The sequence below is a fragment of the Pyrus communis genome, chromosome 7 (genome assembly GCF_963583255.1).
Source record: "Pyrus communis chromosome 7, drPyrComm1.1, whole genome shotgun sequence".
NCBI lineage: Eukaryota > Viridiplantae > Streptophyta > Magnoliopsida > Rosales > Rosaceae > Pyrus > Pyrus communis.
In genome coordinates, this window is record NC_084809.1 from 27,152,228 (window position 1) to 27,224,316 (window position 72,089).

At 38.1% G+C, this 72,089-nt stretch overlaps 1 protein-coding gene, 1 long non-coding RNA gene and 1 pseudogene across 3 annotated transcripts; all 3 read right to left on the bottom strand.

Annotated features, from left to right (window-relative positions):
- Positions 1–25,282: 25,282 nt before the first annotated feature.
- On the bottom strand, positions 25,283–32,070 carry LOC137740110 (disease resistance protein At4g27190-like; annotated as a pseudogene).
- Positions 32,071–38,981: 6,911 nt separating this feature from the next.
- LOC137738702 (uncharacterized) lies at positions 38,982–40,738 on the bottom strand. 2 transcript variants are annotated; one of them, XR_011069047.1, is made up of 3 exons: positions 40,407–40,738; positions 40,222–40,318; positions 38,982–39,372 (listed from the first exon to the last, which is right to left on the bottom strand). It is a non-coding gene; the product is annotated as an uncharacterized lncRNA (long non-coding RNA). The 2 variants fall into 2 exon arrangements; XR_011069046.1 differs by lacking the exon at positions 38,982–39,372 and having other exon boundaries at positions 39,780–40,318.
- Positions 40,739–52,366: 11,628 nt separating this feature from the next.
- Positions 52,367–52,756, bottom strand: LOC137740762 (secreted RxLR effector protein 161-like). Its single transcript, XM_068480572.1, has one exon. It carries the CDS (start codon positions 52,754–52,756, stop codon positions 52,367–52,369), a length of 390 nt encoding a protein of 129 aa, XP_068336673.1.
- Positions 52,757–72,089: the final 19,333 nt, after the last annotated feature.

Sequence of the window (72,089 nt, forward strand, 5' to 3'; positions counted from 1 at the left end):
CAGAATAAAAATAATGAAGTATTTAGCATAGTGCCTGGCTAAGTCGCAAACTAAAATATTTTAGACCCAATATTTTTGTTCAGAGGAAAACAGAAAATTAAGAAACAAATGTAACACCCGGTTGTCCCACCATCCAGCAAAACCATTTCTATATACAACTAAGCAATTAAAATATGTCTTCCCTCACAACAAATGAGAGAGGAAAAGGCCACCAATTTAATCAAACAATTGGATGATCCAACTAGAACAAATGGAGCATCCCAATACTAAATTAACACAGTACATAGCAGAACAACGTAAATTGCTTAATTGTACATTCTACAATTTTTTTACAATAAACTCTGGAAAATTACTAACCGCCTCAGTCATCCGAGCTATATTCACTCGATTCAGGAAAAACTGCAATAGAAGCGCAGCAACACAACTCTTCATCCTTTAGGAGGAGAATTCCATTTTAAATCAACTATGCTAAATTGTGGTTGCGGCAAGATGCTCACATTGTAGGCACCACCAAGAGTCCACATGTACAAATGAGAATTCCCATGAAAAACATGACGAGTGCACGTAGTCCAGTGAAACAAACATGGGAACGGACTAACTGTTAGCCCGGTCCAGTGAAGTCTATTGAAGGTAAACAAACACACACTAAAGGATTAAGTACAAAAATTGAACAAAAAAACAAAATGATTAAGTACAAATAACTATTCAACTTTTAGAATAATTCCAAATTGATCTAAATCTTTTAAAATATTCTAAATAGCTATATATCGTTTTAAAGTGGTCATTCATTAGAACACCAACATTCAGTAATGACGTCACAACCTTTAATAGATAGTGTCATTAATATTAAGTGATGGTGCGAATGAATACTGAAATTAATTTTTACTACTGAAGCTAATTTTTACTAACACGTCATTTATAGGAGTGATGATGAATCCCCAAATGGACTCCTCTTTGTCTAGCTAAAAGGAATTGTTTTAGAGATCGATATTTTGCTCTTGCTGAAGATCGCTATACTATTGTATTTTCTTAGTTTTCCAAGTAACTAGTGACCTTCCAAAAATTGTACAACATCCACTGGTACAACTTCTAGTGTCTCGACACCTTGCCAACAGAAGTCACACAACCAAGGCTTCTCCCTTGAGGCGGAAGCTTGCAAGCTTTCATCCGATAAGGCGGTTGCTGACGATTATAATGGTGCCTATTTTGTTCTTGGAATTACGACTAGTAGTCACAGCACGACTCCAAGTAGCGTAGTTGTCTCCATTTGAAAATTTGGACACACCAATGTGATTTCTAGGGAATGTATTATGTGGTCCAACAGACCACTGAGACTTCCATTCTGCTCTCCAGGATGATATTTCTTCCATTGAAAGGAAAAACAAAACTGTTGGCAATGTATGCAAATAATATAAAGGAATTCGATTAGGATCATACTTAGCGAAATTAAAGAATTCTGAATCATCGTCTTGTTCTAACAAACTGTTGCACGAACCACGAATTAGAGCATCACCAAAGAAAGAATTCAGTTGTCTCTAGCCCTGCTAGATTGCCTACATACTTTGTGATACACGATGAAGAGCGTGAAGACAACAGCACTGTTGTGCACGCTGGGAAGAAGCAGCAGCAACAGTTCCCTTCTAGAAATTCCTCCATTTGAAATTACTATATTACCCTCCAACTTTACTCGTTTATAATTTCTTCGTTACAACTCTGTTTCATGAACGGTTTTCCGCGTTCGTGGGATTAAGCTCTATCAGAAAATACTAAGAGTAACCACGAAAGATGTATGGATTTTTAATGACTATTTACGAAAATTCAAACTTTGTAACTACTTAATTAAAGCTCTAAATTAACGAAAATAAATTTTCATAATTACGAAATACAAAAATTTTAATATTGAAATTCGGGGACGGGATTTCATACTCAGTGTGGCATGTGTTTTTTCTTCAGTATCGTTAGGACAAGACATGGACAATTACAAAACAATAAACTTGTTTTAAATATTACTACCATTAAGATATTGTGAGGTAAAGCATGAGCAGCAATTACTTTCGTGTGCGTATCTTATATTTAGTAATGGACAATTCTGCTTGTCCCCGGTCCGTCTTCAATATTGACTTTGTTTCTCTTTTCGACTTGCTTTCGACTTCTCTTTTCTTTTAACTTGAACTGGATATTTAACCTCCTCCCTTTGAGAACTCCTACCTCCCTATTCACTTTCTTTTCTTTTTTGACCACGGCTACCTTCCTCCAACATCAATGCCTTGTCAATCAGATCTGAAACTTATAAAAAATAAAATAAAATAAAATAAAATAAAATAAAAAACCAGAGCTCTTTTGGACACTATAGAAGTGTCATATCTTTGCCTTCACTATCCAAAATAATACTAGATTCGGTTGTCACGCCCCAAAACCTACATACATCCAGAATTGACACGTGGCGTCACCAAAAATCCGTATCTATCATATCCCACCTCCGGGATATGGGCAAGCACAACTCAATAATCGAATCACATAGTTATTTTCGTATGCTTTATGGCTGCATCTAACCTTCCTGTTAGACTGCCTACGTACCCTAGACAGGGATCAAGCCATTCGTAGTTCGTCATGCACAATAATTGACATATAACACAGTCCGATTAAGTCGAAAGGTATAACATTTCTCAATCAATCAATAGAACTTGACAAGCATGAAAATACTAGACTCAGGGTTACATAACAACCCATCTGAAAAATCATGATTTCCCCTCCATCAATATATAGGCCATTATGTCACAACATGATACCGCAATTCACAACATATATCATTTCAAAGAACCAACGATGTACAATACCATTCTCTAGCCACATTTATCAACAAGTCTAGTCATAACAATAACCATGGTATCCAACATAACAATCCCACATGACGATTAACATTTCCACTTCAACCCTCACATAATTCACATTTTCCACATAAAATCGCATTTCATAGTGTGTAACATAGTTAAGAATTAACAAAGTACACATTATTCTCTAGAAATATTAATCAACTAAAATACTCATGATAACCCCACTCATATCCAACGTCATTCCATAATCACATCAATCAATAATGTCAACCATCACATCATCAATAACACATACAACAAGTCGAAACACAAGGCTAGAGCAACACAATTCAGTTGAAGACTACATCTTTGGAAAAAGGGAAATTTTGGACCACCTAACGGAACCAAGGCATCAAAGGGGATTCCGGACCATCACTTAACGGAATCCAAACAGAACTCAGTTCCAGACCACCCAACCGAATTGAACGGAAGTCCAAAAAACATAACAACGGCTCGAAGGAACAAGACATGATTCAAGTTACTCAATTCCCAAAAACTCAACGAAACGAAACAATATCGAGCAACAAATCGACATCACAATGGGTTATCGGCCAATTACTAGACCTCACATCTCCCAAGCAATTCAATACGCATTTCAATCACATGTCACAACTATTTCCAATACACAAGTCAAATCACATTTCACTTCATCTTACCAATTCACTATACTTCCAACATTATATCTCAATACATAGCTTGTAACATATAAAGGAATCACAAAGCACAATGTTAATATTGAATTATGTTAATCAATCAGTGAGATAACATATCATTTCATGAATTTAATTAAAGAACTCTACATAATTCCCAACTTGGGTTATGAATAATAATATGGTAATTCTAATTTATTTTCACAATATTTATTGTGGGTAATTCCCATCTACTCGAATTTAGGATTCTAATATCACCTTACGGAATGAACAAGAGCAAGGATTCCGAACCACTCAACGGAATCCAACAACATTGGGTTCCGGACCACTCAACGGAACCAAAATACCAAGCGGTTCCTCATAATCTACCCAGACCTGTCATATGTAAAGTCAATGCCAATATTATGAAATTGGTGCACTGGCAAATCAGGCACTCAGACCTGTCATATGTAAAGTCAATGCCAATATTATGGAATTGGTGCACTGGCAAATCAGGCACTCAGATAAGCTGAGAGGCTCGGGTGAAGGACAATAAAATAAGCATGTGATACAATAATAAAACCAGCCATCAATCATAATTTATAAACCTTGAATATAAATCTTTCATAGGAAATCAATACCAAACTTTTGAAAACTTCGAGGGAGTCACCCAGACATCCAAAAGTTCATCTCAAACAACCATAACATCTCACACCCATATTCACATACACACAATGAAAGTAGAATTAGGGCGACACTGTTCATCCAAAGCCTACACCTTTGCAACCATCTCAAACTAAACTCAATGAACTAAGGTGGATACAATCATGGACCATCACTCAACGGGATCACGGAGTAAGAGGGATTCCGGACCATCACTCAACGGAACCCAAACCAAGATACGATTCCTGACCATCACTCAACGGAATCGCGGAGTGGAGTAGGAAGGATTTCGGACCATCACTCAACGGAATCCAAACCAGGATACGATTCCGGACCATCACTCAACGGAATCGCGGAGTACATTGCATAACCACCAATCAATGAAACAACACATGAATCAAGTTACTCAAGTTATAAAGGCTCAACTAAACAAGAGATGAAATAATGAAACAAGCATTGACACATGTTTCAAAACAACAAACCCTATGACAATGGGTTAACGGTCCACCACTAGCCCTCACCTTCAACAAATCAAGCCAATCATACAAAACAAACCATATTTCCAATATGCACGTCAAATCCCACTTCATATAACAATATCATTGGCTAAATATGAAAATTAACAATTTATAGGAAAAATGATTATAAAACCATTTCATATTCACATAAATTAAAGTCACTCACATTTCATCATATCATACCATCTATGTGAATCAACCACCTTTCGAATATGCACGTCAATTCACATACCACGATCATCATCAGTACACAAGCCAAATCATGTTTGATAAACATAGGTCTATGGCTAAATATATATATATATATATATATATATATATATATATATAATCACATTTCAATAGAATCACATTATAAGACCAAGTAAAATTCACAGATGATACCAATATAAGAAATCAAGATAATAACCATACCACATATGTCCAAGTCACTCTCTAACCAATGTAGGCCCATTAGGCTTCACTTAAGTCTCCCATAGTACTAATTTTATTATTTAGAACATTCCGAGACATGTTGACCATAATTCAACTCTCGGTCAACAATGGGGTCCACAATAATCCGCAAATCAGATTTATGATCCATAACTTCCAAAAGTCCACATTATGCTTTGAGGATAACATACTAAGGTTTCATTATAATCCAATGGTCGGATTGGTCGTCAATCACACAAACAAGTGGCGGTCCAAAATTGATCACCACACCAAACAATTGAATCTTTGGAAACCAAGCTAGACATAGGTTCACATGGTCGCTAGAAAGTATTTGAAACCTAGATAACACTCGTGAACGATCCCACACACCCCCACACGCGGTGGAAGTCAAGATGGAGGGTTTAGAAACCCCGAATTTCAACATTAACTAGATGAGCTCAAATTTACGTGGTAGCTAAAGCTCAACAAGGGAAACACTTTTCACAACTAGGCCGCCGATAAATTCTAACCGGAAATCGTCCAATTTCACCGGAGAAAACCGGATTTCTAAGGTTCTAAACACCCAACTCTAAAATGAATACGAAAGCACAAACGAAGCATACCCACTTGAAGATTATGAAGAGTAGATGAAGTTTCATACCTCACTCGAAGGAAATCGTTGCCGGAATCGCCGGAAAAATGATAAAACCGCCGAAAAAGTCGTGAACTTTGAGACCTCGAACTGCAAATATGGAAAAGAAATGGGAAACTCTAACATCACAGAGATGTAAGGCTCGTCAAGAGCTTTCCATGGACACCAAGATCATCCAAAACGGAGCTCGGAAATAAGATCTATTTACGCCTACACGCTCATGGAATCGAACTCTACCTAACCAATTCAAGAGTTGACCGAAAAGGTCGAGAAATTGGAAATGACTAAAGTACCCCTCACTTCGTTTTCTTAAATTTAGAGAAATAAAGAACTAGTTCTAATCAAATCTTCGAAATACATCAAGAATAAAATAAAATAATAATTTTAGGGACGAGATATCACATCGGCGGTTGAAGCCACCTTTTCAATATGTAAGATTGAGGCAACAACTCTATTTGTTTCATTCTCAAATAGGCCAATATGTACCGACAAGGAATTCCGTGAAATTCCATCTCTTTGCAGCTAAATTTAGCAATATCTAAGACCGTATCAATCACCATCTTCTTTGTCTTTGTCACCTATGCAGCTTTCTTAAGTACTTCATACACTTCCTCATTCCCATCCACTGACTTCTCCCTCAAGAAACAAGTTATACTCTTCAATTCCTCCACTTAAAGCCTTTCAAACATAAACCTGGTGTGCAATTTGGGCATTTGAGCATCCATCGGGGTGCGAAACAACATAAGAAGGACACAGTTTTCATCATTATGATCTTTCTGATGTTGACGTCCAAGGGATCGATTAAAACGAATGATGAATTCAATTAAAGACTACTTTCTATGAACATACTGCTTGAAAAGGGAATAAGAACACTATGCATGTTAACTGCTCAACATTCTGACAGAAAAAGTGTGCTTACAAAATGCAGAAACCTAAGCCAAGATTCATCGGCTCACCAAACATAGCTTTAAGGAATTCTTCAAACAATCACTCAAAGCTCTCGATTTTTTATTTTTCAGGAATGCACAACCCAATATCGTGGTTTGATCATGGTTATTCACCCTTAACAAAGAAGCAAATATCATCTTGTCCACATTGATATTGAATGTAGTGTCAAACACAAGCACATCCCCAAAATGGTTATAACCACATCTTGACTTAGCATCCGTCCAAAAGAAATTTCTAAGTATTCCGCCTTAATTCATTCTCCATCTTGAAATAAAATGACTTGTTTCTTTTTCTCATCATCAAAATTCTCTTTGAGCATTTCCGCATCATACGCTTGATTAGATGAGCACGCAATTGTTGTTCGGCATTATACATATCCTTGGGGTGCAACCAATATTTCCAATTCCTCCACTTTGCACCTCTAATAAACCCACTTGTATACTTATGGAAATATTCGTCTGCGCACATTGTTCAATCATCACCTTCTTTTCCTCTGAAACCCAATGATGAGATTCAAATAAGTGTGATGTACTTGTTCAATCATCACCTTCTTTTCCTCTGAAACCCAATGATGAGATTCAAATAAGTGTGATGTACTTGCCATAAGGTGGTTGTGTCCTTCGTTGAAAACTATTCAGCAAACTTATCTCGACCAATTCCCTTATATAGCACAAGTTTCGCCTGGCAGTCACTTCTAGCATCTCCCCTCCTCCGTTTCTGATTAGTTTGAGATTATCATCTATCCTCTTTTTGCCTTGTTTGCTACAAACAAATTTTTTGTTTTATAATAAGGTTTAATAGAAACAAACTCTTTATTTTCTAGATTAGGTCAGGGAAACTATGAAGCAACAATGTTAGGGCAACGTATTGGATAAGTACTCTATGACTACACTAGATATTTCTAGTCGTTTAATTTAGCATCTTATGAAAATTTAAAAGAAAAGTGTTTTATGCACATTTTTTTCCTCATTTTGTATACCTTTGTTTATTTATATTGTGATTCACTTTGATTTATTCAATTCAAATGTCAATAATGAATAAAGACATGCATACAAAGAGAAAAAGATGTCTGAAAATTATTTCACAACTTCTTTTCTCTTTTGCCTTAGGTTTTTTTGTTTCTATTAAACCCCCCCCCCCCCCCCCCCCCCCCCCCCCCCCCCCCATCCACCCTTCCTTCTGTTTGAAATAATTTTTTCATTACGGAGGAAATGGAGATCATGGGTCAAATGAATTGATTAAAGTATGGATGACAAGGATTTGATATGAGGTGGCAAGATAGTGGCTACCAAAACTGAAACATCAGTGGTGTATTTTTAGAATTTGGGGACATTGGCGATCACAGAGAAACTTGATGTTCTCGTGTTAATATAGCATGGTATATCATGTTCCATATTTTATAGTAAGGTTTTAACTAAAATTATGAAAAAGTTGATTTGGGAGCTCTCTAAGAAACTTGTATTCTAACGATGCTTTGTACTTTAGAGAGTCGTAAGGACTATGAGTCAATAATTAGCCAATATAAATTAATTATTTATTTAGAACAATTACCATTAATTGTAGAGAGTCACTAGGAGCTCCTTTCTCATTCCCTACATTTAGGAGGTAGATAGGGAGCATGATTGGAGTTGATTTTTTTTAAACCTCTCTAAATTCTAGTTAGGAACTCATTTAGGGAGCCTATTGGAGATGCTCTTAAAGAAGATGATTGAAAAATGATATTTTCATGTATCACAGTCATGGGAAGAAATAAAATGAGTATTTCATTAAGTTTAGTTGAGAGTTTAAATAAAATTGTGGAAGTTGAGGTTCATACCAAAACCAATTCACATAAACTGAGACCCAAAATCATTTAAACAGTTTAAGCCAGCATGTTATGAATGAAATATGCACACATACACGCATCCAGAGAATTAACAATTTAGTTAAAAGATGCATCAATGTATACAGATATCACATAAGCATTGTTTCCCAAACACCAAAACCGAAAATGTAGTGAACAAAGCTCCAAATACAAATCACACTTTTACGACGAAACAATAACAAGTCAACGGAAGCATAACATGACTTGGAATATGGATTTCTGGAATGGCTTTTCAATTGAGGCCACATCTTGCAGACTTATATCAAACAAGTTGAGATCGGCCACGGAAGCAAGGCTTATAGCATTGCCACCTTAATCATGCATCGTTGTCATCATCATCTTCTTCTTGTTCTTTCCCCAATGTCTCTGCTATTTGTAGTCTTTTTGTCTTGGATCACTTTGGAGTAACCCATCAGGAGAAATCCTTAACTTGATCGGCTGGCAATCCTCGACAATCAAAGTTAAGGACGGGACTTTGACAATGCAATTTCCTGTGCAGAAAGCCTTACAGAGTTGGAAGATTAGAACGTTCAAAATGTTGTAGGCAACTAAAACTAATCTCAGTTTCTGAATCATCTTCGTTGCTTGCCACTATTTCTACCATTCTTTCACACGACTTAACTTCCATATTCTTGAGTTGCTGCAAATTCTTAGCCACAGAATAAGTTATTAAGTATTGCAGTCCGTGATAATCCAATATAGTCAAAGTGTTAGATTCCGTAAGGATATTAAAGTTGAAGTTAGATTTTCTAATCTGCCGCAGCTTTTCAGCTTTAGAACTTCCAAGTTTGGAAAAACAGGGCCCCCGGGTTGGGATGAATCAGCTTTGGCATATCAATGAGCCACAAATCCTTTACATGTGGGACGATGTATTTCGCCCCTACTACTTCCTTGGTGGTCGTGGATTCTCTAAATTCTTTATATGCATCAGCTCCGGCAAATCCTAATTCTTTACAAGGAGCTGAAATCCATAAAGCGTTTCATGATTCTCTAAATTCTCAAAGAAAACATCTCACTTGGAATGTGATGTCAAACGTTTTCTCAACAAATTCCTTCTTGTTTTCTCAACAACTCTGCTGGGAGTGGACCATACGGTTCATACCAAGTTGAGGAATGACTTACCCTAAAAGATTATCAACGATAATGGCATGCTTTAAAATATTTTGAAAAACTGGACACCACATAATAACTTTAATATTAATAATTTAATAAAGCTATTTACTTTTACAAAGAAAACTAGTATGTAAAAAGCACATAAAATTTTGATAACAAAAAGATTGTGTATAAGTATGCTTACCCTCTCAATTAAAAAGAAAGGTGGTTTCATTGCCATTGAGTGCCCCTACTCAAGTTTGTTGTGATATGTTGAAAATTTAGAAGAAAATCTCCACGCTACCGCATTCAATGAAGATCAATTGGTTGAGTGATAGCCAATTAGAAACATGCAGCCTTGGATAGAAACTCCAAAGTTGGGGGCATATGATGAAACCTCATAGATGTTACTTTAGGGAACCCGAACTCATGTTGTTTCTTCCATCTTCCTTTGCAACAAATTTCCTCCATTAAACCACAATTCTCAACCTTCAACTTGCTTAGCTGCATAAGATCTTTGGCAACTGAGGCAGGGAAGACATTTTTCCTCTCACATGCTTCGACCTCAACTGAATTTAGTTGGACATTCAAAACCGTTCAACTAAGTGGTAAATGATGTGTCATATACCACTTATACTAATTGACATTGATCTATTTGTAATGTCTCTAGATCATTCAATCTTCCCATGATACTTGGCCCAAAGATATTAATTAGATTGTGGCATCTACAAACATCTATAATTATGATCCTGCCAAAAGAGCCTGGATCAAGTTGATTGCGGAATATTATCTTCACCTTAGGTAAGTCCCATATGTAAAATCTCTCCAAGCTAGAAAATCCTACCTGTCACATATTCATTTTAGAACTTGTGGACAAACCTTTTTTTTTCATAAAATTAGGACTTCTGCATAAGTTGGAAATAGAAAACTAGATTTTAATCCTTAACTAAGATGAAGTTTAGAAAAATATCTTATACAAGATTAAAAATTGATTGTAGTCTCCAGACTCTATTTAATGCCAGCATATTAAATGTCTCTCTTTTTTAGTTATAATTTTATGGTGTTTATAAATTAAATTTTATGAAAATATTATAAATTTTAATTCTCATTATGGTAAGTATTTCATATAAGTAAATATTTTCGTAAAGATTTGGTACACATGTTTTTGTATATTTTCTTATGTGCCACTAATTCATTACTGACACACCCCGATCGAGATCAAGGCATGATGGCCGTCACGTGGAAGTGACGTAACCATGTGCACAGTGCGGAAGCTAATAAAATAATAATAAATAGTACGAATAAATAAAAACTAGCTTTACACAAGGTAATAATGAACAAGTGCAAGCGTAAGTGTGAACGCTAGGTTCAGAGCATAAAAGCCTAATGCAGTCCAGAAGAAAACGACGCAACAAAAGCACACCCGAAGGTGGTCCTACACTGGTGGTGGTCTGTTAGATATGCCGGGGAAATCCTCAGGGGAGCCACCAAACATGCTAGCCAACTAGAACCTGGAGGGGCGCAAAACAAAAGCGTGAGTGGGCAAAAACAAAGTTTTTCGAAAACCATTTAATAAATAAGTTCTGACCCCTCGCCATAAAACCTGTATACTTCCCAGAAACTAGAATACATAAATATATAAGTCATGCTCAGGAATATGCTATGCCAAAACCTCAAAGTAAAATGCAAGTGCTCAGGTAATATCGCATCAATATCATATAATCTGTCAGCCGGAATCACCTAACGTGACCTGTACGGTTGAATCTAGAGCTCAAATCTCCATCTCACTAACTAGACCTGCACACGAGTCGGAACCACCTAGAGTGGTCTGTACGACAAGCCTAGGTGTAATATATATATACGCTCAAGTGCTACGATCACGTGAACGTTGGGCGAATACTCGCGGGTCACCTACGAGTTGGAACCACCTAGAGTGGTCTGCACGACAGGACTGTGCATCTAACTTGGATCCAAGCTGAGCGTGTGGTGTGGGAGGTGAACATCACGTGAAGCACTGTGCCCAACCCTAGGCGGGAGCACTAACACCGGGGGTGCAGGTTATGAGCTCTCAATGTATCTCAAATCACTACTGAATGTAAACATGAATTACACTTACCTGGCACTTACCTGTGTGTCCGCAGCACCAATACACACACATATATAAATGCAACTAACCATGCATAACAAACGGCAATATAATATATGGCATATAACGAATAAACGTTTTAAATCACTTTCTGGGAAAAATATAAGTATATAGGTATATACGGAAAACCAAAAGGCCACTCACTGGTATGTGGAAGGGTCGTAACCCCCCTGCCTCGAGTGACCACGCTCGTCCTCGGGATAGGTATCACCTATATGCGAAACAACTACAAAAACGTTAATTTTAAAGCACATAACCAATCTTAAGAAATAACTTCTCATACAATACTCAAATGGGGTGTATGAATACACCAACGTGATCTACTTAACCTCAGGAACATCCCCATATTTTTAGAAAAAATTTTCACTGCCGCACACGCCGGCCACGCGCAGGCACGTGCCTGGCACGCTGACGGCGTCAGTTAACGCCGTCAGGAATATTCCGTTAACTTTAACGGAATCCGTCAACGGCGTTAGGAATATTCCGTCCAAACTGACGAAATATTTTGTCGTCTTCTCCGGCGAGGCTCCGGTGCCGTCGCCGGTGCCGGAAAATCGGGAAAACTTCAAATCGTCCTATCTTCTTCGTTTTTCAACCAAATTTCACAAAATTGGTACCAAATTGAAGCTTACAACGAGAAGAACAAAATCATACCACTTTCAAGTGCTAAAATCCACGAAATCTCGTCGGGAAAATACCCCAACTCCGGCCAACCTCGAAACTCGCAATCCCGACGTCCAAAACCTTCAAACGAACCACCCTGAGCCTCCTAAGGACCTCACCAAGCTTCCTACAAGCTTGAAATTCCCAAAAACCTAAGAATTTACGTGTGCATGAACAATACCAAAAATCGGGTATCCCGAGTTCGACGTGAAAACGAAGGTATCCTTACCTGAAATGGGTATGGTTGGACTCCAATGGACCTCACAAGCATGGATATGTACTTTGTTTCTTCGATCTGTGAAGATTACATGGGTTTTGGGGGTGTATCCGTACAAAGGATATGAGAAATGGGAAGGGAAAAGGCACGGGGGAGGTGCAGGGATAGGGAGAAAGGGTGAGGGAAATTATGGGAGTGTGTGTGTGGTCCACAACCAGCCACACCAACTCAAAACAACCACACAACGTAAAAATCACCTAGGGGCAAAATCGTCTTTTCACGCGCACATTTTAAAATCTTCGGAACGGGCTATCACAACCTACCCACCTTATTAGAATTTCGTCCCGAAATTCAAAACAACCATACAACAACCCCTAGTGATCAAAGAACAACCGAGGATACAAATCCCTCATCCGATCTTCTGTTTCCCACGTAGCTTCCTCCACAGAATGATTTCTCCACAAAACTTTCACTAAGTTCACCGTCTTGTTCCACAGAACCTTTTCCTTCCAATCTAGGATCGTCACTGGTTCCTCATCATAAGTCAAATCCGGATTAATTTCCAAGGGTTGAGGAGGTATCACATGAGACAGATCAGCAACATAATGTCGAAGCATGGACACGTGAAAAACGTTATGTACTCTAGCCAACTCCGGAGGCAACTCCAATCTGTAAGCTACCTCACCAACTCGCTCAGTGACCATGTATAGTCCAATGTACCTGGGACTCAACTTACCTTTCTTTCCAAACCGTACCACGCCTCTCCATGGTGAAAGCTTCAGAAATACCCAATCGCCAACCTCATACACTCTATCAGTAGCATGCCGATCTGCTAAACTCTTCTGCCTGTCCTGGGCTGCCTTCATGTTAGACTTAATTACCTGAACCTTTTAAGTAGTTTCCTCAACAATCTCCGGGCCCACTAAGACTCTTTCTCCAACCTCCGACCAACACAACGGTGTGCGACAAGATCTACCATACAATGCCTCAAATGGTGCCATACCGATACTCGAATGAAAGCTGTTGTTGTAGGCAAATTCCATTAAATCCAACCGCTTGTGCCAAGCATCACCAAACTGTAACACCGAAGCTCGCAACATATCCTCCAAAGTCTGAATGGTTCTCTCTAACTGTTCGTCCGTCTGAGGATGATACGTCGTACTATAAAGTAGTCTCGTACCCAAAGCTTCCTGAAACGCCACCCTAAACTTAGATGTAAATCGTGGATCACGATCCGAGACAATACTCACAGGGACACCATGGTATTTCACGATTTTCGAGATGAACAACTCCGCTAATCGGCCCAAAGAATACTTCTCCCTCACTGGAATAAAATGTGCTGACTTAGTAAGCCGATCAACAATCACCCAAATGCCGCCAAAGCCATTATGTGTACGCGGAAGCTTGTACACAAAATCCATAGTAATATTTTCCCATTTCCACTCTAGAACGAGAAGCGGTTGCAAACGGCTTCTTCCTTTCGGCCTTAACTTGCTGACAAACAGCACACCTACTCACATACTCAGCTATTTCCCTCTTCATACCCGGCCAACAATAAAACGGTCGGATGGTATGATACATTTTAGTAGCTCCTGGATGCATGGCATATGCCGAGATATATGCTTCATCGAGAATTGCTTTCTTTAAATCCAAATTATTAGGCACGAACATCCTACCCTCCTGCATCAGCATGCCATCCGAATCACGAACTCTGAGGTCTCTCTTCCTTCCCCAATCTCGAGCTTGGATCAATTCTTGAGTTTCTCCATCAGCTACCTGAGCTTCAAGCACCCGGTCAACTAAAATTGGCCTAACTTGAAAATTAGCAAGTAAAGCCGCATCTCGATCTTCTATTTCCAACCTCACTCTTGTAGAACGTAAGTCTGCCAGAAGAGGAATACGACTAGCGTACAATGCATTGATACGGCCCTGAGACTTCCTGCTAAGTGCGTCAGCCACTACATTTGCACGACCAGGGTGATAATCAATCGTGCAGTCATAATCACTGAGTAATTCCATCCACCTCCGCTGACGAAGATTAAGATCTTTTTGCATAAAGAGATACTGAAGACTCTTGTGATCTGTAAAGATCTTACACTTCTCTCCATAAAGGTAGTGTCTCCATAACTTCAACGCAAAAATAATGGCTGCTAACTCCAAATCATGTGTAGGGTAATTCAACTCATGAGGTTTCAACTGTCGCGAAGCATAAGCAATCACCCTACCATGCTGCATCAACACACATCCCAAACCATTCAAAGAAGCATCACTATAAACCTCAAAATCACCACTATCGTCCGGGAGTGCCAAAACAGGTGCATGAGTGAGACAATACTTCAACTGCTGGAAACTCTGCTCGCACTTATCATCCCACTCAAATTTAACGTCTTTTCTCGTTAACCTTGTCAGTGGTAAAGCGATCACAGAAAAATCCTTAACAAACCGTCGATAATACCCTGCTAAACCAAGGAAACTCCTCACCTCAGTGACGGTTCGCGGTTGTTCCCATTTCTCCACAGCTGCGACCTTCTGAGGATCCACCAAAATACCCTGAGCTGAAATGATGTGCCCCAAAAACGCAACTTGGTCTAACCAAAACCGGCACTTGCTAAACTTAGCATACAATTGGTGTTCCCTCAACCTTTTTAACACCAAAGTAAGATGTCGAACATGCTCCGCTTTCGATTTAGAATACACCAGAATGTCGTCGATAAAAACAATAACAAAACTATCCAAATATGGCTGGAACACCCGGTTCATCAAATCCATAAAAGCAGCTGGTGCATTCGTCAACCCAAATGGCATAACCAGAAACTCGTAATGACCATAACGAGTCCTGAACGCCATCTTAGGAACATCATCCCTACTAATCTTCAGCTGATAATATCCAGACCTTAAGTCGATCTTGGAGAATACTCAAGCACCTCGAAGCTGATTAAACAAATCATCAATACGCGGCAATGGATAACGGCTTTTAATCGTCACCCGATTCAATTGCCTATAATCAATACATAGCCTCAAAGTTCCGTCTTTCTTCCTCACAAACAAAACTGGAGCTCCCCAAGGTGAAGTACTAGGCTGAATAAAACCCTTATCCACTAATTCCTACAACTGAACTTTCAATTCCCTTAACTCAGCGGGAGCCATACGATAAGGAGTCAAGGAAATATGATTAGTACTTGGAAGCAACTCAATAGTGAACTCCATGTCTCGGTTTGGTGGTAAACCAGGTAAATCCTCGGGGAAAACATCGGGAAAGTGTCTGACTACCCTCACATCCTCAACTCTACTAGGAGCAGCCTCATCCAACACCACATGAGCTAAGTACCCCTGGCAACCTTTAGACAACAACCTTTTCGCTCGCAAGGCCGAAATAACGCCATGTCTCACCCCATTCTGCTCGCCCACAAAAGTAACCACAGGTAGTCCAGGACGATGGAACGTAACTATTTTCCCGTAACAATCAATATTGGCATGATTGAAATGCAACCAATCTGTGCCCAGAATCACATCAAAGTCAACAATGCCTAACGAGATTAGATCAGCTGACATAACAACGTCCTCCACTATCACTGGACATCCTGGGTATACACGATCTACAATACATCTCTCCCCTCTAGGCATAGCGAACTCTAAATCATACCCTAGAGGTGTGGGGCAAGGTTGCGTCACTTGAGCAAATGTATGAGAAATCACAGAATGTGTAGCACCACAATCAATTAATACTCTAGCAAAATAACCAAGGATATTTAACTTACCCATGATCAAATTTGGATTGTTCTGAGCATCCTGCAGAGAAATGTTATGAATACGCCCCTGGGTCTGCTGTCGTCCACCTCGACCCCTGCTCGTGTCTAGCCACCACGACTCTGAGTGCCACGCCCCTGACTGGGCTGACCAGACTGCCTCGAAGACCCCGCACTACTCGTAGCAATCTCCCCCTGCTGAATCTGTCCTCCCTGAAACCACTGAGAACCGTCTGCTGGAACTGGAGGATACGGCGTATAGCCGCCAGAATACGGAGGATAACCACCCTGAGAATATGGGTCCTGGGGATATTGATATTGTCCCGGGGCATAAGGAACAACTTCGCCCTGATAGTAGTAGGCATCACTTCGACCTGTCTGCCCATAACTACCAGGACCCTGGATCTGCTGAATCGGTACAGGTGGTGGCAAGAAAGTCTGCTGCGGCTTCTGCTGCTGACTCTGGGGACAATTTGCAGCCCGATGTCCCATCTGCCCACAAGTAATGCAACCATTGCTACCTCGCCTACACTCACCAAAATGCCGATTATTACACCTGCGGCAAACTGAGGCCCTACCTCTACCAGCATCACCCTGTCTCTGGCCTCTAGCACCACCAGCAAACCTACCTCCACGTCCCTGACCAGTGGCGCTAAAACCCCCGCTAGAAGAGCTAGAACTAGTGCCACCCCTCTTAAAGTTTTGTGTCCTACGAGGTTTGAGCGACGTCTGACCTTTACCCTTGTCATCCTTCCTCTGATTACCATCTTTCTCTTCTTCCTCACTCTCGCTCGGCATATTTTTTGAATCCTCAATTCTCAGCAAAATCTCATAAAACTCCTGGTAGGTATCACAGTGGGTAGTGGTCGCCATCGAACGCCACTTCTTCTTAGTGCCTAAACGGAAACGACGAAGCATCTCCGCTAGATTGCCAGCAACATCTGGATGATAGCGAGACAAGTCAGTGAACTTCCGGTAGTACTCATTCGCTGTCGACTTCCCCTGTCTCAACTCAGTGAATTCCTGCTTCTTTCGGTCAATATACTCAGGAGGCACAAACCTTCTCCTGAACAACTCTTGGAAAACATCCCAATCAGTCTTCTCAGCTGGAGTCAAACGACGAAGTTCCTGCTCCCACCAGGACGCAGACTCCTTACCCAAAAACCACGATGTCGTCTCAACCCACTTCTCGACAGGAAGATTCCCCTGACTATGCAAAACACGAAAAGTCTTCTCAATATGCTCTAACCATCGCTCCGCACCCTCATCACCCTCGTTGCCTTCGAACTTATCCAACTTCAAATTATACATAGTCTCCAGATGAGTCCTCTGGGAGGGCGGATCGCCGAATGAATAGCTATAGCAATAGCTTCCCCCAACTGAGCTATATCGGGGAAACTAGGCTCAGCAGAGCGACGTGGTTCCCGACGAGGCGGCATAATTCTGCCAAAGACACCAAACCATTAGAATACTCACAAAAGCACATGACAGCCAAACCTAGGCTCTGATACCAAACTGACACACCCCGATCGAGATCAGGGCATGCTGGTCGTCAGGTGGAAGTGACGTAACCATGTGCACAGTGCGGAAGCTAATAAAATAATAATAAATAGTACGAATAAATAAAAACTAGCTTTACACAAGGTAATAATGAACAAGTGCAAGCGTAAGTGTGAACGCTAGGTTCAGAGCATAAAAGCCAAATGCAGTCCAGAAGAAAACGACGCAACAAAAGCACACCCGAATGTGGTCTTACACTGGTGGTGGTCTGTCAAATATGCCGGGGAAATCCTTAGGGTAGCCACCAAACATGCTAGCCAACTAGAACCTGGAGGGGCGCAAAACAAAAGCGTGAGTGGGCAAAAACAAAGCTTTTCGAAAACCATTTAATAAATAAGTTCTAACCCCTCGCCGTAAAACCTGTATACTTCCCAAAAAATAGAATACATAAATATATAAGTCATGCTCAGGAATATGCTATGCCAAAACCTCAAAGTAAAATGCAAGTGCTCAGGTAATATCGCATCAATATCATATAATCTGTCAGCCGGAGTCACCTAACGTGACCTGTACGGCTGAATCTAGAGCTCAAATCTCCATCTCACTAACTAGACCTGCACACGAGTCGGAACCACTTAGAGTGGTCTGTACGACAAGCCTAGGTGTAATATATATATATACGCTCAAGTGCTACGATCACGTGAAGGCTGGGCGAATACTCGCGGGTCACCTACGAGTCGGAACCACCTAGAATGGTCTGTACAACAGGACTGTGCACCTAACTTGGATCCAAGCTAAGCGTGTGGTGCGGGAGGTGAACATCACGTGAAGGACTGTGCCCAACCCTGGGCGGGAGCACTAACACCGGGGGTGCAGGTTATGAGCTCTCAATGTATCTCAAATCACTACTGAATGTAAACATGAATTACACTTACCTGGCACTTACCTGTGTGTCCGCAGCACCAATACACACACATATATAAATGCAACTAACCATGCATAACAAACGGCAATATAATGTATGGCATATAACGAATAAACGTTTTAAATCACTTTCTGGGAAAAATATAAGTATATAGGTATATACGGAAAACCAAAAGCCCACTCACTGGTATGTGGAAGGGTCGTAACCCCCCTGCCTCGAGTGACCACGCTCGTCCTCGGGATAGGTATCACCTATATGCGAAACAACTACAAAAACGTTAATTTTAAAGCACATAACCAATCTTAAGAAATAACTTCTCATACAATGCTCAAATGGGGTGTATGAATACACCAACGTGATCTACTCAACCTCAGGAACATCCCCATATTTTTAGAAAAAATTTCACCGCCGCACGCGCCGGCCAAGGCATGGCCACATGCAGGCACGTGCCTGGCACGCTGACGGCGTCAGTTAACGCCGTCAGGAATATTTCGTTAATTTTAATGGAATCCGTCAACGGCATTAGGAATATTCCGTCGTCTTTTCTGGCGAGGCGCCGGCGACGGCAAAAAAATCGGGAAAACTTCAAATCGTCCTATCTTCTTCGTTTTTCAACCAAATTTCACAAAATTGGTACCAAATTGAAGCTTACAACGAGAGGAACAAAATCATACCACTTTCAAGTGCTAAAATCCACGAAATCTCGCTGGGAAAATACCCCCAACTCCGGCCAACCTCGAAACTCGCGATCCCGACGTCCAAAACCTTCAAACGAACCACCCCGAGCCTCCTAAGGACCTCACCAAGCTTCCTACAAGCTTGAAATTCCCAAAAACATAAGAATTTACGTGTGCATGAACAGTACCAAAAATCGGGTATCCCGAGTTCGACGTGAAAACGAAGGTATCCTTAGCTGAAATGGGTATGGTTGGACTCCAATGGACCTCACAAGCATGGATATGTACTTTGTTTCTTCGATCTGTGAAGATTACATGGGTTTTGGGGGTGTGTCCGTACAAAGGATATGAGAAATGGGAAGGGAAAAGGCACGGGGGAGGTGCAGGGATAGGGAGAAAGGGGGAGGGAAATTATGGGAGTGTGTGTGTGGTCCACAACCAGCCACACCAACTCAAAACAACCACACAACGTAAAAATCACACTAGGGGCAAAATCGTCTTTTCACGTGCATGTTTTAAAATTTTCGAAACGGGCTGTCACAATTACAATATATTTAGGTACGAACATTTTGGTACACTAGGTTAGTATAATATGTTTAGGTATGAACATTTCAGTATACTAGTTTATTATAATATATTTAAGTACCAACATTTCGGTACACTAGTTCATTATCATATATTTAAGTATGGAATTTTTAGGTACACTCATATTTTTGCATATTTTCTTATGTGCTACTCATTCACTACAATATATTTAGGTACAGACATTTCGGTACACTAATTTAGTAAAATATATTATGATACGAACACTTAGATACACTAATTAGAGGAAGTAAAATAAATATAATGAATTAAAATATGTACAAAAAAATAATTTTAATTTTAATGTAATGAAATTAAATAAGATATCTATTAAATATTAAAACAAAAATATAATATAAATTTGAATTAAGTACACGTTAGAGGACTAAAATCAATATCCAATCTAACACCATATTTTTATTGAATTTTAACATTCTTCAAGGATTATAGTTCAAAAACCCTTAAAGGAAAACAAGTGGACCTTCACCTTTTCATCTAAGAGCTCAAAATTCTCCGAGTCAATCTCTCTTTTTTCTTTGTTGATTGTAATGTTTTCACTCTTAGCATCAAAGATGAATGTCTCCAGTTTAGTACAATCGTCCAGATCCAAATACTCCAAAGAAAGAAATTCAATGTAACTTCCTAAGCTGAATCTAGTGAGGTTCGGAAGATTTGTCCGAATACATCTTAAATGTTATAAACTTCTTTTTTCTTAAAAAACACTACGAAATGTCTCAAATCCCTTCGAATTCCTCAATTTTTAAAATTCTTTAAAATCAATTCTTAATTTTATACACCATGAATATTATAAATTTCTTTAAAACCTTAATTAATTATTCCCGTATTTTTAAGAATGAATGAGGATCCACTCCGGATCCTCTTTATGAGGATTCTGAAGATTATCAAATTGTATCCGTTCATCGTACATGCAGTCAAAAGTTTTTTTAAATATTTTTATTTAAAATTAAATATAAATAATACTTGATGAAAACTGATCGCCGTACAATATACGATAAATAGACATGATTTAAGAATTCTCAAGATTCCCACAAAAAGAATCCTGATCCTCGTTCTTTAAGAATTTAAATCGTTTTAAAATCCTAACCTAAATAGCAAATTCCGTCAAGAATCTGTCGCTCCTCTTTGATTTCGTTTTAAGCCAGAACAGAGAAGATGAACGGCCCATAACCTCAGACAGAAGAGGAACGTTTGGTTATATTCTGTTTTGTCGTTGGTTTCCCTCGTCTGCACCAGTCTCATCAGTACAACTAGGCGGCTTCTCCCTCTAGTCTACGCTGCCTGCATCCCGGCTCCGCCCTCCACCCGCCTTCCGTCCTTCCTCCGGCAACTGTAAGTCCTTATTCACTTGTTCTTTTTCTTATTTTCCTTTTTCTTGTAAATTAATTTATAAGATTGTTTCTGAATTCTGATATTGTGATTTTAGATTTGAGAATCAATGTTGATGGGTTTTTAGTTGATAGAATTTTTTTTAGGGATTTTAGGATTTCAATAGATGCCCAGTTTCTAATTTCACATAATTCCTAACTTTTTAGGGATTTAAGGGTTCAGTTAAGTTAATAGTAAAGATGGGAGTTTTGAATAAGTTCACTTAAATGTCTAATTTCAAATTTCTGAAGCGCCCCGGGTTCCTGAATGGACCGACATTGTGAAGACGGCCGCATTCAAGGAGCTTGCAGCATATGAGCCTGATTGGTACTACATTAGATCTGCATCCATGGCAAGGAAAATCTACTTGAGGGGTGGTCTTGGTGTTGGTGCCTTCCGCAGGATCTATGGAGGGAGCAAGAGGAACTGAAGAGAAACAGAGAAGTATGCAACTCTTTTTGCTTTGCTTTTGCTTTTTTTTCTAAGCTACTTCTGGACACAACTGCCTAGCAGAAGAAAAAGTCGGGTTATACAGCACTTGCAAAGTAGAAATTATGCTATGAAACGGATGTTTCTTGATCATCAAACAAAGACTAAAAAGATGATGAACGACTTTCTGAAAACAATTTTTATAATCCAAAAACTTGCTTGGTATAGAGCTTAGAAACATGCAAACATGTATAACTTGCTTTGAATTTCACTGAGACATTTTAACAAACATCATAGCTGCACACTTTGAGCCCTGCAGAAAATGAAATGAAGAACAATTCGCTCGTTGAAGACTACCAAGGCTCATTGAAAACGTGTCTAGTACCCATATCTAAAATGTCAAAAACTAGTAAATTTGTGTTTGGTAGTAAAGCTTTTGTAATATAAATTTTAAGATAGTAACAATGGGGGTGGCGATTGTGTTTGTCCCTAGAGTAGTGTTGGTAGTGGTGATGGTGGCGTTGGGGTGGGAGATAGTGGTGACTGGCATTGCCATATCTCCAAGGTGTCTAGATTATTCAATCTTCCCATAAAGAAAGAGAAATGCATGAATAATATACCTTTCATCGAAAAGAAAATATTGTACACCAGTCTCAAGATTCTCCTTCCGCCCCTTCTCTTCAGTTTCTATGTGTTTTGTAATACTTTCACTCTTACCATCAAATATGAATGCCCTCAGTTTAAGACAATCTTCTAGATGCAACAGCTTCAAAGACGGAAGTTCAATAAATATAACTTCCTGAGCAGAATCTAGCAGGAGATATTGCAGTCGTAGATATTTTAGCTTGCAAAACCTGTTATCCTTATTTACGTCACTATAGTCTTTGTTTGCTACAATCTGTTCCATTTTCTGACATTTGGATACCTCAAGATGTTTGAGTTGTACAAAACGTCTAGCCATGGAACAAGAATCTAAAACCATCAAGGTTGTGAAGTTGGGCATCAGAACCTGTATACAATGCACCGTGTATGTGTAATTACGAAGAATGACAATTTTTATGGTTATTAATTAATTGTATATATTCCAAATGTATAGACAAAAAAAGAAAAAAAAGATAAGTAGACATAAAGTAAAGGTGTGATATGAAACAACTAGTAACCCATTGCTAGTATGTTTTTTGTTCCTTGGTTAACAGAAAAAAAATGGAGAAAAACTGTCTGGAAAAAAAAAAAAAGATCCCAATATTTCTGTGTATCGAATCCAAAACATCAATGTTTTAGAAGACGTCCATTTTGTTGGAAGAAATCCATTTCCATGAATAGTTTCGTAAGCCCGCCAGTTTCATTCTCCATAATGGTTTCTCCGGCCTTCGTATATGTTGTTAGTTGTTTTCGAGTCCTTGCAGTTACAACAGAGGTGCTGCGGTTGGAGGAGAAACCAATAAACTTGGGTAGATTCCACAACGTCAAAGATGGTAATTTTCAAAACTAACGAGGTTATAAAGAGATAGTGACTCCAAATTTGGAAAGATATAGCTAACAATCACCAATCACCAACATGGATGGCGTATCTTTCCAACTTATCCGAGAACAAGTTGTTGGGAAGAAGGTTAGCATCTGGAACATGTATGTTTAATGCAGTTGGCTGAAACAAGTGCTTCAGCATCAGGAACATTATTTCTTCCATCGATCAGACCATCCACCCTCCCATTGCTCAATGCTGTTTATTCCCATTCTCATGTCTTCTAGCCTTTTCAAGCTTGATGAAACACTAGGGGAGAAATCAGTACTAGCTCAGAGCAACCACTCAAATCTAACTGTCGACGAGCCAGTTGCCCTATTTCATTGGGCAACTCTTTAACCTGGGAGTGTGCAAGGCTAAGAATTTTCAAGTTTCTTAGCTCTCCAACTGGAACAATATCCCCCAACACGCACTGATCTATGCACAATGTTTGAGGAATTGGTAGGTATTTAAGAGATGGAGATAACTATGGAAAATGAAGCACAGTTAAATCCAACTGTGATGAAAAAACAGCAAGGGATTTCTAGCGAGCCATCACTACTCCTTATATAAAACATTTTCAGTTCTGAGCATTCCCAGGGTACTTCGAGAAGCATGGGGATATTACAGTAACGGAGTGAGATCACGGGGCACTCTTTGAACAAATCCATAGCTGGCCATTCTTCCAACTCTGCATACACTAGCTATCCGGACAGCAACATCTGGTACAAGCTCAGACAAAAAATTAGAGTCACTTTGTGCCATCGTTCCACAATTGATTGTAACTCCACTTTAGAGTCAAGTGTGTTGTCTCTGTCAATCCTTTTCTGTCAAGACTGGGATGAACACCAATTGCATTTATAATGTTCCCGGTAAATTGGTCCCCATCAAACCAGACTTCAGACAATATATGCTCAACAATTCCTCAAGCACTCGGGCAAATACCCTATTAGATTGTTGTTGTTCACTTTGAAACTTGCAAAGCGAATCCGCTACACAACTCCCGCGACAGTTACAAAAACCAAGCTCAAAAGCGATTGAAGAGTTTAAGGAATTCTTACCAACGTCAAGATAATGATGCTTTCTGAGTTCGCTTATTTCGATGGAATTTTCCCTTCAAAGGAATTTTGAGATATGTCAATAAGTTGCAGTCCAGACATTCCACCAGAAATCTCTCTGTTTTTTGCGATGGCTGCTGAGGGTATTTTTCCCCACATTTTTTGTCTTTCTTTTTTTTATATATCTGCGGCTTTCATGCTGAATTATTGCCCTTTGAATTGTTTTGAGGATAACAACCTGCTCAAATTGTTCAACTTTTATAATTCAGTGACCTTTTGTGCATTTTTGGTTTGATTCTTATTTGAAACGAATCAAATTGAATATTATAACCAAAATAATTGATTTTTCTAGTTCAGATTTGGTATTTGAGTGATCTTTTATGTGCATTTCTGGTTTGGTACTTATTTTAACACGTACGACATTCATGTGGCAACACTTGGGCTCACACTACTACTCCTCTCTAAATTCTTGTTAGGAGCTCAGTGGAGATGCTATTAAGAAGATGATTGGAAATGATATTTTTCATGTATCACAAGAAGCAAAACACAAGTTAAAAAAAGGAGGCAAAACATGGGAAGAAATAAATGAGTATTTCATTAAGTTTAGTGGAGAGTGTGAAGAAAATAGGGAAGAAATAAAATGAGTATTTCATTAAACCAATTCCCGGATAAAGAGGTCCAAAATCATTTAAACCAATTTAAGTCTACATTTTATGAATGGAATATACGCACATACACAGATCAAGAAAATGAACTAGTTAAAAGATGCGGATTCGATTGATTCAATTTTAGTAGGGGAGCTCAAATAAGAAGCACACTCTAGGTATAAACCAGTTTCACTAGACATATGCACACAAGCACCACTTCAAATGCGTCAATATTTTATAGAAATCACACAAGCATTACTTCCCAAACACCAAACCCGAAAATGCAGCGAACAGAGCTCCAAATACAAATCACACTTTTACGACAAAGCACATAAGTCAATACAAGCAAAACATGACAAGGAATATTCATCAGTGCCTTCCCAAACTGCATTGAGGTCGCAGCTTGCAGACTTATATCAAACAAGATGAGATCGCCCGGGAACCAAGGCTGGGCACAGACCGTTGAGGGGAGAACAGAGGATAGTTAGAGCAAGTAACAAAAAAATTAGAAAGAAGTATACTGAAAGTAGTAGCAACCACAATAATGCCAAAGCCAAGATAGCGTGCATCCTCTAGGATCTCCAATGCATATTTCCTTCGACTCTAAGTAGCATAGTTTTTCTCCATCTAAAAATTTGAACACACCAATGAGATTTCCGTGGAATGTGTATTGTGGTCCAACATATCAAAATGCCTTCCAGTCTGCTCTCCAGCCTGATATTTCTTCCTTTAAAAGGAAAAACATAAGGAAGAAGGAAAAAAAAAACACACAATCGCACACAATCGGAAAACCTTAACAGCCCAGTCAAAAGATGAGGATTCCTTTTTGACAGAGAGTCTTGCAATTGTAGCATCTACATTTGAATCCGCAATCATCAGCTACTCCTGTGGAAATATACATTTTGTTAACGATTACAAAAAAACACAAACTGTTCAATATGAAACTGATTGAACAACTATGAAAAAGATGAATAAATCAGACTTCTTTGACGGTTCAAGGTTCAGAAAAAGCTGAAAAATTGGAGAGTGAAATTAACGGATGCTTAATTAGTGAATGAAGAACTTACGGTTTGATCACGATCATTCTCCTTTGAATCACTTAGCTTCAGTACATCATCAGCTTCTTTTGCTATTTCTAGTCTTTCTGGTCTTGGATCACTTTGGAGTAACCCATCAGGAGAAATTGTTAACTCGATCAGGTGGCAGTCCTTGACAATAAAAGTTTCTAAAGGTGGGACTTTGAAAATGCAATTTCTCGTGCAAAAGCCGTGCAGACTTGGTAGATCAGAAAGCTCAAGATGTTGCAAGCAACTGAAAGTAATTTCATTTTCTGGATCATCTCCGTTGCTCGCTACTATTTCTACCAGTCTTTCGCAAGACTCAACTAACAACTTCTTGAGTTGCTGCAAATTCTTAGCCACAGAATAAGGTATTAAGTATTGCAATCCGTGACAATCCCCTACGGTGAAAACGGTTAGATTCCGAAAGGATATCAAAGTTGAAGCTAGATTCTCTAATCTGCCACATTTGTGCACGCATAGAACTTCCAAGTTTGGAAAAACAGGGTCCCCTGGTTGGAAGTTTTCCTTTCCTAGATGTATCAACTCCGGCATATCGATGAGCCACAAAACCTTTACATATGGGAGGGTCTCAACTTCATGTATTTCCCCTCTACTACTTCCTTGGTGGTCGTGGACAATTAATTCTTTCCAAGGAGCAGAGAGCACACGAAGATCTTCAATGTTCTGTAAATTTTCAAAGAAAACATCTGACTTGGGATGTGACGTAGCAAACTCAATTGATTTGAGTTTCCTCAACCACTCCCCCAGGAGTGGACCATACGGTTCATACCAAATCTCCGTGTTCGCGTCCAACGTCAAGTATTCCAAGTCGAGAAATGACTTGCCCTGAAATATTATCAAAGGTAACGGCATGCTTTAAAATATTTTGAAAAACTGGACACCACATAATAATTTTAATATTAGAAAGTTAATAAATGTATTTAGTTGATGGTGTATGTTTAACTAGTATGTAAAAATCACATAAAATTTTGAATATCAAAAGAGTTGTGTACAAGTATGGTTACCTTCTCAATTAAAAAGAAAGGTTGTTCCGTTGGTCTTGGGTGGCCCAACTCAAGCTTGTCTCGATATGTTGAAAATTCGGCAGCAAAAATCTTCACAGCATCACATTTCTCGAATATTAATACATTGAGTGATGGCCAATTAGAAACATGCAGTCCTGAATAGAAACTCCGAAGTTGGGGCAGATTAGCAAATTCCATAAATGTTACTCTAGGGAACTCGAACTCCTCGTATGTCGTTTGTGATCCTTCTTCCTTCACAACAATTTCCTCCATTAAACCACAATTCTTGACCCTGAACTGGTTTAGCTGCTTAAGATCTTTGGCCACTGAGGCGGGAAAGACATTTGTCAAACTCTCACATGAGTCTATCTCAACTAAGTTTAGATTTGAGCACTCAAAACCATTCAATTGTGTGGTAGATGATGTGTCATATACCATTTGTAGTGCTTGACATTTAGATATTTTTAGATGTTTGAGTTGTCCGAGACATTTAGCCATGGAACTTGAAAACAAGAATCTTAAACTATCACATCCATGCACAGTCAAGGTTGTTAAGTTGGGCATCGAAACCTGCACAGTATAGAACAAAATTCATGTTTATTTTAGAAAATTACTGTTTACATTGTTGTAGCAGTATAAGTTCCAAATGTGTAGATATAAAGTAAAGGTCATATATTAAATAAGCTACAAGGCTACTATACAACTGTAAGTCTTTCTAATTTCATTAAAAAAAAAAAAATTTGGTCAAAAAGTAGATTTTGTTAGATTAGGTGTGAAATTAGCTACTAATAAGGTTTAAACACGCATTATTATGTAAGAGCTCAACTCATTTCTACCATTATGATAAACGACCATTTGCTTTCTACTTTTATTAATTGGCAAAGACCAAATTGGAGTAATAAAACTATATGGCCAAAATTGAGTCAATTTAATTCCAAATTTAAATTATTTTACTTAAATTGATACTATGAAATTGTGGTGACAAATGGTGGATTGTTCTAATTGTTAAAATCAAGTTCAAATTTTCTACATCTAATATAGGTGTGGTCTTTTTATAGCATTTCTCATTACTTGACACCCGTCAACAAACTTAACCCTAACATAACCCTCTCAACTCCCAAGAAAATTAAATAAAAATAAGAACAAAAGTAAGAAAAAAGAAGCCGCTCATACTCTCTCTCTCTCTCTCTCTCTTCCCCAGACACAACAGCAGCAATATCAATGGCATCTCCTTCAAACTTTAAATCCATAAATCCCTTTTGGGCTGTCAGATTTGTGAATATGAGTGTCTCCCCTGAAATTTATTTTAGGTGCAAAATTCGTTGAATTTACAGCCTTGTCGATCGAGAGGGATCTCGACGTCACCACAACGATCTGCTATTGCAAATCCTTGGGGTCCTTGCCGATGACCGTGAAGCCCACCGACACGCAGATTCCGAGAATCTACTTCACCGTTCCCGCGACCTCCTTCGGCCATGGATCTGGTCCTCGTAACCTTGGCGATCTCTATGACGTCATCAAGGAGATGCTGCTGCTGTGCTTGAAGAGGTATACAGTACGCTGGGCTACGCTCTGATTTTTTATTTTTTTATTTTATTAGGTTTGGTTGGGTGAATGGACATACATGGGAAAATAAATCTTAATATCAATAGGGGCATATTTTTTAATTTTCAACTATCGAATTAGATGAATTGAAAAATATCAATAAACATAAATTATTAAAAAATGTGTAAGAAATAAAATAATTGAATATCGTGGGTTATCAAAACCTGATTAAATATACCAATTAAATGGTTTTGTCTAAGGAAAACATATGAAAATCAAAACACGAAAGAAACTTGATTTAATATACCATTTAAATATTTTTCTGATTTAAAACATAAAAGAATTATATGGTCGAAATTCGAAGAAGAAAAGTATAGTGAGAAAGAATCATGCAACCATTTTGCTATAAAAATAACAGAGAAAGTACCTCCCCATTATTGAACAGTCTCGGTGGTCCACCAACTTCATCCTTCGTAACGATTTCGTCGGCTTCTGTAGTAATCGTTAATTGCTTGCCTTTGGAAGAGAAACCAATAAACTTTGGTAGATTCCGAAGTGTCAAAGATTTTAACTTTCGGAAAGGCTCGCCTACGAGTTGCCCATAACATACACTTTCCAAACTCACAAGATCTTCAAGAGCTAGAGATTCCAGGTTGGAGAAGGCATTATGAGAATAACTCCAATTGACGGAGTTAATGACATATTTAACTTCGTCGTTGTTTTGGACGTGGAGATGCTTCAGTTGTTTAACAGCTTCACTGTCAAATACATAGGAAATAATATTCACACTCTCCATCCCATCCAAGTACAATTGCTCACATCTCTTCACCAGCAACTTTATACCTCGATCGAATTGATTACTCCTGGTGAGCTTGAGTTTTAGCACGTTAGAGGAGGTTTCATCAAAGTCAGGATACCCCCAACAATCACCGACAAGTATGGTGTATCTTTCTAATTTATCGGAGAACAAGTTGGTTGGAAGAAGGTTAGCATCTGGAATGTGTACGTCCAACGCGGATAGATGAGATAAGTGCTTCAGCTCTGAAACGCTAGCATTACTTCTTCTACCATCGACCAAACCTTCACCCTCCCATTGCTGAAAGCTTTTAATTCCCACCCTTAAGTCTTCTAGTCTTGTTAAGCTTGATATAACACCAGGTGAGATCACAACAAGTTCAGAGCAACGGGTCAAATCCAATAATTGTAGGCTAGTCAATTGCCCTATTTCTTTGGGCAACTCTTTAATCTTGGACTTTATGAGGCTAAGAATTTTCAAGTTTGTTAGTTGGCCAACAAGAGTTATGTCTACCAACTCGCACTGATCTAAACACAATGTGTGGAGATGCTTTAGGGATTGAAGAGATGGAGGTAGTGACTGAACACGGAATCTGGTTAAATCCAACACTTTGAGTTCTTTCATCCCTTCAAAAAATTTGCTTGGGATTTCCTCGGAGTCGCCCATATTTTTATTGAACAAGATTAACAATTTTAATTCTGGGCATTCCCAAGGTACTTCAGGAAGTCTGGGGATCTTGCAACGTTGTAAGGACATACTTGTGCATTTTTTAAGGAAATCCTCTGTTGGCCATTCTTTAACCTCATCTCCATATGCTCTTGAAAAGGCCTTTTGATCATCAGATGCGATCCGGATAGCAACATCTCGTACAAGCTCATGCATTCTAACAATCCCATCGTCATAACTGTCCAGCAATAGGCAAGAACTTTTTAGTTTTTTAACCATTCTATTCAATGAAATCCGTGCCTCTTTCACTGTCTCAACACTTCCAAACAAACCCAAACCCATAGCACAGTGCAACAAATAAAAGACGTAAATGGTGCTACCCCCAGCTGCAAGAATTCCGCAAAGCAAGAACAATTGCTTAAGCTCTTGATCCTCCAATTGTTTGTAACTCCACTTTAGAGCCACGAAAGGTTTTACATTCAATTCTTTCTTGTCAAATCTTTTGAAACTTGTCAACGCATCTTTCCATTCCTCCAAAGTACTATCCCTTAAAGCACTTGCAACTGCAGCAACCAAAACTGGCAAACCTCCACATTTCTTTGCTAGTTGGGTTGCTTCTTTCAGTATACGGTTGTCTTTAACGACATTACCTGCCATCTTCTCGAACAAACTCCAACTTTCGTTTTCTTTTAAAAATCCAAGTTGAAAATCTTTTTGTGTACGCATATCATGGAATAAAACTTGTCTTTCTCTAGATGTCAACAATAACTTACAATTCGGCACACCGATGAGTCCCACGGCCTCAAAGTCAATTCTTTCCAAAACATCGTCTAAAATGACAAGAGGCTTCCCATCTTTTATCCTGGCCCGTAGGAGATTTGCCCTTGTTCCCATATCCACAGATTCATCAACGTCCATCCTCAACTTTTTGGTAATTTCCTTTTGAATTGTTTCGTTGTCTTTTTTTTCTTTTACATTTAGAATTATAACCACATCATCAAATAACTTCTCTTCCATAGCTTCTCTGTAAACCTCTTTGGCAAGTGTTGTCTTCCCAATGCCCCCTAATCCGTACACACCAATCTTGTTGATATCAGGTTTTTTCAATTCCGTCATGATATCCTTCACCATTGAAGTCCTTGATTCAAAGGCCATGTACTCGTCGGAGGCTATGGCAGATATGTCTTCCACGGCAACATTGTAAGAAATACTGGCAAACACTTTTTTATTTTCATGTTCTTCAATCTTTCTCACCAATTTAGTTGATTTTCTGCCGAGCTGATGATAGGATATCAGGTTAGGACATATCCATAGACACTTTGTCTTTGCACGGCCTTCATCATCCAATAATGCTTCTGCCTCTCGAGATATCTCATCTGCTTCTGTCTGCCAGTTCCGGACATCAGCTTCCACTTTTTGATTAACTTTTCTTTCAACTTCTTCAACCGCATGGTTCATCCTTTGTTTGACAGCATCAAAATTCTTCAATGTACTCCTTAGATCTTTAAGGTTGCTTTTGTAGAAAATGACATAACTCACTTGGCGTCCAAGTGGTCTAATTGTGTAGTCAATTATTGTAGGAATAATTGCAGTGATTATCTCCATCGCCATGGCACCTTCAGCTTACCAATTCATCTGCTTTTTCTATCTGTTGAATATATACGAATCCAAACAAAAATTTTAGGATGCAAGAAATGTATCCTTTTTTTTTTTTTTTTCTTTTTCAAAGCAGATGAAATTTTTAAAAATGAAACAATAGGTCATACCTTAACTCATGATCAAGACTAGGCTTGAAGAAAAACATAGCACTATGCAAATCTTTTGGTTTTCTTTTGCTTTTGGAGAAATCTGCATAGTAAAAGCAAAAAGAAGGTTATACCACACTTGCAAAGTAGAAGTCGAGATGAACAAGTTTTCATATACAATTATTATACTAAAAAGACTTGCTTGGTACAGAACTTAAGCAACTATTTGCAAATCTTAAAAACTGTGAAAACATATATAATCTGTTATGGAATTTCACTGAGACATTTTAATAAACATCGTATCTGCACACTTTAAGCCCACCATATCTGAACTTCAGGAAATGTAGAACGATTTGCTCGTTGAAGACCACCATGGCTCGTTGAACACTGTATCACAGAGTTACCGTGTTATGATCCCACATCGAATACAAGGTGTAAGGGTTCTTAAGTCCTTGGGGTCCTCCACCTATTATACTAGTCTTTTGGGTTGGGCTCTTCCCTTGGGCTTGAGTACCTAACATTGGTATCAGAGCCTAGGTTCCCGACGTGGCGGAGGGGGCGACATGAAAAGGGCTACCTCAATGGGACGACCAAAGGGTGCGCTGCCGTTAAGAGTGAAAGTCACCAGAGTAAGGGCTGCCACGGGACGACCAAAGGGTACGCCACCATTAAGAGTGAAAGCCACCAGAGTAAGGGCCGTCATGGGCATCGGCTTCCGAAGGGTGGTGTAATGTTAGGATCCCACATTGACTACACTTATGGGGGTGTAGGGGTTCTTAAGTCCTTGGGGTCCTCCCACCTATTGGACTAATCTTTTGGGTTGGGCTCTTTCCTTAGGCTTAAGTACCTAACATACTGAGCTGGATGGTACGATGGAGTGGACCCCCGATTCTTGTGAGCTGACCGAGTTAACTCTGCCAAGGCTTGACGAGTTCCAAAGGCTCATGACGAGCTAAAGAAATCTAAGGCCATCAACTGCGAAATCAAGGCAGCCATGAGCTCGAGCATGATAAACCACCTGTGTCTTCCACATCTACTCCTTTTGCTGAAGAACAATCCATGTTCAATGAGGACACGCCTCCTGTTGTTGAAACATAATCCAAGTCCAAGTCCTCTCGACAGTTCTATTCTTGTTCTGATTATAATCATGCTCGCTCATCCATTTAGTTGACATTACAAATATTGTTCTACTATCTTTTAGAGCAAAGGTCAGGTAAGGAACAGAGACAACCTCGCTCTGAAAGGTCGAGCAGAGCAAGGAGGCTGCCAAGTGTGTCAGAAATAAAGCACTCCAAAAATTGGATGCTCCAACTTCGTTTACTCGCTTGAATTTCTCCATTATTTAAAACAAGTCAGGGGTGACGTCTTCTCTAATTAAATCTTCATTTTATTCAAATGGGTCAGGGTAGAGGAGAAAGGCGAGTAGGGATGCCTGAAGGGGTGGTTAACTCGAAGGTGAGCTTTGGGATGCCCCGAATCCCCATCCTTCTTGCCGCCTCTCAGCCTCTCGTTCCGCTGAAGAACAATCTGGCGTTGTCATCGTCGTTGTGAACGGGGATCGACGAATCATAGGCGGCCTTGTTGGTGCCGCCGTAAAGGTCTGTGTCTAAGGTGACGTAGTTGAGGGAGACCAATTATAGCCCATGAAAACATTTCCCCCTAATTACAGCCCATGAAAACATTTCCCAGTTGAAAATTTGAGCTTTTTCTAGGTTATGCGTAAAAATTTCAACGGTCTCAGAGGCTTAAAGTGTTGAATATGTGGCCGAATTATTGTGGGCCTTTAGTTGTAAGCCGAATAGCCCATTGAAGGGCCTTTTTTTATTTGGATCATGTGCTAGCCACGTGAGTTGGCTGGGGTTTAATTGGCAGCACCGCAGCCTTTTTAAGTCGGCAATAAAAAAGAGGAAAATTAAGGGCCTGTTTGGTATCTTATTTGAAATTTTTTATCATTTCTCAAAACATTTCTTAAGAACATTTCTTTAAAACAATTTTTTTTAAGACTCAAAAACTTGATTGCTTTACAATTTAAATTTTTTAAATCTTACAACTTAAACTAGATGAAGAGATCTGAAAAGAGGGGGTTGCAGGAGAGGGAGAAAGAGGAGAGAGGAGGAAAGAAAGTAAGAGATGATTGAAGGAAAGAGAAAGAAAAGAGAAGATTGGATGACATAGAGAAGAAGAGGAGTGAGAGAATGGACCGAGAGAATGAAGAGAACGGATGGGAGAAGAGACGAAAAAAGTAAAAAAAAAAAAAAAAAAAAAAAGGAGAGAGATAGATTTGGAGTGAGGGGAGGAGGGAGAGAAAAGAAATGAGTGAATTTAAGTTTAAAAACTCTAAAAACTCACTTTTTATGTTTTTAGATAATAGACTATATTTTTGAGTTAGTCTTGAGTTCATTTTTTGAAAATAGTCCTACCAAACAAGTTTTTAAGATCTAAAACTTGAAAATTGTTTTTGAGTTTAAAAAGTTGGATTCAAGTAGAGTACCAAACAAGCCCTAAGAGGTGCCGACAACCCCATTATTGGAGAAGAGGAGAGATGATGCCCTCTTTGGTTAGCAATCATCCATCAAAGCAGTTATTGTTGTAATAGTTTTATTTCTATGGTATGTGAGAGCTATTGGGTGTATTGGGATTTTGAGTTGTGAGATTATTGTAAACACACTCTCATTTAATTGATAGTGGATTATTGGTGAGCTCCTACTGCTCCGAGGACGTACTCCAGTTACATTGACTGTTGAGGAACCTCGTTAACTCTTGATGTCTTTTCTATTTTTGTTCTTGCATTTCATTTGATATATTTCTTGTGGGTTAGCTTGAGTTGGTTTCTAATTGGTTTGGTGCTATATATCCAAGCACAACAATTGGTGTCAAAGAACCAGTTGCTCTTAGGTATTGTCTAGTTGCTAAAGATGTTAGACGAGTAAGATGAGAATTCTTTTGGAAACAACTCCGAGTTTGCAAGAACTACGATGAAAAATGCAAAGATTTAAGTGGAAAAGTTTGATGTCACAAAAAACTTCAGAATGTGGCAATATGAGGTCAATGTGATGTGTTGACTCAACAAGATATACTTGCCACTATAGGAGATAAGTTGAAAACTATGTCGAAGATGGATTGGGAGAAATTAAATTTGCAAGCTTACTCTACAATTTGGTTGTGCCTTGCAAAAACTTAGAAGTATTTTGTGATGTGGGAGACATTGGAAAATGTGTTGTGGCATAAACTAGAAGACAAGTATACGACGAATAGTGCAGAAAACTGACTACACTTGAAGAAAATGCTATACTGCTTCCAATATGAAGAAGGTATAAAACTAATTAGACATCTTGATGGTTTTCATAAGTTGATTGTCGATTTGATGAATTTAGATGTGGATATTAAGCATGAAGATAAGGCCTTAATATTGTTGAATTCTTTGCTGGACTCTTATGAGCATTCTGTTACCCACTATTATGCATGGCAAAGAAATGGTAAAATTTGAAGATGTGTCGAATGCCTTGATGAATTATGAAATGAGGCATAGAGATAAAAATCATAATAGTACCTCTAAGGCTTTGTTTGTTAGAGATAGATCATCGAAGAGGAAATCCTTCTTTAGTAGGAAAACATTACAGTCATGACCTAGAGAAAATGGTTGAGAACCAGACTAGGAGGAATATTAAGATTGTGAGATCGGATAATGGTGAAGAATACACCCTTTCCTTAAAGTTTGCAAAGAATAAGGGATTGTGAGGCATTTCAATGTCAGGAGAACTCCACAGCAAAATGGAGTTGCAGAAAGATTAAATCGAACCTTACTTGAGAAGGTTAGATGTATGTTGTCTCAGTCGGGTTTGAGCAAGTCGTTTTGGGCAAATGTAGTTACTTATGCATGTCAAATCACCAACTGGTTACCCTTAGTTGTTTAGGGTAAAACACCAATGCAGGTATGGACTAGGAAACCTTCTTCTTATTATGATTATATTCGTATTTCTTGGTTTTAGTTGTGGTGCCAAAGGTTATAGGCTATGGTGCCCAGAGGTGAAGAAACTTGTAATTAGTAGAGATGTGACTTTTGATGAAGAAAGTATGTTTAGAGACTGAGAAGAATGTGAAAAATGTTCGACAGGTGGAGCTTGAGAAAGTTGCCTCTAGTACATCACATCCTATTTCCGTTGATGTTGAAGCCACTATAAGGGAAGAAGTAGGAGACCAAGAGGATGTTGAAGATATTGAAGTTGAAGACTCTTTTCAAGATGAAGAGCAAGTTTCACCTGAACAGTTTATTGCCAAGAACAAAGGAATGAGAAATATTACCAAGTCAACTCGGTATAGTGATTATGTTGCTTTTTCTCTTCCTATTATCACTGATAAGATTCCATCCAATTTGAGGAAGCCATTGAGAGTGAAGAAAAAGATAAGTGGTGCAATGTCATGGGTGACGAGATGAATTCTCTCTTTAAGAACAAGACTTAGGAATTAGCTAAATTGTCTAATGATAAGAAAGCTATCGGTTGCAAATATTGGAGTTTGTAAGCAAATTGTCACATATCGTTAGTGTATATATTATCAAGATACTTGATATTATATTCTTCATATTAATAGTAATTTGGTGTGAATAATATATTATATGGATCTGTTGGTAAAAGACCAAACAAGTGTTTGGATAAGCCAAATTCAAAATTTCATACTTATCTCTTCAATTTGAATTTGACTTATGCGAGCAGTTTCTTAACTTCCTAATGCCTACTGGGAAAGGATACTTAGTATCCTATATAATACCAAAAAGGTCAAACATCAAAAGATAATAATAATATACATCTACTGCATATAATTTGGAAAAGAAAGCATTCAAAAGTTCACCAAAATTCAAACCTCCAGTGCTGAAACTTTGAATTACAGATAGTTGGATCCTAAGGGACGATTGCCTATTGAACTACAAGCAAGGAGTAGAGGCGCAATTCTATCTTTAAGACTCTGCAAAATCTTTTGGCCTTTATCTATCGATCAAGTCTATTTTCCTACTTTCTTGTTTCTTTGAGTTTACAATATTTCAATTACAAATTGGTTGTAATACAATATTGAATTATAGTTATTTTAGTTGTTTATTATAATTTGTTATCAATAAAGTTGTATTCTGATTATTTGCTCCAGACAATCTAAAGATAAAATTGAGATGGATCAAACATCAATGAATGCAACAGGTGTTAAGAATCATTTCCTTGAGAAACCAGAGAAATTCAAAGGTGTGGACTTCAAAAGATGGCAGCACAAGTTGCTATTCTTCTTGACCACTTTGAACCTAGCCCATATTGTGAAGAATGAGGCTCTTGTGGTGACTGAACTGGCAATAGATAAGGACATGTTGTCTGCAATAGATGCTTGGACTCACTCTAAATTTCTTTGCAGAAACTACATTTTGGATGGGATGGACGATTGTCTGTATGATGTATATTCATCATGCAAGACTACCAATGACCTTTGGGATTCACTGACCAAGAAATATATCACTGAAGATGTTAAATCAAAGAAGTTTATCATTGGTAAATGTCTGAAATTCAACATGGTGGATTCCCCTATCAAGGGCCAAGTTGAAGAACTCTAACGCTTAATCCATGGTTTACATGCTAAATGATGCTCTATTAATGAACAGTTCCAAGTTGGGGCATTCATTGAAAAACTACCTTCATCTTGGAATGACTTTAAAATCTATCTGAAGCATAAGCGCAGGGAGATGTCTTTGGAAAATTTAATTCTCAGGCTAAAGGTCGAAGAGGATCACAGGAAAGGAGACAAAGTTGATGCATCTTCCATGGAAGCCAAGGCCATCTTCATTGAGACAAGCAATCCAAGGCCAAAGAATTTCCAGAAAAACAAGGAGAAGAATTCTAAAAAGAAAAACTACTCTTCTATCCATGCACCAAAAGCAAAGGACTTAAAAAAAAAAAAAAAATCAAAGGAGAATGCTAGGTGTGCAGAAAACCGAGGCATAGGGCACAAGATTGTCGCTACCAAAAGGATATGAAATCTACCAATTCAAACACCAACAATGGCAGGACCAATGAAGCCAATGTGACTGAAGGAGATATGTTGGTTGGTGTTGTTTCAGAAACCAACATGGTGTCTGATACAAGTGATTGGTGGATTGACACTAGAGCAACAAGGCATATTTGTGGGGACAAAAACTTGTTCTCTACATATGCACCAAATTCAAATGGTGAAAAGCTTTATATGGGGAATGCCTCCATTGCAGAAGTTGTTGGAAAAGGAAGAGTTTACTAAAGTTCACTTCTGGGAAGGAACTTACCTTGCTGAATGTTCTCCTTGTTTAGGAAAAACTTAGTTTCATTGCTTTTGTTAAGCAATAACGGGTTCAAGTTAGTGTTCGAATCTGACAAATTCGTGCTTAGCAAGGGAGGAATGTTTGTAGGCAAGGGTTATTTGGTTGAGGGATTATTCAAACTCAATGTAATTGTTGATGTCTCTATTAATAATATAAATACGACTTCTATTTAGATACATTAATTCAATATAATACATTTCGGTACATTAATTAAATATAATACATTTAGGTATATACATTTCAATGCATATATTTCGGTACGCACATTTGGTTACATTAATTCAATATTATATATTTCAGTGCATACATTTCAGTACTAATATTTAGGTACATTAATTCAATTTAATATATTTCGGTACATACATTTTGATACTCACATTTAGGTACATTAATTAAGTCTTTCAAGTTTTGAGAAATTAATAAACTTTTTTTGATAAAAATATTAATTAAAATGTGTATATTAATAAATTTAAATATTTAATGGGAGACATTGAATAAAATACTCATTAATTAATTTGAATTAAGGACACATCTAGGGACTATAATCAATATGTAATCTAACATCAAGTTTTTATTAAATTTCAATCTTCTTCAAGGATTAAAGTTAAAAAACCCAAAAAAAAAAAAAAAAAACTTGTTTGTGTGAATTACTTTAATGCCTATATTTTTTTTATAATCTAATATTTTCTCTCAATTATGAATAAAGGGGTATAGTAGTAATTTTATTATTTTTTTGTTGACAAATAAAGTTATATTAATATGCAGTTTAGAGACATATATAATGAAAATTAATGATTTTGTGTTTGGTAGTAATGTTTTTGCAATGTATAAGATAGCGGCAGTGTTGGTGGACATGGTGGTTGCAGCAAGAGTTTGAAGTGCAAATAACAATTTTTTAATGTAAATAACATTTTCCAAATGAAATTAAATTTTTGAACAATTTAATTTTGAAGTGCAAATAATAATTTTCAAATGAAATTATACAAGGAAATAAAGTGCATACCGGAGCTCCTGATCAAGAAGTTTGCAACTCATTTCGTTTTGTTTATGCTTTCCAATAAGCTTTCTTTTGGAGACAACTGCATGTCAAAAGCGAAAGGAATGTTAAATTATTTCGAGATCATCAATGTATGACGATTTACAAGTCCATCGCAATTTGCCTAATAGTTTTTGGAGTACAGATGAACTTTTGATTGATTTTAAGAGAAATAATATTAAATTATATGCAGCGTCATGTGAAAAGGGTAGGATAAATTTGTATAAAAGCAGAATTCATTATTCTAGACAAACAGTTCAACGTAAAATCTATTTCTCTTCCTCCCTTTGAAGTGCTATTTCTCCTTTCACAGTACCACATAGTAATTAATAGTCTAACAATATTAGAGTTTGATTATGTAATTTCATAACGGATGAGTGGTGTACATCTGGAGCGGCAATTATCGTACTCTTCTTTCAGCTATACAGCAATTACCAAAAAAAATTTAAAAAAAAAAAAGTAGAAGAAAAGAGATTCGAAAAGGGTAGAGTAACCCGAAGAAAAGAAAAAAAAAAGCCAAATTGCTAAGAAACGGATTGCCTTTTTCATACAGGAGTAGGGTTTTCCTTGTTCCACAGAGGAATATTATATGAATGAGCCAACCAAATCTTCATTCGCACAGACCCACAATATCTCCTAAAAAATGATGAGGAATATTTCCAGAAATTTTCAATCAGACTTCGTAGCAGCATGAGGAGGAGAGCAAAGGAATATTTCTAATAAAAATTACCAAGTGACCAATAGAACACTTCCCCATGAATATTGTACGGATAATCTAAAGACGCGCCAACCCTTGAATTAACAGTTTGAGAAGTAAAACACAGAATAATTGACCAAAAAAATAAAAAGTAAAACACAGAATGAAGTCAAAGAAGGAAACGGAAGGACATACCTTATTTTCTTCTTAAGCTTAAACAAGTAAGAACAAGCTGCAATTATACAAGTAAGAACAGAAGAGGATGCGTAACTCTTTATTTTCTTCTAACAAGCTGCCATTAAAATCAGAGAAAACATAAAAACGAAAGTGTGAAAAGAATTATAGAGAAGGAATACAGGAAATCTGAAGGCGTAAGTAACCTTTCATGTTCTTGGAATAACAGTTGAAAACATCAGATGAACACATGCAGGCAGAAGGAGCTGTTATCTTTCTTTGCACTAGCTAAAAGCTTGGCATGGAAATGTCAAGTCAAGCAATGCTCTAAATAGTCCATTTCTTTAAGTCAAGCAAATTAGAAAGCAATGCTCTCAATAATTGAAGGAAAATACTAGTAGCGCAATGCGCGTCCAATTATGTAAAAGTCAGGGACTATTTTTGGAATTTCATACGAATAGAGGAATGTGCTGATTTAGTAACTGAATTATTATCAAAGTAAAAATTATGTCCTTAAACTATGCTTTTAGAAAAATTAGTCATTAAATTAATTAAAATCTGCTAATTACATCCTAATATTATAAGGAAAACTAATAAAAAGGTTTCAAATCTTTGTATTTTAATAAAAAATCATCTACTAACTTTATTTAATGATAATAACAAAAGAATAAAAAATAAATAAGACATAAAAAACACCACGTGTGCTGGGCGCTCGTACCCCCCACACCCCCTACCTCCTTCCCACTCTTTTTTTCTCCTGTTGTCAGCTATCATTACGAGATTTCTTTTTTCTTTTTTCTTTTTCTTTTTTGGCTTAGAATAGGAGAAAGATTTCAAATTGAATTATATTTCCTAGTTTTATCTTTATGGTGTTGTTTCCCAATAGTAGTAAAGATGACAATAGATTTTTTTAATGTGTTCGGAAAACGAGATGGTACACCACGTGTCTCTGTACAAGTGGTGAGATTCTGTTGTTAAAAAATTAATAATATAAAAATAAAATTTTCCACCACTTACATAATAACACGTGATATACCACTTGTATTATGGGCACAAGAAAAAATTTCTCCAAGATGACACCCAAGCTAAAGAAATTGAATGGAGAACTACATGTTATTATTGTTGATATGTAAAAATGTGAGGGAATTTTACTTTGGTAATTGCTGAGGACATATTCTTCTCAAGGTTTTAATCTAAAGGATCACTTCTGGGTTCATTTTTGGGCGCAATAGGTAGGGTATAAGTTTCAAACCTTAAGAAACTGAACTAAGATATAAAACTTGACCAATAAGTAGACACTATTTATGAAGCTGAACCAATAAGTAGACACTATTTATGAAATGAAACCAAGAATTAGGTACTATTTCTACAACTAAACCAATAGGTGGAACGTATTTATGAAAGTGGACTATATACTATTTATGAAACTAGACAAAAAAACTAGACATTATTGAAATATGGCCAAGAATCAGACACTATTTATAAAAGTGGACCAATGCCTAAACATTATTTATGAAACCGGACCAAGAAAGAGAAACTATTTATGAAAGTGTACCAACTACTGTACACTATTTATGAAACTAGACCCAATAACTAGGCACTATTTATGAAACATGACCAAGAACTAGGCACTATTTATGAAACTGAACCAATAAATAGTGTATACCGTTCAATTTAATAAACAATGTTCAGTTTCATAAACAGTGTCTATGATGAACGCAAGGGTCCCACATGTCAGTTCTTTTTATTATTATTGACACTCTAAAAATCTCATTTTGCACTCCAAACTTTCTATAATTAGAAAGAAAAATACACTTGTGAGGAGTGTAGAATTAGATTTTAGGAGGGCTAATAACACTTCCCAAAATTTTTTGTATTAAAATTATGTCTTTTTCATTAAAATTTAAGTTCTTTTGTCATTTTTATTAAAATTTAAGGGTTTTTCATTAATATTTAATTTTTTTTATTAAATAAAGTTATAGCATGATTTTTTGTTAAAGTAAACTTAGCTCAAGCCCTTTTTATGAAAGCTCCCAACATTATATGTGAAGCTATTCTATTCAGTTTTTCGTCAATTTAAGTTAAGTAACTTGCGTGTGATACATTTGGTCAAATTTCGTCAATCCATTTCATTTTACCCAAACAATAATTTAAGGTTCCAATTTTCACTCAAATGATAATTCAGGAACTGAGTCGACAATTCAGCCTAATGAAAATAAAACTCGAGTATAATTCCAAGAACATTGCTACTAGTTTTTACCAATATTTGTCTAAATTTAGATTGGAAATATATGAACTGGCTCCTCGATAGAAATTAAAGATTGGAGGTTTCTCTGCTAATTTGAGTATTTTATCCACTAATTGAAGTTTTCCTCTAAGAGAATATTTTTTATCATCACCCTCAAGTGATGGTGATACTTACCACCTTATTTATCATCGTTAGATATATTTAAATTTTAAAATATGTGTAGTAGATATACACAAATCTCAAAATTTAAATTTATTCACAATTGATAAATAAAATAGTGAGCAATACCACAACTTAAAGATGGCGAGCAAAAATGTACTTATTTCTCTAATATGGCGTGGAACAAGAAACTTGACTGTTAAGTGCACTTGTGCTGTCTAACTCAATTAATGGAGAACCGCACCTTTATCTGCTGTCTAAGTCAATTAATGGAGAACCGCACCTTTATCTGCTGTCTAAGTCAATTAATGGAGAACCACACCTTTATCTCCGGCCTTGTAAATTAACGTCGGGTTGTTAGCAATTCAATTCATATGGGGCCATTGACCCCACTGGTTTAAGTAGATTTATATGGAATCTAATATATTCTTGAAGGACAATTTAAGAAATTTTGAAATGTTGTGACTTTTAAGAGGAATCTACATTACACGTCTTGAAGGTGACATACAAAAATAAGATCTCTCACCAAACTTTATAACCTTTGGGTTCTAGCTTTTTCAAATCATGTAATTTTAAATTCTTGTCTTCATCTCAGTTTGCTAAAGAGATTATAACTTTGAAATTCATGTTTTGTTCTTTCTTGCAATTGAATTTGCAGGACACATTTTAAATACATCTCCAACAAGTCTCCGATGTGATGATGGGTCATCAGTGCAACTCTCATCATTTTTTACACGGGACAAGTTTTGTTCTATGGGAAATGACGTTGGTTTAGCACCAAGACACCGTGCATCCTCTAGGATCTCCAATGTGTATTTTGTTTATGAAAGAACATTGCTCTTGATCTAGCCACCACAATAACGCCAAAACCGAACAAGGTCCAAGCAGTCATACACACACATAATATAACCAAGGCTTGAATTCAGCCAACAGAAACCACTCTACCAAGGCTTCTCCCTTGAGGCGGAAGCTTGCAAGCTTAAATCCGATAAGCGGTCGCGGACGATTATAGTGGTGCCCATCTTGTTCTTGGACCTATGACTAATAGTCATAGCATGACTCCAAGTAGCATATTTGTCTCCATCAAAGAATTTGGATGCACATAAGATCTCTTACTTACGAGTGAAGAAGAATACTACTAGATCGTAGTACTAAGTGACTGCAAAGATTATTTTTAGAATTTCATTATAACAAAAAGAGTAATATCCCGATTTTGCAACTAATTATTATCAGAGTGAAAATTAAGTTTTTAAATTATTTTTTCATGAAAGTCAGTCCTTAAACTTATTAAATGTCACATCTCGGCCCGGGGCGGATCACTTCCCGGGCCCGCTCCACCACCGTAGCACGATATTGTCCGCTTTGGGCTTACCATTCCCTCACGGTTTTGTTTTTGGGAACTCACGAGCAACTTCCCAGTGGGTCACCCATCATGGGATTGCTCTAGCCCCCTTCTCGCTTAACTTCGGAGTTCCTACGGAACCCAAAGCCAGTGAGCTCCCAAAAGGCCTCGTGCTAGGTAGGGATGGGAATATACATAAAAGGATCACTCTCTTGGGCGATGTGGGATGTCACAATCCACCCCCCTTAAGAGCTCGACGTCCTCGTCGGCACACACGCGGTCAGGGTTAGGCTCTGATACCAAATTGTCACATCCCAGCCCAGGGCGGATCACTTCCCGGGTCCGCTCCACCACCGTAGCACGATATTGTCCGCTTTGGGCTTACCATTCCCTCACGGTTTTGTTTTTGGGAACTCACGAGCAACTTCCCAGTGGGTCACCCATCATGGGATTGCTCTAACCCCCTTCTCGCTTAACTTCGGAGTTCCTACGGAGCCCGAAGCCAGTGAGCTCCCAAAAAGCCTCGTGCTAGGTGGGGATGGGAATATACATATAAGGATCACTCCCCTGAGCGATGTGGGATGTCACATTAAAACATGTCAATTACATTTCTAATACTAGATGCAAAGCCATTTTGTTTAATTTTTTGTTAATTTAAGTAACGCAACTTTCATGTGATACATTTGATCAATTTTTCATCAATTTATCTTATTCAATCTTAAAAAATAATTTAGAGATCTAATTTTTACTCAAATGTTAATTTAGAAATCAAGTCGACAATTCATCCTAACAAAAATGAAACGCGAAATATAATTCAAAGACCATTACTGCAGTTAAGCCTTTATAATTTTTACCAATTATCTATTCTAAAGTTGGAGGGGATTTGGCACTGTTCATGGCTATAGTCAATTGTTTGCCCTTTGATTTCATCTCATTTACAATAAAACCATGAGATTTGGGCTTGGTTTGAAGGGTATTTATTAGAACTGAGAAGGGTAATTTTGTCCGGAGGGTTTAGGGCGAATTATCCCTTGATTTCACCTTATTTACAAGAAACCCATCAAATTTGGGTTGGGTTGGAAGGGCAATTTTGACCTCTCAGTTTTGAGCGAATTCGGGGGTTGCCGTGTAGGTTTTCATTTGTTGTCCTTCAATGAGGGTTTTCGGGGGGATGGATGCTCTGAGAGAGAGAGAGAGAGAGAGAGAGAGAGAGAGAGAGAGAGAGAAGAGAGAGAGAGCGAGGGGGAGGGGTATAGGCGATGGATTTCAGAAGTGGTAGAGTGGGGATGGTCAGAGAAAACCATGTGGGTCATCCGGATTTGCAGTTGCATGCCTAGATTTCCAAAGATAAGTTCATTTTTTTAATTTGTTTTTTTTACTGTCAGCTTAGATCGTCATCATTTCTGCCTTTTTGTCAGGTTTTGGGGGATTCTTCAGAGATATTACTTTCCCTTATTTGTTTTGTTTTCTCTCATTTTTGACATTCATCTCTCTTTCTGTTTGTTTGTTCTATATTTTAAGGTCGGTTGCTTTTTTTTTTTTTTTTTTTTTGAGTTTTTTTGTGTGGCTTTCTATTTATTTTTCCAGGTTATAGATCTGATGGTTTTTTGTATACAAATCTTGGTTTTGTTTTTCCTGGAAAATTGTTTTTATTAGATTGTGGGTTCATGGATTTTAATTTCTTTCATTTGTTTGAGGTTGCAAAGCAGGAGGTTCTCACCTGAGGGTTTAGTTCAAGGTATTGTTATTATTATTTTTAGTTCTTATAGTTTAATGTTTCGAATTGATGTGATGTTCTCTATTTTTATTGCTGGGTAGAGATTCCATATATTCTAGGTCTCTAGAAAACGCCTTTTTAGTTCTACGGGAGGAACTAAATAACACATTTTTCCTGAATCCCATAAGCCTGCAAGAAGCAAAACAAGATAATAGTCATTTATACAATATAAACACATGAACTCTGTTCGAATTCTTACTCTTATTCTCTCTATTTTTTGCCTATTTAGTTTGGACTCCCATCGCAGCGTCATCATTTTGGTATGCATATGTGGTTCTTAGTTTGAAGAACAGAAGTTACCTTTGTTTTGAAATTGCAATTTAGTTGCTATCTGTGTCTATGTCTGGTTGCTCCTTAGGGAGTGAGTGAGGGCACACAGTAAGAAATCATGGGATGCACTCCATGCTGTTCTAGGAGAAATGAGAAAAGGGTTTTATTTTCTTTGCCAATCTCGGCAAAAGTTCTCAACTTTATTAATTTTTCTACACTTTGTAGGTCTGAGCAGGTGTGGGAAGAGCTGCCATCTGCAGTGGCTAAACTATCTGAGGCTAGACATCAAACATGGAAGCTTCACTGAAGAGGAAGACAACATTATTTGTAGCCTCTACAACCAGATGGGAAGCTGGCAAGTAAACAAATTTAAATGGTTATTTTTTTAATTTCTTAATTTATAATCCACAATTAATTCCTTTACATGATTTTGTCTAGAATTCGTTTAAAGATTTAAATTTCTTTTCACTCTGTTATTGGGTTTGATTTTTCCCCATTTGTTTTGCAGTTTGAGTTTACTGAGTTCTGCGGATTCACTCAATTGCAATCATCTCTTCTGCAAGTAATCTCTAACTTCATTGTTAGATGTATTAATACTTGGAATGTGGTTGATCATATTGCCACCTGTTTTAATACTTGGAATGTGGTTGATCATATTGCCACCTGTTTTGCAGTTGGATGTATTAATACTTGGAATGTGTTTGATCATATTGCCAGTATTTGCTTATTTTTTACAGCACTTGCACTGTGAAGTCGATGAAATCAGGTTCCTTTTGTCCAGTTTATAAAATTCCATATCGGCGCAGAGGTATGTGATAGGAGCATATTCATGCGACTTAAATGGCTTGTTTTCGTACATTTACGTTATGTTTCTTTAGTTATTTTAGTCCTTTATGCTTCTTTCGTGTGTTTTTAGGTTCATATGGCTAAGGAAGCAAAAAGATGCATTTTGGAGCATTTTGGAGCAAAATCGGACTTGGATTGGATAGCTTATGTTTGGAGCAAAAGGAATGAACGAAATTAAAGACCAAACTATCATAACCACCTATCATCACTTATCATCACCACATATCATTCATTTATCACTTATCATTTCATTCATTTATCACTTATCATAATCATTCATTTATCACTTATCATATCATTCACTTATCACTTAACATATCATTCACTTATCACTTATCATACTCATAATCATCTACACATTTCAACCATTTAAACACATGCATTTCAACTCACATGCACACCCACCTCTTTCCACCTAATCCACATGCTTTCACAACCTAAAACACATGCACATTCACCCTAAATCAATCACATACACAACCTGCCATCATTTCTCCCCCCTTTGCCGTGCATTGCACATCAACACATTCCAGCTTTTCTCCTTCTCTTTGCAGCCACACTTCCACATGCATTCCCTCTTTTCCTAGCTGTTTTTCCATCATTATTTCAACCTAACATTCACCCACATGCACCCTTTAAACAAACCCAAACATGCAGCCACATATTCCACCCTTTGCCGTGCAAAACATCTCCATTTCAGCACACTCCACATGCAATTCCAGCTTTCCAACCTAGCCACATTCACATGCATTCACTCATAATCATTCACCAAACTTGCAGCCACATTTCCACCTATTCCTAGCTGTCATGTTCCCTCTCATTTACCTATAAATAAGCATGCATTGCAGCCACAATTCATTCATTCCATTCACAACACAACACACAACACAAACACACATCTTGTGCCGTGCATCACCTTCCATTTTGTGCAGTTTTTCTCCTTCATTGCAGCCACTCCAACCATTCCCCACTCCATTCCACATACACCTAAAGCCCTAAACATCTCCTTAGACCTTGTGCTACAACAACGAGGAAGAGAAGAGTGCATAAACGTTCATACAATTCAAGTTTGAGTTGTTAGAATGTTTAGGTGTTTCTTTGATTTCAATGTTTAAATTCAATTCTCTTTGTTTTGTACGTATGAGGAATGGAAGAGAAGAGTGCCTAAACGTTCATACAATTCAAGTTTGAGTTGTTGGAATGTTTAGGTGTTTCTTTGATTTCAAAGTTATGAGGAACTAAACCCCCCTTTAGCTAGGGGGGTGATTCGAAACTATGTTTATGTTTGCAATATGAATTGATTAACTTTCGTTGGAATTTCATAAGTTGTTGATTCAATTTGTTTAACCGTTTGATTGATAACTTATTTATGTATGTTTATTGAGAATGCGCGCTTAATTTTCATGCATGAATATGACGCTAGAATATAAGTGAGTTTCACCTAATCGTTATGAACTTATATTCACAAGTAGTGGAGGTTGCTTATAAACAATCGCGTTAAATGAATTCTTGGCACGAGTTTCATGCTCATCATAGTAACGAATGCCTCGTCAACACTTATAGTTTTCATAATGCTTAATGATCTTTGATTGTATCTTTATTGTGCTTTTCACGTAAAGGACTTTTGGAGAATGTGGTGAATTGCGTTGCGCTAACCCATCCAATTCATTAACTTAAGGAGAACTTGACGGTTAATTTAAGCGGACCTAATTAACCCGGGGTGTTGAGTTTCATAACTTATCGAAAGACCAACTGAACATCAATCTTGTATGCAAGTGTAACATGTGTGGAGAAGAACCCCTTGGCTATTCCATCATCCATATTTTCATCACATTCATATTTACATTTTGCCTTTAATTATATTCTGTCCATTTAATTTAATATCGTCCAAACACATTTCCCCCATATTTTTTTAAGTCTTAGTCATTTGATTTGTTTTAAGTCTTTTACGTTTGTTTAGTTTTGCATTCTTTGAGTCTAGTAGAGTGTTTTATATTGTGTTTTTACGTTTTTGAGTCAAATCCAAGTGATTAACAATCCCTCCTAATCTCCGGTCCAGAACGATCCCTACTTACATCATTACTACAATTGTCAAAAAGAGGGTTTAATTTGTGTGCGTATAAATCTCGCATCAGTATGAATCATGATAATTTTATGTTTGTGCTGAACTGTTAAGGCTACAATTGTTTTATGTGAAATCATTTACTTTCATCATAATGAGTTTACTTCTAGGGCAGTGCAACCTTTAAAAGGAAAGGATACGTTCAGACCAAAAAAAAAAGGGGAAGGGATACATCCATTCTTTTGTTTAAGATCAAAACTATTTATGAGTCATATTTATAAGCAAGTGTTTATATTAGGAGGTGGTATGTTGACTAAGCTTTTCAGTTAGAAGGTGGAGGTGTCTTTGAGGTTTAATACAATACATAAGTGGATTCTTTAATGTTAGATTACATTTTCAAATGTTTTGGTACGTTAGGTCAGGTTTTGGGGGATTCATCTCTCTCTTTATTCCCTTATTTGTTTCATTTTCTCTTATTTTGGGGATTCACTCTCTGTTCTGTCTATTTGTTCTTTGTTTTAAGGTCAGTTGCTTTTTTTTTTTTTTGGGTTTTTTTTTTGTGGGTTTTCAGTTCGTTAATTTGTTTAGTTGTTAATTTTACAGTTTAATTGTTTCCCCTAATTTGGATTGTTAAGTTTTGGACCTTTTTTTTTTCCCAAAATCCACATGAACTGAGCTTTAGTGCTTAAAGGAGACCTGGGTTTTATTCTGTGCTGGAGTTTATAATGTATTTAGATTGGGAACACAATCTTTGTTGAATTCTAAGTTTATATCCACTTTTGCTTTTTTCCCCTTCAATGGTTTCAATTAATTGTTGTTTTAGTATAACTACTGCTCTCTAAGTTGCGAAATTAGGTGTAAGAAAATCTTTTGTATACTCATATTGAATTGTTGATTTCCATGGAAGCTAAGGATATGTATAAATGTATTCTGGGCTTTTGGATCTGTTGGCTTTTCTGTTTTGTTCAAAATTGTTGATTTCTTTTGTGGAATTGGGTTTTAGCCTCGAATCGGAGACGTGGGTGCTTGAGAACGTTTAATTTTTACATGCATTGTAAAGCCTTTGTTAGTGTAAACATGTTTGAATCTTATACTTTCTATTTTTTTTTTCTTTTTTTGTTTGTATTTTTTAGGCAAGCAAAATGATGTAAACTGGCGATTTACGGTGGCTTTGAAAGGGTGACTTGCTCTTATAAAGTTCTAGAAGACAAACTGCTTTGGAGCCAGAAGCACTCAGTAGCCAGAGCAGCGGCCTTTCTCTCCCTTATCGGAAAATGGGTGCTTTCAGGGTGAGCCGCAATGCTCTTAATTTCAAGTAATGGGTTTGTGTTAATGTGCATATCTGCCGAACTTTGCATTTAGTTTCTTGGAATTGTTTTTTTTTTCTTTTTCAATTATATATTTTAGTGCTTTTATGTTTGTCGTTCAGTGCTGGAAAATTGGAAAGCTCTGGAAACAATATAGTTCTTGAGCTAATGTGAAGATTTTGGGTTGAATACTTTGATTTTGTTTTTCTATTTGCACTTAGAAAAACAGAGAATTGTGGTTAATTATTGTGATGTGAAGCTTCTATTTTTTCTTTTCTATAAATATTATTCATGGTTTGAAAATTCGTAGGAAAGCGTTGACATTCTTGCTAGTATATGTCTAAATTTAGAGTGGAAATTTATGCACTGGTTCCTCGATAGAAACTAAAGTTAGGTTGGAGGTTTATCTGCTAATTTGAGTATTTGATCCACTAATTAAAGCTTTTCTCTAATAAGGCGTGGAAGAAGGAAGTTGACTGTTATGTCCACTAGTGCTGTCTAACTCAACTAGTGGAGAACCACTTTGCACAAACTTAAAGGAGAATTAGACCTTTATCTCCAGCCTTATAAATTAAATGTCAGCTGTCAGTGATTTAGTGATTCACTGATTCATATGGGGCCATTGACCCCATTGACTCTTCTATGATCACACACGGTACCGTCACTGAAACACTTTAAATTGAATCACCATAATACCCCGGTGTTCAATGTAAGTTCTTCCTAGACCTGACAATGTCTGACACGACTTGTTAACTCGACACAATACGATACAAAATTAACAGGTTATCAGGTTGATACGATAACAAATCGGATCGTTACCTATTAACCTGATAAACATCTATTAAGATAACGGATTAGTACGAATATACACGTTGGTAACCCAATACACGATAAGCAAAATATTAATTTAATAAGTTTACACCCCTAAAAATACTATAATAATTATATATAGCATATATATATAATTAAATTTTAAAAATTTGGAAAAAAAATGAGGTAATTGTTGTAGGCCTATTTGATTGAATGATCGAGGGTTTAGAGAGAGAGAGAGAGGGGGGGTTCGGCAATATTGAGAGAGAAGAGAGATTGATTTAATTGTGAGGTGTGTTTGATTCAAACCATTGTGCCTTTATTTATAGTCGTAGGATAGGTAAAAACCTTTCCCTTTAGGATTACAATATTGAATAGGTAATCTACTCCTAATAGGAATATAAGATACATTCCCAGATTCCCTAGGATTTACACAATCACATTCCTATTCTAAATATGACTACAACACTCCCCCTTGAGTGTGTAAATACTCAACAAACCATCCCATCAGATCTTCAGCAAATAAGGTAGAATAGTTGATGAAGTCATCGGCACAACGGGTGATCGCGAGTCTCAAATTTAAGTGAAGCATGCATTTGTAGTAAAACTCACAAAACCTTGTTATGGTAAAACCCAAGGCATGGGAAAAACCCTTAGACTAAGGAGAAAAGTGAGAAGTATGCATAATGTCTAAAAAAGAACGTCAAACTGGACAAATGTAGTAAACTCAATGGAGTATGATCATCCCAGGATGGGTGCCTCATTAAAACCTCATTAGGTAGCAAAAATCCAGTGGGAAAAATGCTCCTAATTGTAGGAAAAAGAGTACATTAAGATCATGTGAGTATGCTTTTAGATACTCCCCCTGAGTTAGACATAACTTCTAAATAAAAGAACTACAAGCGATTCAACTCAGATAATTTACAAATACTGATTCCTTAGACGAGCTTCTGAAATGTCAACTTAGGCAATGACTTGGTAAAGAGATTGGCCAGGTTGTCTTGGGAACGGATTTGCTTGACTTCATGTTCTAATGTTGTTGCTACTGGTGTGAGTAAAAGAACTTCGGCGCTATGTGCTTGGTGTTGTCTCCCTTGATGTATCCCTTCTTTAACTGCTCGATACAAGCTGCATTATCTTCAAAGATCGTTGTAGGAAGGTCAACGACTGATGTAAGACCACTAGTGCTTCGAATATGTTCCATAACTTCTCTCAGCCAAAAGCACTTACGCAATGCTTCATGCAGGGCGAGAATCTCAACATGGTTAGACGAAGTCGCAACTAGCGTTTGCTTGGTAGACCTCCAAGATATAACGGTGTCTCCAACGGTAAAGACATAGCTCGTTTAAGAACATGCTCTATGTAGGTTAGATAGATATTCAACATCTGCGTAACCAACAAGGCGAGAATCAATCCGAGGGCCATAGGGGGAGGCAACACTTGGAGATTTGCGGGTATAGAACAAGCCCAAATCCGTAGTACCTTTGAGGTATCGAAAAATGTCTTTAACACCATTCCAGTGCCTACATGTGGGCGCATTGTTGTATCTTGCCAAAAGATTCACAGCGAAAGAGATGTCGAGTCTAGCGCACTGAGCCAAGTACAATAAAGCCCCAATTGCACTTAGGTAAGGAACTTCGGGTTCCAAAATCTCTTCTTCGGGTTCCAAAATCTCTTCTTCATCCTCCTTTGGATGGAAGGGATCTCGATTAGCATCTAGAGTCTGAACGACCATGGGTGTACTCGAAGGCTTCGCTTTATCCTCATTAAAATGATGCAACACCTTTTGGGTGTAGTTCGATTGATGTACTAGGATTCTATCCAAACAATGCTCGATCTCCAGGCCGAGACAATATCGAGTTTTCCCAAGATCCTTCATCTCAAATTCCGATTTCAAGTGTGCAGCAATTTCCTCAAGCTATGAGGGAGTCCCAATGAGATTCATGTCATCGACATAAACTACAACGATTACAAATCCGAAATGTGACTTCTTTATGAACACGCATGGGCATAGTTTGTTGTTCACATAACCCTGTCTTGTCAAATATTCACTCAGACGGTTATACCACATTCGCCCGAATTGTTTTAATCCATAGAGTGACCTCCTCAACCTAATTGAGAAAGTGTTCCGTGGTCTAGAACTATTTGAGCCAGTCAATAGAAGTCCTTCTGGAACTTTCATGTAGATTTCCATATCTAGATCCCCATAGAGATACGCGGTTACCACATCCATAAGCTGCATATTCAGTTTTTCGGAAACTACCAAACTAATTAGGTAGTGGAATGTTGTAACATCCATTATGGGGAATACGTCTTCTCGTAATCAATCCCTGGGCGCTTAGAGAAGCCATGCATTACGAGGCGTGCTTTGTATCGCACTATTTCATTCTTCTCATTACGCTTCCTCACAAAAACCCACTTGTAGCCAACATGCTTCACGCATGGTGGTGTAGGAACAATAGGTCCAAACACTTTATGTTTCCTGAGCGAATTGAGTTCGAGCTGGATTGCTTGTTTCCAGTTTGGTTATACGTCGGCATTCATCAACGGAACATGGTTCAATGTCATCGCTAAGTATAATGTCAGTAGCTACTGAGTACGAGAATGCATTGTTGACGATCATCTCATTCCTATTCCAAACCTCATCCAATACTGTGTTGTGGACCAAAATCTCACGATTCTCTAGAGGTCGACATGTTTCATCTGAAGCATCACCGTAATCTAGAATAACTTCATGCGTTGGAACGGATAAGTGAGCAATGGTCGGATGTTATGAAACCTTTGAACTAAGGGGTCTGCCATGCTTCAGGGTTGGAGCAGATGATTGGCTAGCCACCAATGTACCTTACAGCGTGGAAGGTGTGACCTTTCCACCTTCGGGAACAGTCTAGCCTTCCCAGGTGGGTTGTTTACGTACACGGGGTACATCTATCCTTGTAGGTGTGTTTGCAGCGGGTATATGTGATCTTGTCACCTTAGCTAGATCATTAAAAGCATTTGGCATGCTTTGAGCAATGCTCTGAAGATCTATAATTCGATGCACCTCAGTTTCAAATTGGGTAGTGCGGGGATCTAAATGAAACATAGTGGGAGCATACCACAACAATTCACGGTGTTTTACAGGAATGGTAGCATGCTTATCTCCCCTTAATGACAGGAAGATTGTCTCATCAAGGTGACAATCCACAAAATCTGCGGTAAAAAGATCTCCTGTCAAGGATTCTAAGTAGAGAACAATTGATGGCGAATCATAACCGACATAGATTCCTATTTTTCTCTGAGGACCCATTTTGGTACGCAGCGGCGACGCTATTTTCATATAAATGGCGAGCCCAAACACCTGTAAATGCGAGACGTTAGGCTCGTATCCAGTGACCAACTGTAACTATGAATGTGGTTGAGTAGCGATAGGCCTTAGGTGGACCAACATAGCTGCGTGCAATATTGCATAGTCCCGGGCAGATACCGACAGTTTGGTTTGCATAACCAAAGTCTGAGCTATCATTTGAAGGCGCTTTATGAAAACTTCTGCATCAGTACCTACTGACATGCAATAATCGTCAAAAGTCTGTGACGTAAACTCTCCAGCGTTATCCAGTCGAATTGACTTAATTGGATAATTTGGGTGGTGAGTCCTTAGCTTAATAATTTGAGTTAGGAGTTTAGCAAACGCGGCGTTGCATGTGGACAACAAGCAAACATGTGACCATCTTGTCCATGCATTAGCCAACACCATAAAATATTTAAATGGTCCGCAGGTTGGTTGGACTGGTCTACAAATGTCCCCCTGAATCCTCTGAAGAAATTTAGGAGGGTCATGAATAATCTTTGTATGGGAAGGTTGAGTATTCCACTTCCTTAAAGAACACGCTTTGCATGGCGTAACTTCAACATAGGGATGTCACTTATGCCTATGAAAAGATTTGAGGATACGGCGCATCATGTCACGTCTAGGATGTCCCAAACGGTCATGCCAAAGCAACAAAGTGTCCTAGAACTCAGGTATAGGGCCGGCCACACTGTGGGCTTTTATGCGCGAATGGTTGTAATGTACAACCCACTCGGCAGTCGTTCCAACTTCTAGTGAATATACTTCTGGCCATATTCGTATGAAGTGATACAAAGAAATTCAGAACCATGATCTTCAGTGGTTTCAAGATGATATTTATTATCTCGAATATCTCTAAAACTTAGCAACGTTCTTCTGGAACGTGGAGAATATAGTGCCTCCTTAATGGTCAAGATTGTACCATTATACAACATGATACGTGCCTTTCCGCATCCTTCAATCAGGTTGGATGGGCCTGAGAGAGTTGTCAAATGAGCTTTCTTGGGTATTAAGTTAGTAAAATAATGTCATTTAAGCAAGATGGTGTGCGTGGTTACACTATCTGCCAGACAACTAACTTCCCTACTAGACATACCTAGAAATAAATTTATTGAATTGGTCACATGCATAGATATAAGTCCATTCATTCAATTAAGCAATTCGAGAAAATAATATCCATTCAAATAATAATCCATAATTCAAACAAACCAAAACCAAACAAATTATTCCAAATACATAGAAAAATTGTTCAAAATTAAACCATAAACCTAGCAAAATAGGGGGTAGGGCCGGCCACTCCTAATGGGTTCGGCCACTAGGGGTAAACACCCTAAAAAAAACATGTCTAATTTATTCACCCATAGGCGCTGACGCCTCCTGAAAATCTGATATCTTCATTGATGTAGTTGCATCTTCCGGATGATCCATATGTGCAAAGTTAGACTCACGACAGGAATGATACTTGGCAATAGCCTCAGGGGAAGCTCGGCATACGCGTGACCAATGATCCCTTGGTCCACATCGATATCACATGTCCAGTTCAGGAGAAGCAGCCTTAACGGGAACTTTGCCCTTGTTCTTGAAGTTTAGGACATTAGGGGCGAGTGGTGGAAGTTGCTGGGTCGTAATTCTTCCCTTAGGTGCGGCACTCTGTTGACCTTGGGCCCATGGCTGGGCTTGCCGCCTATTGCCACGGCCACGACGGTTTTTTTGTCATTTATGGCTGCTAGAATAGGTCGCATGCGCTTTAGGCGTGACGTTTGAGCTAGTGGGTCTAGCTTGATGATTCTTCATCAGACGCTGGTTCTGCTTTTCAGCGTGAAGTAAAATAAAGATCAAATCTGAAAACTTAGTGAATTGTTGTGCTCTATGTTGTTGCTGCAGGATAATATTGGTGGCATGGAAGGTCGAATAGATCTTCTCCAGGAGATCTGATTCGGTTAGTTCCATTTTGCAAAATTTCAACAAAGAACGGATTCTACAAACTTCAGAGTTGTATTCATTCACGGACTTAAAGTCCTGGAGCGAAGATGCTGCCAGTCGTGTCTTGCTTCAGGCAAGTATATGTCTTTTTGGTGATCGAAACGATCGGCCAAAGCAAGCCAGAGGGTGCGTGGGTCCTCCTCAGTGAGATACTCAGTCTCCAGTGCATCATAGATGTGTCTTCGAATGAAGATCATTGCAGTAGCCTTCTGAGCTTCGTCAATAGGTTTGTCGGTAATAGGTGCCTCGATGGTGGCTCGAATTCCCTTTGCAGTTAAATAGAGCTTCATGGCTTGTACCCACTTCAGATAGTTTCTTTCAGACACTTCTAGAGCGGAGAAATCAAGCTTATTCAAATTCGACATGTCCCTAAAATGGAGGAGAAAACGTGATTAGTCATATGGTAAGCCATAGACATATATCGTAGAAAATATAGGTTCTATAGACATGTAGTGGTTTAATTTATGCATGAAAACTACGGGTTTCATGTGGTATTTTTGAATGAAAACTTCAGGTTTCAAAGGCACTAAATTTGAAACTACAAGTTCAATTTAGTTTTTATGAACAATTAGTTCATAATGAGAGGTTCCTGCAAGAAACACATAATGTAATATACTAATTTGGATATAGTGGATTTGAGGTTCTTCGGGAACTCTAGTGTGAGAGCTTTGTTACTATGAAAGTATGTGACGGCTCAAAGTATAAAAATAAATTATTGAATTGTTAATGTCCAAAAGTGATCTTCAGGTAAATAATTTTGGATTCATTATCAGATTAATGGACTGCAGATCACTTTTAATTAATTCAATAAATCGGATCATACATGGTCGATTGTAGAAGCAAAATAATATTATTGGTCAAAAAATATAGCCCCAAAATAATTTGGGCTTAGTGTTATGGGTAATATGGCACGAGTTTGGGTGCCTTAAGCATAAGGAAAGGCCCAAATGACCTCGAGTGATGGCTGCAGGCCACGGGTGAGGAAGGGGGCATGGGAGCAAAGCTCAAAAGCTTGCGGGTTTGGCGCGGAAAGCCCAGCCGCGATGGCTGGCTGCATGGGACGCGAGCCATGGGAAAATCCCAGCTAACTAGGCTGGATTGGATGCAAGCCGAGGCAGGCAGTGAGCCCAACAACCATAAAGGTTGCGGTATGCAGGAGTGGACTCAGCCAATCTGGGCTGGCAGCGTTTTGGGCATGGGGCTTCAAGCCCTGCCAAGTTGAAATCCAGGCCGTGGCCTGGTGCTGTGTCCATAGTGATGGTGCGGTGGTATGCCGTAGCATATCCCATTCCTATATAATTTTCAAAATCCCTTAGGGTTTAGGAAACCCTAAATATGCTTCTAATTTATTTTCTATATTTTGACTCACAAATTCCACATAACAATTGAAATGTTCAATGCATGAAACAAATATATATATATATTGACAAATATATGAACATATACAATATATATATATATATATATATATATCGAAAGGAAAATATAAACATAAAGGGGTTCATGCATCATGGGGAATGTTTTCATGCTTCGTGGACGTTTTAAATACCTTCCTTTATTTTAAGCGTACCTGATTAGGAGAAAACAAATAAGCCTTTGAATGTGGTGGATGATAGCCTCCTTCTACGATGCGTCAATTCCTTAGCTTCTGGCAATAGCGTGCTGATAACGTGTTGTAGGCCTATTTGATTGAATGATCTAGGGTTTAGAGAGAGAAGGGTTTGGCAATATTGAGAGAGAAGAGAGATTGATTTAATTGTGAGGTATGTTTGATTCACCCCATTGTGCATTTATTTATAGTAGTAGGATAGGTAAAAACCTTTCCCTTCAGGATTACAACAATGAATAGGTAATCTACTCTTAATAGGAATATAAGATACATTCCCAGATTCCCTAGGATTTACACAATCATATTCCTATTCTAAATATGATTGCAACTGTAATATATTTTTATATGGTTTAGTACTATTCCTTTATTTCATTTTATAATTATTTTGGTAACTTCTCATAAATTAAATGGTTTATAATGTTTGGTTTTTCTATACTTTGTTTATGTACAAGAGAGTTCTGATGTGGAAAACCTTATTGAAATCATCATCAACATAACTCTTGAAAGCAATAGATCAAGCCAAAGTTCCAATATAATTTATCCATGATGATTGATGAAAATTTGAGGATTTTGTAAAATTGAGTTTCATTGGCAAGGTTTTAACTTCTGAGAAAGGCTTCACAACCTTGTAAAGAAAAACTCATTCATTTTGCATATCCTTGCACATTTGATATTTTGTAGTAGACTAGTAGTGTATTGGTGTGTTTTTATTAGGCTCTTATTTTGAAGTGTAGATCTAGTACTTAACGACAAATGTGTTTTTATGTTTTGAAGTAATATTTATGTGGCAATGTGGTATGTGCAAATTTAAGAAAACAAACTGATTTTCTTAAAGGGTCATAACGGGTCGGGTCCTTTTACCTGTTGGATAAAGTGACCTAACCTGTTAAGGACCCGTTAAGATAACGGATGTGACAAGATACATCCTGATGAGTCCATATTATACTATATATTTTACCCTAATCTTAGTATTAATTTATTGATTATTTTGGTCGAATTTTGATACTTTAAATTATATTTTCAATGTAGGACATTTGACTTCCTCTGAAGCAAAAAGTGATTAAACGGATGAATGTTGGAGTGATTCCAATTGGAGGAAGTTCATGTGCCTTTCAAGATGATTGTATCAAAATTCCATATTTTTCTACCAAGTTGTTTGACCATGGCGATGAAATTAAGGCCCAGAGCGTAGCATTCCAGATTGATGTTTTTGGACGTTTTGGGTATTTTGGAGGTCAATATGGTGTATTTTGAGGAAGATTCCTTCTGAGAATTTGTAGGGGACGTGATCAGCTTTAAAAATAGACCTTTTGGGACCAAATCAGAGTTGATTTGGTCAGTCAAAAGTGTGATTTTCTAAGAAGTCCGAATTTTAGTTTAAATAGGAAACCTTTTATTTTCTGTTTTTTTTATTTTTTATTTTTATTTTTATTTTTATTTTTATTTTTTATGTTTCCTAGTTTTATTCTAAGACCTTTTCTGAGAAGAATTTTATTTTGTAGTAGTATAAATAAGGCTTTTTAGCCATTAGGTTAAAAGAGGGGGAGAACGCAATACTTTGGCTTTGGAGAACTTTTAACGATTCAAGTTTATTTTCAAGGTGTTTTCTATCCATATTCTTAATAATATTTTGTTTTATGGTTGTTAGTAACTAGTTTCATTTGCTAGGGCGAGACCACGAGCCTTAGCAAGAATATGTAGTTTCTTTTTAATTTTCTTATGAATATATGCATGCAAGTTTTAAATTATTAATCACTGTGCTTTAAACTGTCTCTATATCTTAATGCTTAGCTACCATTAAGATGTTTAGATAAGTAATTAGGTGTAATTTTGGCAGAGGGCTATCCCTCAAATTGACTAAGGCTTCTTGTGGTTAACATGTGTAACTACTTAGGATGGATGACACGTCTTAGGAGTTACATGGTTTTTCAAAAGGTTTTTACAAAACTTAATGAGTTTTGCATGTTCACATTCGATCTAGACGCCACAGACGGGTAACATGTTAGATATACGTTCTATATTGGGGGTTCCAAGTAGGGCATACTTTAGGAAAACCTAACCTTCAAAATATGCATGTGTAATTCATAAGGAATTAAAAGAACTACATGGGGTTATTAAGGGGATGGCGGAACCCTAGACTTTTACAATTTGGTGTTCAAAACGTTTTCCTTTGTTTTCTTTACTTTGCTAATTTCTTTAACCTTTTTAATTAAATTCGTTTTTATTATTTTTAAATTCAAAACCAATCTCTTCCAATCTTTGTTTTCAAATAATTAATTAAGATTTGATATTTACATAAATTATTCATTCAATCCCTATGGAAAATGACATTTCTTGAACCGTTTATACTACAACTACCTTGTTCTCTTACAAGTATTTTGTATGATTTTGACTTCCTTTTCGTAGGTGAGAAAAATCCTTTCAAGAAATTGACGCCGTCGCCGGAGATTGTTTTAAATAATTTGTCTCTATCATATTCTTAGTTAATTATTATTGTACATATATATATTTTTATTTAATTGCTAATTTTATTTTGTAGGTTTAATTTTGAGAAGAGTGCAACAATGGTGTGGGAACTGCCATCACCAACCGGACCACAACTTTTATAGGATTCTTCAGCGGCAATGGTGGACATGGAAATACCACCAGCAGAAGGACCAACTTTATGGGTTTCTTTCGCAAAACAAGGTTTCTATGGATTTAAACCTACAATTTGTGCCCCTTGTTTAAATACCCATGAAATTTTGCAATGCCCTAATAGGAAATATTTTCCAGACTATGTGAAGGAGCATATTAATATGAGGAACGAGTCACTTTGGCCTTGGAATGATCCCACTTTTGATTACTACGCTCCAGATTTGAAAAAGCATCCTAGTTTTAGATGGGCAGGTACTCAACAACCTTTTAAGTAGCCTAATGTGCCACAAGATTCAAAGGAATGGTGTGTAATTCAAACACTGTGCAACGAGTTATTAGTACATGCAAGAAAATGCCAAAATTGAAGAGCAATCTACCAGTTACTCATGCCTAATAGAGGAAAAAGCACATGCTAATCCTGAAATTCCCACGGAACCATTTACTGCCCAAGTGTTTATATGCCACACATACCACATCAAGAGGTTGCAATGCAACCCACAAAGCTGTAGGAAAGCTTTGAAACTACCAGCACACATGGAGAGCCAATCATAATTGCAGAAATAGAGTGCAGGTCCATCAAGCAGGCTAAGGCATATGAGAAGAAGAAGATGTTTTGTGGTAGCCAAATTCCTCATAGACAAATTTAGCCAATGCACAAATTATGGATATTAAATACAAGGTGGAAGTCAATTCAACAGCTTTGCTTGAAGGGACTCTCTTTGATTACAAAAATTCATTCACATAGAAGAGCAGACATTAAAGACTCAACCACAACATTTAAACACTCGGTCAATAAACATCAAGTCACTCATTACCTAATATTGTCCGATGATGCTGTTAAAGATTGGTTGACTCTACAAGAGCAAGTGACTGATCATCAACCTTCCACTCCGTCTAGCTATAGACATTAAATAAAGCACTAATTGGGAGGCAACCCAATTTTTCTCAACTCTTTTCTTTTTAATTTCGTTCAATTTAGTTTTCTTGCTTTTATTTCGATTACAAAAAAACAAAAAAAAAAAAACAAAAAAAAAATGAAAAACACAAAAACAACAATTGTTTTTAGTTACTCAATATTTTATTTTGGGTTTTCCTCTAATTAGATTTTTAATGCGTTTTTGCAGGTCGCATTTGGATTTGAATGACCCTAAATATCCACTAAGCGTGCACAATTGTCTGAATCATGCATTCAATAGCAGACAAATAAGGAATATGGTTGGAGTCCTTGTGTAATTGTATATAATATTATTATTGGAAGAATAAGCCGTCCTACAGCCGTCAAGCCGTCCTACAGCCGTCCTACCTTGTCCTACCTACACACTAGCCGTCCTACAGCCGTCAAGCCGTCCTACAACCGTCCTACCTTGTCCTACCTACACACTAGGACGGCTACCTTGTCCTACCTACACATTTGTATCATGTATATATATCCTTGTAATCTTGTAGAGAAACATAATGAAAAAAAAGCATTCTCTTCCATTTTTCCACATTCACGTATCAATAACAAATATATTTTTTAGCCTACATACCTTTTTCTACATGGTATACAGAGCAGGTTTATAACCCTAGCCCTAATTTTTTTTTTCGGCAGCTTTCTCTACCGTTCCCATGGCTGACTCTTCTTCTTCCGATGGTGTTTTTTCCCTTCATCATTCTGACCACCCGAATCTTGTCCTTGTATCCAAGAAGTTGAATGGTGATAACTACACATCCTGGGCCCGTGGCATGCAGCTTTCCTTGAGTGCCAAGAATAAACTTGGTTTCATCACTGGCGATATCCAAGAACCTTCTTCCTCCGACGACCCTGATGCTCACGCGGCTTGGCGTCGTTGCAATGACATGATTCTCTCTTGGCTTCTGCATTCCTTGGAACCTGACCTTCAAGAATCTGTGCTTTTTTCCACCTCTGTCCAAGCTGTATGGGATGATCTTCGCGAACGCTTATCTCAGAGTAATGCTCCACGCATCTTCCAACTCAACCGGGAACTTGCTACAATTTATCAAGGTTCTTCTTCTATCTCCGCCTATTTTACTCGCCTGAAAGCTCTCTGGGATGAGCTTGCTTCTTATAATGATGGCTGCACGTGCTCTTGCAATGCCAAGCATGACCGTCAACAACTCATGCAATTTTTAATGGGCCTCAACGAATCCTTTGCTGTTGTTCGTGACCAGATTCTTTTAATGAATCCCCTTCCCACTGTTCGTCAGGCCTGTTCCTCGGTGTCTCAAGCTGAAAAACAACGCTCCCTGGGCGTCCTCCGCTCTGTCGATCAACCTGCTGCCATGGCTGTTCGTGGCTCGTCCCGTCCCTCCTCTGCTCGTCCTCCCCTCCACTGCACCTACTGCAATTTTGATTATCATACCCGAGACACCTGCCATAAACTTCATGGCTATCCCGTTGGCCATCCCCTCCATGGCCAACCGTAGCGACCACCGTGCCATGCCACTGCTTCCAGTTCTTCCCGCAGCCATGCACCTTCCAGTCCTCCTCGGAAACCACGATTTTCTGCTTCTTGGCCCCATAGTTTCACCCAGGCCCATCACGTGCAAGGCACCCAGGCCCCCGCCTCCTCTTCTACTCCAGCGACCCACCAAGTGCACGGGGCCCAGCCCACTTTGCATGACTTGCAGCATGCCATGCCTGACCTCTCTGCCAAGCAGCACTCTCGTATTCTAGCTGCTCTACGTGACACCACCACCCCTCCTCAGGCCAATGCCGTGCTCACTACTGATTTTGCCCAAGGTTTGTTACCTGTCACCTCTCGTCATGGTTAATGGATTCTTGACAGTGGTGCTACGGATTATATTACTTCTTCCGCTTCATGTTTGGTTAATCGTTCTCCTTCACATTTGCCGCCTGTTTCTTTGCCTAGTGGTGTTTCCGCTCCCATTAATTTTACCGGCACTCTTCCTTTAAATTCATCAGTTACTTTGAAGGATGTTTTATGTGTCCCTAATTTCCGAGTGGACCTTTTATCGGTTGGTAAACTTACAGATGGATTATCGTGTTCCATAACCTTCTTTCCTTCTTGGTGTGTTTTGCAGGACTTGGTTTCGAAGGCGATGATTGGTGTGGGTAAGCGACGTGGCGATCTGTATTACCTTGTGGCCCTTACCTCTTCTCTCCCCACCCGTCAACCTCTCTGCAACATCATTACCATCCCCTCCTCCCTCTCGCATAGGCATCTTGGTCACCCCTCCTCCACTCGTTTGCAAGCTTTAGCATCTAGCTCTCTTAATTGTACTTTTGATTCTAGTCATATTTGTGATGTTTGTCCGTTGGCAAAACAAACTCGTCAACCTTTTCTTTTGAGTTCAATTTCATCAACTTTCCTTTTTGCTTTAATTCATTGTGATATTTGGGGCCCGAATCGTCAATCTTCTCTTTCTGGTGCTCATTATTTCTTAACCATTGTGGATGATTTTTCTCGCTTTACGTGGGTCTTCCTCATGAAACATAAATCCGACACTCAACAATTAATTAAGGATTTTTTTGCTTATGTCACTACCCAATTCCGCACTACCATCCAATGCATTCGTACTGACAATGGTGGTGAATTTTTATCTCTTCGTAGTTTTTTCTCTGATCATGGGGTGCTTTTACAAACTTCTTGTGTTTATTCCCCCCAACAAAATGGCGTTGTTGAAAGAAAACATCGTCATCTTCTTGAAACCGCTCGCGCCCTTCGTTTTCAATCCCATCTTCCTATCAAGTTTTGGGGGGAATGTGTTCTTACCGCTACTTATCTCATCAATCGTCTCCCTACCCGTCTTCTCCATCATAAATCCCCATTTGAGGTTCTCTTTTCGAAAACCCCATCTTATGACCACTTCCGCATCTTTGGTTGTCTGGCATATGCCACCTCTGTCACTCCCACCACCAAATTTTCCCATCGGGCTCATCGTTGCATTTTTCTCGGTTATCCTCATGGACAAAAGGCCTATACCCTTTACGATCTCGACAATCACCGCATTTTCACTAGTCGAGACGTCATCTTTCACGAAACTACTTTCCCTTATGCCGTTTCTCACCCTCCTATCCCATCCTCTTCGCCTACCCTACCCATCCCACCCCCTTTGGACTTTACATATAACCCACCCCTTCCTGCCCCGACGCCTCACCCTCCTCCACGTTCCTCCCCTTCCACGCCTCCCATAGATTCCCTTGCTGCCCCATTACCCGTTCCTCCCCATGCCCCTGCCCTCTCGGCATCCCCTCCTTCCCCCCCCCCCCCCCGGCCGCTACTTCCTTACTTCCTTACCTTTCACCCTTTTACCCACGAACATCCCTACCCCCCCCCCCCAACTACCTACCAATCCTCCCCTTCCCCGCCCCTCTTCCCGTGCCCATAAACCTTCATCCTATTTAAAAGACTACGTTTGCTCGCAGGTGATTCTGCCATCCCACCCATCTTCGACTTCGCAACCCAGTTCTACACAAGGTACGCGATATCCACTTTGTAATTTTCTCTCTTATCCCTGTTACTCTCCCAGGCATTTTTCTTGCATTAACTCTGTCAGTCGGACTGTGGAGCCTTCCTCCTTTGCCGAGGCTGCCACTAACCCCAATTGGCAACGTGCTTGCTTCAAGCTTTACATGCTAATGGTACTTGGACTTTAACTTCCTTGCCCCCTAGCAAAATTCCCATTGGTTGTAAGTGGGTGTACAAACTCAAGCACAATTCCGACGGCTCTATTGACCGCTACAAAGCTCGTTTGGTTGCTAAAGGCTTCACTCAGGCTGAAGGTATTGATTATCATGACACTTTTTCTCCTACTGCTAAGATGATTACGGTGCGTTGTCTTCTTGCTCTTGCTGCTAGTCAGTCTTGGTCTCTTCATCAGCTTGATGTTAATAATGCTTTCTTACATGGTGACTTACATGAAGAAATCTATATGTCTCCTCATCCTGGTCTTTGGCGACAGGGGGAGAATCTTGTGTGTCGCCTTCACAAGTCACTTTATGGTCTTAAGCAGGCTTCTCGCCAATGGTTTGCCAAATTCACTAGTGCCATCATTTCTGCCGGTTTTCAACAATCCAAAGCTGACTATTCATTGTTCACTAAAAAGTCTGGTATTTCTTTCATAGCTTTGCTCATTTATGTGGATGATATTGTGATTACAGGCAATGATGCTAGTGCCATTAATTCTCTGAAGTCTTTTCTCCGTGATCATTTTCGGATAAAATACCTTGGTGATTTAAAATATTTTTTGGGTATTGAGGTTTCTTGTTCCAAACAAGGGATTTATATTTCTCAACGCAAGTATGCATTAGAGATTCTCAAGGACTATGGTTTTTTGGGAGCACGACCCATTGCTTTTCCTATGGATGACACAAAATTATCTGATAAAGGAGAACTTCTCAAGGATCCTGAAAAGTATCGACGATTAGTAGGTCAGTTAATATATCTCACTATCACTCGGCCGGATATCACCTATTCTGTGCATGTTCTAAGCCGTTTTATGCACGAGCCAAGGATATCTCATATGGATGCTACACTTCGTATTGTTCGTTATTTGAAGGCTACTCCAGGTCAAGGTTTATTATTTCGTTCTGACAACCAGACCAAGTTAACTGCGTTTTGTGATTCTAATTGGGCAGGTTGCCCTATCACTCGCCGTTCGACTACTGGGTATTGTGTATTCTTGGGCGGTTCTTTGATTTCTTGGCGGACGAAACGACAGAAAACCGTTTCACTCTCTTCAGCAGAGGCGGAATATAGGGCCATGGCAGGTACTTGTTGCGAGATAGTTTGGCTTCGTTTTTTGTTGAAGGATTTGAACATTCCTTTGGATGGTCCTTCCATTTTATTTTGTGATAATCAAGCAGCGTTACATATAGCTGCCAATCCTGTTTTTCATGAACGAACTCGTCACATTGAGATGGATTGTCACTTTATACGAAATAAGATTGTAGATGGCACAATAGAGACCAAGCATGTGGGTACGGCACAACAGTTGGCAGACTTGTTTACCAAACCTCTTGGGAAAGAAAAGTTTTCGGGTATGTTACGCAAGTTGGGAGTTCTTGACATCCACTCTCCAACTTGAGGGGGAGTGTTAGACAAATAAGGAATATGGTTGGAGTCCTTGTGTAATTGTATATAATATTATTATTGGAAGAATAAGCCGTCCTACAGCCGTCAAGCCGTCCTACAGCCGTCCTACCTTGTCCTACCTACACACTAGCTGTCCTACAGCCGTCAAGCCGTCCTACAGCCGTCCTACCTTGTCCTACCTACACACTAGGACGGCTACCTTGTCCTCTACAGCCGTCCTACCTTGTCCTACCTACACACTAGGACGGCTACCTTGTCCTACCTACACATTTGTATCATGTATATATATCCTTGTAATCTTGTAGAGAAACATAATGAAAAAAAAGCATTCTCTTCCATTTTTCCACATTCACGTATCAATAACAAATATATTTTTTAGCCTACATACCTTTTTTCTACAATCATCACATTCATAAGAATATTCACGGGAGTCAAATTCAACACAAATGCGAGCACATGATACATAATGAGCACACAGGATGAGGTCCAGATATACTCATAGTGGGGGATGCTGAGAAGACATTCAAAATATAATTACATTGAAGTTTGGGGGAGAGATCCATGTTGTACAGAGGGCACGGCTGATAAAGTCAAGATACAAATCCAGTTTTGTGCACACCATTTTGACTCATCATTCATCACGTTTCACGCAAGCAAATGGGAAAGCAATACATAAGCATATAGAAATTCACTGATCTAACACACATGCAGCAACAAATCAAAGAAGAAGGAGCCGGGAATTATACCTTTGGCTTTGGATCGGAGCATTTTTTTATTTTGTTTTCCAGTGCATCGCCAGATCTGAGATTCTGTAGCAATTCTATTGTCTCCTCCATTGTACTGACGTCAGCTCAAAGTTCCTTGCACAGAGAAAAACCACATGCATGTGTTAGTTTTGGTTTATCTTCCTGCAATGCGCAAATTGAAATTGAAACAAAGAAGTTTGGGGGAGAGTTTTCTCTTTATACCTTTAAGCTCTTAGATGGGGTGGAAATGAAGCCTGCTATTCCGTTTGCTGGCGTGATGCACTCTGTGAACCTCTTTGCTGTGTTGTTGATGAGTGAAAAAGAGAGATTTCTCATTTTTGTAGAAAATGAGGTTAGAGAGTTAATAGAGAAAGGACTGATGGAAATGTGGAAGAGAGTCGTTGGCTCTGGGCTCGAGATAGCTCTCAGCAATGAAAAATGATGGCAATAGGGTGTGTTTTAATTTGTATGGTGGAGCTTCAGGGTTTTAGTCACCCATGTGTGTTGCACATGTTTCAGGCGTGTGACTTCTGTTTGTAGTGTTTGCCATCACGTGGGCTGGTTAAGTGCATGGATATTTTCAGGGTCCAGTCTTCTGGTTTCCATGGCTGCCACTCTTGCTCCATGTTTCTTTGCATTAGGCCCCATGTCCAATGCCAGGTCCACATTTTCAAACCAGGTGCATTCTTTTCTTTATCTATTTATTTTGTCCCTTTTCTTTTCGTTTTTGTTGTTGTTTTTCTTTACTATCTTTTAATTATTGTTAGGTTTCATTTTAATATTTAATTTTCTTTTTAAGGTTGTTTCTTTGATTTTATCTACTTTCCACACCTTGAGGACAATGTGTGATTTAAGTTTGGTGGTGGGAAATAAAATTTTAGAATTTTAATTTTTGAGATAATAAAAAAATTTCATTCTTTTTAAGTTAATATCCATAGATTATTTTAAACATTAGAACAAATGGACATGGTGAAGATTAATCCCACAGTAAAGTCTTTTCTATTTATTGTTGTTTAGACACTAATTCATGAGTTATACTTTGACATTTTGCACATTCACACCAACATGGTTTGTGGGCAGTGAAATTGAAACATTTACTTTTTGTTTAAGTGCATTTTAATTTTTGTTATATATAAAATAAAGTTCGTATGTGTTATAAAGTAATAATTGTGCCACCCGAGACTTTGCTTAGTAACTAAGTCAATCCTGCTTGACTAACAGTGATTCTCGTGTCCAACGGTAGAGTCTTGGCATGGGGCAGGGTGATTAGTTGGTTTCGTAGCCTTTTCAGCTCAAGTTAATAAGTCCTTAGGGGTGTTCTACACCTAGTGCCCTAAAGCCTTTGTGGTTTGGGTGTCATTGACCTAAAGCTTGTTACATGGGTTGGATCGAAAGCTTAAGGGAATTGACATTGCACAACCACCACTGTTACTAGAAGAAAAAAAAAATGAAAAAATAAAAAAAAGAAAAGAAAATATAGATAGCAAGTTATTATGTGTGTGAAGTGTTAAATAAAGAGGATGAAAGGTTTTGAGTCTCCTTAGCTATGTTGGTTCACTTTACACCAAAGGAAGTTCATGAATTCTTTTCTAATTGATTCTAAATGGCTTAGACTCTATGGTGGGATTCATTGGAACTTTTGGAAAGATGTTTTAATTTTTAATGTTTTCTATGGATTGCAACATGAAGATGAAAATTTTGTCTTAGTTGAGTTTTAATAAAGTTTTAAAGTTTGCTATTTTTTATCTTTGTTTTTGAGTTTTGTTTTGCTTGAGGACAAACAAAAAGCTAAGTTTGGGGGTATTATACAAAAACGACACGAAATATGGCAAACACGACCTATTTGTCAGGCCTAGTCCTTGCTAACATTCCACCTTACAGAAAAGAATTTCAAACCTAACATATAAAGAAAATTACATAAATAACTATTCAACATTTAGAGTGATTCCAAATAGATTTAAATATTTTAAAATATTTTAAATAGCTATATAACATTTGAAAAGTGGTCACTCGTTAGATCACCAACATTCATTGATGATGTCACAACCATTAATTGAGGATGTCATTAATATTAAGTGACGACGTGAAGAGATACTGAAGCTAATTTTTAATAACACCTCATTTATAGAGTTATGATGAATCCCCAAATGGACTCTTCTTTGTCTAGCTAAATGGAATTGTTTTCGAGAACGATATTCTTCTTTTGCTGAAGATCGCTACACTTTTGTATTTTCTTAGTTTTTCAAGACACTAGTGACTTTCCAAAAATTCTACAATATCTAGTGGTACAACGTCTAGTGTCTCGTCACCTTGCCAACAGAAATCACACAACCTAGGCTTCTCCCTTGTGGCAGAAGATTGCAAGCTTTAATTTGATAAGGCGGTCGATGACGATTATAGTGGTGCTCATCTTGGTCATGGAACTACGACTAATAGTCACAGCACGACTCCAAGTAGCATAGTTGTCTCCATCCAAAAATTTGGACACACCAATGTGATTTCTGGGAATGTGTTGTGTAGTCCAACAGATAAGAGAGCCTTCAAGTCTACTCTCCAGGTTGATATTTCTTCCTTTAAAAGGAAGAACAAAATTGTTGGCAATGTATGCAAATAATATAAAGGAATTCGATTTATAACAGATCAGAGAGCCATCCCGTTCCTACGAACCGTTGCATGAATTACAAATAAGGGCATCACTAAAGAAAGTATTTGGTTGCATCTAGCCGGGCTAGATTGTCTACGTACCTTGTGCATTCTCAAACAGCCACAGTTCTTAGTAGCATCCTAGGGCTAGATACCCTAGAGGCTAAGCTAAGATAGAAAAAGATTCCTAAGAGTTGAGAGCTTTTTTCCTCCTCTCTAGAGCTAACATAATTTTTTCTCTTGGTGTGCTTTCGCCTTTCCCCAAAATCATCTTTATATAGTGGCTAGGTGGGGAAGAGAAAAGGATATCAATAGCACACCCTATGTTGGGTGGAATAATATTGTGTTTTATATAATACGTGATTATACAAATCATACATCTCCCACTCACCCATATAGGGTGTTGACATCATCTCAATCAGCTCATCTAATTCTCATTTTTTATAGTTTACCTCCTCAAACAGAATAAAGGATGCGTGACCTTGTGTACATACTTATCTAGGAGAGCTATCATTAACCTATCACCAAACTTAACAAGAGTGCATCACTTGGAAGTTCATTGCTTTATACCCTAGATATTTCTTCATACACCAAACTTGACATTCTTTCTCCCTCGTTATGATATAAAAAGCAATGTTATGTTCCACAAGTATCATGTATATATGTCTTATGTTTGACAACAAATATCAAACAGACGATGGCCAACTAATGAATCACATGACATAGTGTAGTCTTCAAACTATTTTTCCTAAGCTCTCATGTCAGTCTAACTTAGTTTTACTGTTTACACGCGTCTTGAGACAATAGCTAACTAGACCATCTTAGATAGACGTGTCAAAGTAGCGATCATTAAACATCATCTTTCTGACATCATGCAGTGATTTAAAGCAAGGACCAATTCGTCACTCCTACTATCTAATGCAACTAGCATATACAGTATGAAATGTATGTTATGGTGCATTCTCAATTTAATAAGCATGTCACATGTCCATTGGACATACACCATACAGATCTTAGTCTAAGCGCTACACAAACATCTAACTTGAGCATCTAGCCTAGTCACCATCTCGGCGCCTACCTAGTTACTCACATCCTGCTTAACAAGTTGGCATCACACTCCAATGTGTTTCAGACACATTTATCTCATCCTGCTTGCTACCTCAGCGCTAGGGTGAATAATTTTGTGTGAGTGAAACCGATTCTAGCTTGGTGACACTCGTATAAATGTGCATCATAACATTCTATGAAAATGTTAATCCCAATGAATCTTTTGTAGCTCTTATACCTAGGAGTGTGGCATATCACAACTATCACTAGGGCTGAATCTTGAGACTCCTCATTTTGTGTAAATGCAAGTAATCATGAAAAAATATATGTTCCTTCCAATTTAGGGACTTCTTTTGCATAGATCAAGGAAGGCTCACATAAAATCTCTCTAGTTAATGTAAAAACACCTCCAAAATTGTTCCATAAGGAGCACTTATGTTCTCACAAGTGGGTGGGTTCTTTCAATTATGTTTTCACAAGTGGGTGGGTTCTTTCAATTCCGAATCAGGTAAATGTAAGTATATTTTCATCACTCTACTGAGAAAATATTTCAACCATGAGTAAACATGGAATTACTTGCACCGTGAACAATCATTTTTCAACGAAGGATCTTATGTCAACCCTATGATGAGATAATAACCAAAATGATGTTTTATGGACATCAAAAGCCTCTTTATTGCTCTAAGTTTAGCATTCATTTATGATTACTTTAAAAATGGCTTGGTTTGGACAATCATCCACTTCTCGAATAAACTACACATCAATGCTTCGTGAATAATAGGCATACACCATTTTATCTAGAAGAATAATGAGTTTATATATAAACACCTCAAAACTTGTATTTATATCATTCCTTATTCACAGACGTGTGCCATACATGTCACTACCTAATTAGCATGTATATGAACGAGAAGTTCATGTCCAATATATCACATCCTCGATTACATACGAACTGACGTCATATTTATTGCACTTTTAAATGAATTATTTTGAAATATTAATTATTTTCAATACCA

Bases quoted from the DNA above. Each gene is read 5' to 3' on its own strand.
- LOC137740762 (XM_068480572.1), bottom strand. From the start codon at position 52,756: ATGGTCGTTCAGACTCTAGATGCTAATCGAGATCCCTTCCATCCAAAG.